The 55,141-nt window shown below is 44.7% G+C and overlaps 5 protein-coding genes across 6 annotated transcripts; 2 read left to right on the top strand and 3 right to left on the bottom strand.

The window, feature by feature from the left end:
• Nucleotides 1-20,525: 20,525 nt before the first annotated feature.
• LOC127779118 (uncharacterized) lies at nucleotides 20,526-25,720 on the bottom strand. The gene is made up of 2 exons (XM_052305815.1): nucleotides 25,019-25,720; nucleotides 20,526-21,032 (listed from the first exon to the last, which is right to left on the bottom strand). Exons 1-2 carry the CDS (start codon nucleotides 25,606-25,608, stop codon nucleotides 20,933-20,935), a joined length of 690 nt encoding a protein of 229 aa, XP_052161775.1. The 5' UTR covers nucleotides 25,609-25,720; the 3' UTR covers nucleotides 20,526-20,932.
• A 4,007-nt stretch (nucleotides 25,721-29,727) lies between these two features.
• Nucleotides 29,728-33,825, top strand: LOC127780886 (F-actin-capping protein subunit alpha). Its single transcript, XM_052307875.1, has 10 exons — nucleotides 29,728-30,084; nucleotides 30,179-30,294; nucleotides 30,623-30,712; nucleotides 31,458-31,522; nucleotides 31,618-31,779; nucleotides 32,218-32,296; nucleotides 32,386-32,463; nucleotides 33,186-33,260; nucleotides 33,341-33,376; nucleotides 33,498-33,825. Exons 1-10 carry the CDS (start codon nucleotides 30,000-30,002, stop codon nucleotides 33,603-33,605), a joined length of 894 nt encoding a protein of 297 aa, XP_052163835.1. The 5' UTR covers nucleotides 29,728-29,999; the 3' UTR covers nucleotides 33,606-33,825.
• A 947-nt stretch (nucleotides 33,826-34,772) lies between these two features.
• Nucleotides 34,773-35,978, bottom strand: LOC127780183 (uncharacterized). The gene has a single exon (XM_052307130.1). It carries the CDS (start codon nucleotides 35,976-35,978, stop codon nucleotides 34,773-34,775), a length of 1,206 nt encoding a protein of 401 aa, XP_052163090.1.
• Nucleotides 35,979-38,942: 2,964 nt separating this feature from the next.
• On the top strand, nucleotides 38,943-49,859 carry LOC127779653 (uncharacterized). 2 transcript variants are annotated; one of them, XM_052306491.1, is made up of 7 exons: nucleotides 38,943-39,432; nucleotides 40,207-40,316; nucleotides 41,672-41,853; nucleotides 41,964-42,052; nucleotides 42,209-42,311; nucleotides 42,386-42,528; nucleotides 49,324-49,859. In XM_052306491.1, the coding sequence occupies exons 1-7, from the start codon at nucleotides 39,211-39,213 to the stop codon at nucleotides 49,417-49,419; spliced, it is 945 nt and encodes a 314-aa protein (XP_052162451.1). In that variant the 5' UTR covers nucleotides 38,943-39,210; the 3' UTR covers nucleotides 49,420-49,859. The 2 variants fall into 2 exon arrangements, with proteins under 2 accessions (XP_052162451.1, XP_052162450.1); XM_052306490.1 differs by lacking the exon at nucleotides 49,324-49,859 and adding an exon at nucleotides 47,718-48,192.
• A 1,995-nt stretch (nucleotides 49,860-51,854) lies between these two features.
• On the bottom strand, nucleotides 51,855-54,262 carry LOC127778787 (malonyl-coenzyme:anthocyanin 5-O-glucoside-6'''-O-malonyltransferase-like). The gene is given in 2 exon segments (XM_052305408.1): nucleotides 51,855-54,076; nucleotides 54,078-54,262. Coding segments are annotated over 2 exon segments (1,614 nt in total). The 5' UTR covers nucleotides 54,162-54,262; the 3' UTR covers nucleotides 51,855-52,546.
• Between the last annotated feature and the right edge of the window lie 879 nt (nucleotides 54,263-55,141).

Raw genomic sequence — 55,141 nt, 5'->3', positions numbered from 1 at the left:
AATATATACATTCCCATCGAAATTATGATTTTTTTTAATAAAAAAATTGGAGTTATTAACTAATAGGCTCCTCTCCTCCTCTTCTCCTCCCCCCACGCCGGCGCCTCCTCTCCTCCTCCCTCCACCGACGCCGCTGACCTCCTCCACCGCCGCCCAAAACCCCACGCCCCCGCCGCCTTTCCTCATCGTCTCCGGTCGCCGCCGGCCAGATCCAGGCCGCCGCCGCCTTTACTCCTCTTCTCCTCCCCCTCACCGCCGCCTCCTCTCCTCCTCCCCATCCCTCCGCCGCCCCTCCTCTCCTCCTCCCCCTCGGATCTGCGCCGCCGACCACCTCGCCTCTCCGCCGGCAGCCCCAGATCCGGGCCGCGCGCCTCCTCTCCACCTCGCCCTCGCCGCCGCCGCCTCTTCTCCACCTCGCCCCTTGTCGCCGCCTCTTCTCAACCTCGCCGTCGCCGCCGCCGTCTTCTCGTCGTCCACACCGACCGGCCTCCGCCGCCGACGCCTCCTCCCCGGTCTCCACCGACGCCGCCACTGCCTCCTCCACCGCCGGCCAGATCCGGGTCGCCGCCGGCCTCTTCTCCACGCCTTCAAGACCAACGCCGGCGTTAGGAGCAACGTCAAGCCGCCGGCCTCGCCGACCTCCCCCCCTCGGCGTCAAGAGCACCGCCAAGCCGCCGGCCTCCCCGACCAAGGACGCCGCCGTCATCCTCCCCAAGCCGGCGCCGTCGTCCTCCCCAAGCAGCCGCCGGCCACGTCGCCGCTAAGCCGCGGCCGGCCACCTCCCCGCAAAGCCGCCGGCTGCCTCATACTTCCTCCCCAAGCCTCCTCGATCCAGGTACCCCTCTCTTCGCCGCCCCTCCTTTTTTGGATGATGCAATGGTAATGGATGGAATGATGCAGTGGAATGGATGAATGATGCAGTGGATGATGCATGCAGTAGATGCAATGTTGAATGAAATTTTTGAATGAATGAATGATATTTGGTTGAATGGATGAATGATATGTTGATTTGTGATGTTGAGATGATGATGATATTTGTGATAGATAGATGGTTGTTTGTGATAGATAGCTGATATGTGAGATGATGATGATATTTGTGATAGATAGATGGTTGTTTGTGATAGATAGATTTGAGATGATGATGACATTTGTGATAGATAGATGGCTGTTTGTGATGGATAGATGATATTTGAGATGATGATTTGTGATAGATATATAGGACTTGTGCTCTTTGTGATAAATAGATGTATGTCTACATGGGATAGATGGATGTTTTATGTCACTGTGGGCTGTTTTTTTTTCTACACATGATGAAATATATGCCCCTGCTGAAATATTTTGCTAATTTTGCAAATGATGCTGTTATGCCCCTGCTGATGTTGTGCATATACATGATGAAATATATTTTGCTTCTATATGTTTATATATATGTGATGTACATATATGCTGTTTACACTTGTTTGTACTGTATATTTTGGGCTGTTTTATGCCTCATTGTGGTTGATACATGTGGGTGATTGTTGTGGGTGATATATGTGGGCTGATTTATATGTGGGTGATATGTGGGCTGTTTTATACTTGTGGCTGATATATGTGGGCTGTTTTTTGTTGGTGATAAATGGCCAATGATGAATGCTTAAGAACAGATCATATTGTGAATTTTTTTGGGGGGCACTTCACTTGTTTATTTATCCTCAAGAACAGAACAACTACACTTGTGAAGTTTTTTTTGGGGCACTTCACTTGTTTATTTATGCTCAAGAACATAACAACTACACTTGTAAAATATTTTGGGGGGCACTTCAGTTGTTTTTTTTGCTTGAGAACAGAACACTACACCTGTGCATTTTTTTTTTTGGGGGGGGGGGGGGGGGGGGCGCACTTCGCTTGTTTAATAATGCTTGATAACAGAACAACTACACTTGTGAAATATTTTGGGGGCACTTCAGTTGTTTTTTTTTTTTTGCTTGAGAACAGAGCAACTAAACTTGTGAATTTTTTGAGGGGGCACTTCACTTGTTTTTTTTTTGGGGGGGGCACTTCACTTGTTTTTTTTTGCACATAAGAACAGACCATCTACACTTGGGGTTCATGATGAATAATTGCTGAGCAAAACTGAGGCCATATGCTTTCATAGTGTGCATAGTGATGAATATCCTTACCAATCTTGAAATCGTTACCCATCTTATGTTCCTTACCGATCTTGCTTTCCTTACCAATCTCCTAAACTTAGATATAGGAGGTGTAGTTCGTACGTTATCATGCTGCTATAATACGAAGTGTTCTGGTTGCCAAGTTGTACTAGTCGGTTTAGTTGCTGGACGCAACCGACTAGTACAAATTGGAAAAACAGAACATTTCGTCAACATATGACATGCGTTGGTCATCCATAAAATGTGCTAGCACGTATGTTTAAAGATAGACCTCTGACTTGTACATGCGTCGGCCTCGTAGATGGACCAGGAGCTCGACGTTCCTTAAGGCCGTTCTTTCCGACCCATACAAGGTTTCGTCGCCTGCATTGTTCCAAGAGTGTCTTGGACGAAAGCAGGAAGTGGAACCTTGTTAAGGTCGGAACGAACTGCCTTAAGGAAGTCGATGCTCCAGGTCCGTCCACGAGGACGACGCAGCTAGGAGTTAGAGGTTTATATTTGAACACACGAGCTAGCCATGTGATCAAAACATGTTTTTACTTTGCTGTTAATATGATAGTTTAGTTTAGTGGTTATGATAGTTTAGTGGATTTGAACGAATATTAAATTGTAAGAACGCGAATCGAAGATGTCAGGCAAGACAGCTCCGGCGGGCACAGAACCGACGGTCAATAAACCTAACGGGCAGGACAGCTCCGTCGAGCACAGAACTGATGTCACTAATAATCCCCAACACGAAGAAGATGCCGGGAAGGTACCGACGTCGAGCAAGGAATCGTGGCGCACACCGAGCGACCCGTTTGAGCTAGAACTAGCGCAATTGCAGTATGAAAGACCTGAGGATGACCCGGATTATATTCCTATCGAGCAGGTGGTAATAACTGAATCCTGTCGAAATATATATTTGGAATTAAACTTTCCCCGATGTAGCGGTCTAATGACTTAACCGTGCAGATGGCAACCCGTCGTCGGTCAAAACTAAGTGCCGTCAGGGTTGAACCTGATTCAGACACAGCGACCTCGGGACCACCGCGAACGGACACGACGACAAGTGGGGGAGCTTGTCCAAAGTAAAAACGTGGCGAGAAGGGCAGGAACCTCATGCCGAAGGAGACGTACTACATTGCTGCTCTCGACGATGACAGCAAACCCGTCGAGCCGCAACATGTAAGGGCGAAGTTTAGCACCGCATGCGGCGCGCTGGCAAGGCTTCATGGGCCTCTCAACGTGGATGAATGGAAGCATGTTAGCATTCACATCAAGAACTTAATGTGGGAAGGTCTGCAGGAGCACCGTATTTATCCGCCTGGGTCGGAGGCACTTGGCCGGAAATTTGCACGGCAAACAATTGCCCATCGGTGGCGACAGTGGAAGTCGGACATGAACACCAATTATGTTCAGAAGAATAAGACTCCATTTGAAGAATGGGGCACCATTTCAGCAGCTAAGTGGGACAAGTTCGTGGCCAAGATGACAATGCCTCAAGCTCTAGAAAGGAGGAAGAAGATGTTGGACCTGGCGAAGAAGAACATATATCCACACAGGTTAGGGTCAAGTGGATACGCCGGTCACGAGAAGAAATGGCGAACTACGGAGGAAAAGTTTGCGGCCGAAGGCAAACCTTTGATTGTGCAGCCCCTAGATAAGCGAACTAGAAATTGGGTGTGGGCAAGAACTTCGAGATGCTGTTGGACTGTCCGGACATCCAGAACGTGACCACGTCTCTCCAGCAGATCGTCCAGAAGGAGAAGACCGGTGAGTTTGTCCCTCGACGGCAGCATGATGAGCTGACCGAAGCTTTGGGAACTGCAGAACACTCCGGTAGGTCAGAGGGCAGTCGTGCAGGACGAATTGGATGGTAGGGTTTCCACAGGAAGCCCAAAGTTACAAGAAGCGCGACGCCTACAAGGCCAAGATGCGCCAAGAAATCACAGATCAAGTCACACAACAAGTCACCCAACAGTTCTACAGTCTTGCCGCACAACATCCTCAAGCCTTCCCTGACCTGGTTCCTCATGGTTTGCAGTCGACACAGATCCTAAGCTCTGTCGGGTCGGTAGAAAATACAACCTACTCGGTAGATAGTATAACTGGTCCGACGCCGTGCAGCTTTGTCGTTCCGATAGGGAGAGCGGGAAAAACAAAGGAGGTTGTGTCTGGATTGGCGATACCGGGGAGACAGTTCCATAACAGCCCAATTCCGGCGGACTATGTAAGGGTTCAGGTCGCACGTGTTCATGGCGACCAGATGTCGCTGGAGCTTGACATCCCAACACCAGAGGGGATTGAACTTCTCAGGGATGCGGTTAACCAGTTCATACTCTGGCATCGTCGTGACATCATCCTCACTGGACAGTTCACGTCGACGACACCAGCTCCATCAGTGCCAAATACGTCTGCACCTCCTGCACCGCCGTCCCCTCCGATCTGCACTACCCCACCCGGATCTCCACTCCCACAGATATCACCACTTAGAGGTCCTTCTCCACCTCCACAACAAGTAGCACCTAACTCCCCAACTACCCTACCTCGGCAGCCGTCTCCTGCTCCTCAGTCCTATCTTGCTCCACCCCTTGACGAACATGTGCCACCTCCACAGCCAGATACATCAAAGGAGCAGCCAAAAACTGTGAAGCCTACAAGCTCATACCGGTTATGGTATCCACGTACAACAAGGAGAAAATGGCAGCGTGTGAGACGCGGATGGTTTTGCAATCTTTCAAGGGTCGAGGGGGTCCGCTAAAGCCAGTTGGACCTGATCAGTATTCGGACGCACAGAAGAGCGTTGTAGGTTTTGCTGACAAAATGCAATCTTGGACCTCCGATGAAGTGCCTAAGGAGTATGAATATGGCAAGCCGTTTTTGCCGTTCAACTTGATGTGTGAACTCCCATGGCCAATGAGGTTGATGCATGAGTGGTACTTGAGGGCAAGTGAGTTAGGTCTCGGGATGATTACTGTGCATGTCCCGGAAGGCGCTTTCAAGGATGGACCTAACGCAAACTTCGCCTTCAGTTTCAAGGACCTCCACGCATTCTTTAAGATGGATAAAATGGATATCAATCTCGTCGGTGCGTGGTGCCTGTAAACATTCCATGTACTTCGTTATTCCAATGTGTGCCAATATAATTGTTAGTTATTCCAACTTCCAAATTTCCTCATGTCACAATGGGTAGACGCTCAAAGAACGGGGACCTTAATCGGTTACGTAAATCCAACGATGGTTTGCGAGACGGCCCACACTGTGCGGATATCGGAGGATAGTGCGATACTAAAGAATAAGACACCTCAGGAGAAAAAAGATTACATCGAGCGTATGCGTAAGAGAAAGATGGCTGAGGTGGGAAATTACTTGGCCACCTCATTTCTCGCACACTCCGACAAACGAGTCATCATGGTTCCCTACCACTTTGGGTAAGCAACTTCGACATATTTCTGTTCACATATTAATAACAGCGCAAGAAAATATGTCTTATGTAATTTTATAATCCGTGTTCACAGCGAACACTACATACTATTCCTCGTCTATCCAACGGACCAAACCGTTGTAGTTCTTGATCCGACGGACTATGACAAGGACGCGTACATGGAGTTCCTATGCTTGCTGAACTTGTAAGTTCGAGACAATTTCCGTAAAGATTCCAACTTTCCGTAAAGATCATTAAAGTAGATTTATCATAATTAATTAATTTATTTTTGTAGAGCACACGGCCGTTATAAGAAACGTGGCTTGTACGTTAAGAATCCAAGTAGAGAGAAACTGTACATAAGGGGACACTGGCCGGTATGTCAGCATTTATTCAGTACGTACATCACGATTGTCACTTCTTACTTCTGACGTGTCCACTTGTGTATGCAGTGTTATAAGCAACCTAGCTTTACGAACCTATGCGGTTATTACGTGTGCGAGATGCTCAGGATCAATGGGAGATACAGAACTGAGTTTACAGATGTAAGTCATTAAACTCTCCTTAGATATTGCAAATAGTTCATTAAACCTGACTGTAACACAAATCATGTCTTTTAATTTCGTAGCTCCCGAGTATCCCTTATAGTGCAAGCCGGTTCGATCAGAAAACGCTTATCAACTTGTGCGTGGACTTGTGCCGGTTCATTCGCCGCGACATCTGCAATCATTTAGGAGAGTTCCATGATCCTCATAGCGAACTTGCTACGGACCCCAAATTCAAGAATCTAAGAGAGTGGGAGAGGCAACATGCTATGGACTAAATGGATGTATTTGTCGCGGGGGATGCTTGTAATAAACACTATACTTTCTATGTAATATGATTTAATTTGATGTTTCTTTCTATGTAATATGATTTAATTTGATGTTTCGGCTAATTTTCGGCTAATTTTCCATCTATTGTCTCTTGAGGTCAAATTATACAGACCGCACGGGATAATAGGTTATCCCAGATGGCTAGCACGTGCTAGCCTTGGGGGGTAACATATTATCCCGTGCAGGCCACTTAATTTGACCGCACGGGAAAATAGATTATCCCATGCGGTCGGCCTTATTGCATCGCACGGGATAATAGAATATCCCGTGCGGTCCGTATAACCTAACCGCACGGGATAATCGATTATCCCGTGCGGTTGGCCCGCTCGCACGCGAAAATAAAGATTTCCAGACGATGAGCTGCAGGCGGGCCGGGCGACCGTAGGGGATAATCTATCCAACTGCCCGGAATAATGGGTATTGTAGTAGTGTCCGGTGTACGATCTAGTATATGTAATCTTTTGTCTAACAAGACTCTAGCTGGATGATTTCTAAAAGTAAAGAGAAAATTCGATCCATAGCACAGGAAAGAAAGTGGTACCAAAAAATAGCACAAAAAAAATTCCACTTTCGATCCATAGCATAGGCCACTGAATTTTCTTCGCCCCGTAGCACTTTCGTCGTATTTGGAAGTAACGGCATTAGATCGGAGTGGAGAAAATTTTCGTCGGACTCATTTGCCCTTTGTTCCTCACGTTCCCCACCACGTCTCATCTTCCGCTCCTTCGTGGACGGTGGTGCGGCGGCCATCAGCGTGCCGGGCGACCGCCTCATCTCCCCGCCACCGCCGAGCGAGCTGCGGCGCGCACTCTTCAACAACGTGGACGCGTGGCTCGCCGTTGCCGCCGAGTCGAAGACCTTGGCATTGTGGTGCTCGTCGAGGAGGATGTTCTCCGGCTTGATGTTGCAGTGGACGATGCAGTCGCGACACTTCTCGTGGAGGTAGGTGATGCCACGGGCGGTGCCGACAGCGACGGCAAACCGCGTCGGCCACGACATCTTGCAGCCCGGCGCGTCGGTGAAGAGGAAGGCGTCGAGGGAGCCGTTCTTCATGAACTCGTAGGCGAGCAGGCGGTGGCGTCCCTCGGAGCAGAAGCTGATGAGGCGGACGAGGTTGAGGTGGTGCGTGCTGCTGATGGTGGCCACCTCCATCCTGAACTGCTTCTTCCCCTCTCGATCCCCTCCAGCTGCTTCACCGCCACCATCGTCCGGTTCGCCAGCACGCTGTGGTACACGGCGCCGTACTTCGGGCTGTGCCGGCACAACACCCACCACAGCGCCCACTCGCACAGCACCAGCCCGGACACCACGCCGAGCACCACCCACCTGCGGACGCCAGACGCCCTGCTCTACGGCGAGCCGCCGCCGCCGAGGGACAGGTTGGGTATCCCCAGGAAGCAGACCTTGATGAACGACGTGCTGGGCAGCGCCACGGACCGGTACCCGCTGACGAAGTTGGACACCTTGAGGAAGCAGAGGCCCGAGCCGCCGCAGAGCGCCGTGGAGGCGACGCATGAGCTACCAGAGAGGCAGTTGAGGCGGCAAGCGGTGATGCCGACGAAGAACTGCTTTGTCGTGATCTCCAGCAGTAGGTGAGGAATTGCGTGTTGTCAAGCTGGAGCATGGTGGAGTTGCCTGGGCAGTTCTGGAGCTCGATTTTGCGCCGGCATCACCCTTATTGCTGCGTCGACACCTCGACACCCTCGTCGCCGCGTCGTTGTTTGGCGACGGCGCCTCTATGTCTTCCTCCTCTCCGTTGCAAATGGTGGGCGGCGCTGGCGTAGTTCAGCTCAGCGGGGTGGCTGGGGACGGGGATGGCGGCAGCGCAGCTGGGGACGGGGAAGGTGGCGCGGCGGCTGGGGACGGGGACGGCGGTGGCGTGGCTTGGGGACGGGGATCGTCGCCGCATCACTGTTTGGCGACGGCTCCGGCGCCGTCGTTGTGGGCACGACCTGATAGAACGAGATGACGGAGATTACGGCGAGGAAGACGAAGGGCAAATGGGTCTAACAAAATTTTTCTACACTTCAATCTAACGCTGGTAACTCCAAACGTGACGGAAGTGCTATGGGGCGAAGAAAAACCGGTGCCTGTGCTTCTGATCGAAAGCGAAAAATTCTTGTGCTATTTTTTGGTACCGCTTTTTTTTCTGTGCTATGGATCGAATTTTCTCAAAGTAAATGTCGACCTTGTGCATAAGGCTTTTACCTAGCCTGCCTTTCTAGACTATATATGAGGATTCACCTTTTTTCTCATTGAACATTTATTGATTGTGATCCCATCTATTTGTCGGACATAACGTTTGTAATTTGAGGTTTCATGAAACAATCATGTGTCTCAAATGTAATTGTAATCATTATTAATTATTATTGTGATTTAGGCCCCAATTGGAACTGTTGAATATAGTTCGATCGCCCGGCCTGGCTGAATGGCAGATTATTTCATTCATGCTTCTAAACATACCTTTTTTAAAAAACAAACATTCAACTGACTCCCGTAGACCACATTTGTAAACTATTTGTTATTTTTTAAAAAAAAATCAATTTACCGCACCAATCAAATAGACCATCCATTTCGTTTTATCCCGGTTTCATCACTTTGCAACCATCCTTAAGCTGTATTCGTTACCTATGGTTGAAAACAAATCCATACAGCGCAAAAAACAGAACGACCTATTAGAGCATAATTAATTAAGAATTAGCTAAAAATACTATAAAAAATTGGATAATATGTTCTTTTTAAATAAACTTTTCTATAGGAACTTTTTTTAAAGGTGCACTTTAAAAAATATGCGCGTTATAAAAATGATGAAGTGAAGTTGGGAATGTGTCTTAAGCTAGGGTTAGAGTAAGGCTAATAATACAGCCGACTTGTTGACTATAAGGTTCTTTGCAGACTTTTCTTAACCGACACATATAATAGATTAATAAGTTAGCTATTTACAATTAATACAGAGCCTACTTGTCTCTTATAGAATTTTTTGGTTCTTATGCCCAAGTCGACTGTAAGTTTACAGCCCGCTTTTTTTCTCTCCTCGTATTTCCTCCACCTCAGCATTTAGCCGACTTACAGCCTCCTATTATACTTGCTCTTAGGGTATAGAGTATCATTTCGAGCAAGCTTTCGCTTTTTCTCCCGGCTGTCTACAACTTGACATCAATTGCATGGTATGAGCAATGAGTTACAGCTAGTGTGAACATGTTTCCCATATTGTAACGTATGGCCACTCGGCGGCTAGTAATCTTAAAAAAAAAAAAGGAGAGCTGATGATAAACGTAATGATAGGCGTAGGACGCCATCCTCCCCTGCCGGGGGACTCCAGTCCACAGTCCGCGTGGAATTCCTCCAATCTCCAATCTTTTTGCGGCTTCCATCCCCTGCCGGGAGCAGAGGCGCATCGGCTAGCTAGAGCTTTCGCTTGTCCATCTTGCCGTCCGTTTCCTGAGCTGTACACGAGGACGTTGCTGTGCTGCATGCGTACGTCAGTCGATCGGTCAGTTCGTCCAGCTCTCGCTCTCGCTCGCATCCATCCGTCCGCCGTTCGTGTCGCCTGTCATCTCGTTCCAACCGACCATGAGCGACCGGATAAACCGAACCTGATCATTCTTCCCCCCCGGGAATGATTGCACCGTGCCGTGCTGTCCCAAAATATCTCCCGCAGAAATGTTGCAAGATTTTGTTTTTCAGCTGGTGTAATTTGCTCGCGTTTCTTATGTAACCTGTAACAATGGTGGAATAATTCGATCAGGAGTAACTGAGAGGAAAAAAAATTGATCATTTCGCCTCTCTGTTCAGAGCAGAGTACCATCCCGAAGCATCATACAGCATGATATTCGTTCGGTAATGACGCCGCTAATGATCAACGTAACTCAAAACAGCGACTTGGTTGCTTTTGGCAAATAGTGCCGGTGCAGTCCCCCTCCTTTTTAAATATTGCCCATCATGTAAGATTGTACTTGTCAAAAACCAAATCCTTACACAGAGCCCAACATATTGCACTCCCACAAGTACAAGCTTACTCTTTTTCTTATCCACCCCCAAAAACCAACCATCAAAAAGAATATTGTATTGCTCTCCATATAAAGTTTGCATAGTAGCAATCCATGAAAAGATGTTGAATATTCTCATTTTACATAAAAAAAACATCTTAAACTACTATTCCAATTCCGTCTTACTAAATTGTCTTTGGTTAACACAACCCCTTTAAGTAAGTACCACATATATACAGGTAATTTTCAGGGCAACATATTGGCTCTGGTGTTGGGCTCAGCTACAAAGGTGTGATGAAGATGGCGAGTTTATGAAGGTTGCATGCCGTAGGCTTGAGACGACAGTTATGCAACTTTTTGTCAATTATGGTTGGAGATTTACAAATAGACTTCAATAACGTGTTCTCCTTATCTTAGATGGGTTATTTTTTATTTTAAGTGCGTGTTCTCAATGTTTTATTGAACTACACTCTTTTTATAGTGTAACTTATAATAATTGGCTGTAACTCGTTTTGAGTAAAGGCCGGAATATTTTATTCTATTATCTTAAAAAAATGTAAGATTGTACTGAATTTCTACATTTGCTAAGATGAGTTTTCGAGCAATTGGAATCCTTCTTCTTACTTCTCTATTTTTCAATTATGGGTTTGTTCCACTTTTGCGACTATACCATGTACGACGCACCTAGGACAAAACGCAGATATGAAACCTGCTGTCCGCGAGTGTGTGCCTTGGCCGCCAGCGCCACTAGATAGCGCGGTACGGGCCGCGCGGGCTAAACGGCCGCCATGCAGACAGACCAGCACCGCCGCCGCCGCAACGTGTGTACGCGCCGCAACGTAGAGTTCGTACGTACGAGTACGTACGTACATGGGCCTCCACTTCACGGTCACGAGGAGGCGCTGCATGGAGCGCACGTGCGTCCCCACTTCACCGTCATGTTGCCGGGCCGGTGCATGCACGCGCGGGCCCTATAAATTCTGCTGCCCCCACAGACCACAGCCCGTTCGTTGTAGGGTCGGGAATCCAACAGGCCGCGCGCCGCCGCCGTCGCCAATTCGTCATGGCGGCGCGCGCGGTGGATGCGAGCTGAGCCGACTTGTTGCGGGTGCAGCGTCATCAAGATTCACGTGTGCCGCACGGCACACGTATCGGTTTTCAAGTGTGGTCATCGTGCGTGAATCTTGATGATGCTGCACCAGCAAAGAGCCGGCCGTATATATATTGTTCTATTAGTATTGTTTCAGGAAGCATATGTGTGCATGGTTGTCTACGTGCAGGCAGGCAGGCAGGATTAGCTTTTTGGCCAGGTACAGTATACATTCAACTCTCCAGGGTTTCTTTAAAAGTACGAAATTCTTTTTGACAGGTTTTATATTCCTTGTTCTTATAATTAATAGCATTGCTGTCATCTGTTCTCTTATTTATTATATCTGCATTTGTTTAAAAAAAAGCACTCCTCATTTAAAAATATAAGCATTTCTAGCTAGATAACTGTATATTCAGATTTATAAGTTATTAAAGTTATATATTTGAAAACCGAGGTAGTATGTTCTTAATTTTATAATGGCAACGTTGTCATATCGTTCTTATAATGCATATCTCCAGTTTTTTTATGATCTAATTAATTATTAACTAGTGTTACCAATTTTCATGCATGTTAAGTTCATCGTGGAGATTCGAAGAGAACCATTTTTGGACGTACTTGTATAGGGATGTCATGTGAAAGCGGCAGTCCATCCCATACTGATGAGTGATGACACCACACACCCCCCAAAACGAAAATGCATTATCTACGGTCCGTGCTACTTGTGGCGACGACATTCGGGCAAGATCGGTGGCAGCTAGCTAAATATTTAAATAGTAGATTATCCGAGACACTGGCTTTGCAGTCTGTCCGACGGCCAATCGGTCTGGGTACGAGCTCAGTTCACAATATATACAGAGGATGGGCCAAACAGCAAGGGTGCGTTTGGTTCACGTCAAAATTAAAAGTTTGGTTAAAATTAGAGTGATGTGACAGAAAAGTTGAAAGTTTGTGTGAGTAGAAAAGTTTTGATGTGATGGAAAAGTTGGAAGTTTGAAGAAAAAGTTGGGAACTAAACCAGACCTAAACTCGGCCTAATTGGGAGGTAGAATTTGTTAACAACGGTTGTGTTTAGTTACACGCTAAAATTGAAAGTTTGACTAAAATTAGAAGTTTGAAGAAAAAAGTTAAAAGTTTATGTGTGTAGAAAAGTTTTGATGTGATGGAAAAGTTAAAAGTTTGAAAAAAAAAAGTTAGAACTAAACCAGGCCAACGTCAAGTGTAATATTTGGAAACTGGAACGTAATGAACTACATCAAGCTGTGGCAGTGCAAGTATACATAAAGTTAATAAAAGTTGTGTAAATTAAAGAATCTGGACTCAATTGGAGCTTAAACATGCATGCATAAAGTAGTAGCAAATAATATAATAAAGAGTAAATGTCACTTTGGTCCATGTATATTTACCAAAGTGGCAACTTGGACCAGGGCAAAGTCTAAATTTTCACATGGCACCATCTTTTTTTTACCATCCTTTGCATATTGCACCAGGGTTTACCGTTTAATTGGGCAACCAAGCTAATCTTTGGTCCAACCCACGTTCAACAACAACGTTTTGGCTCGTGCGGCGGTGAGGAGTGACTCGTCGCCTCGGCAGTGATGGGGAGCACAGCGACAGCGACGACATACATCTCTCAACGTCGATGACGCCTCCGCAAGTCCACATACATCGACCGCCCCGCCTCCATCGTGTAGGGTCCCTACTCCCTCGACGTCGCCTCCGCATAGAAATTAAACGACTGCCCCGCCGCACCATCATGTAGGATTAAACATGGTGGGACACACCAAGCAGCCACCGTCGCTGCTGAAGATCGTCGACGGCGGCGAGATCTTGTTTGCTTCGCTGCAGCAGTATGCGTGGCGCCGCCGATCCGGGTGAGCCCCGAGTCCAGCGTCGTCGTCAAGGATTGCGAGAGCCGAGAGCTCGATGCCGCCGCCGTCATACACGACGACATAGCCTTCCCGTGCTTCATGCCATGCTCCTGCAAAATATCAGCACTTTGATCAGTGACCAATTTGAGTTGATATAAACTCTGAAGCTAGCAGATAAACAAGCAGCATCCATCCACGCGCGCATGCAAGCTAGCTGTCGACTGGTTGCTCAAGTCAAGTGGGTAGCTAATTAATTAAGAAGATGATGCCTGTAGTGATGGAGCTATACCCTATACTTCGTAATAGCCATGCCTTGTGATCATCATCACGACGAGGTCCAGCAGCCTGGGCGTGTCTGGCATCGTCCGCAGCAGCAGCAGCAAGCGGGGACTCCTCCGGCGCCATGGGCGGATATGCTACGACCTACTATGCTCCGCTCCAGCCAAAACGCTGCTCTTCACATGGATTAGGCCAAATCTTAGCTTGGTGACCCAATTAAACGGTAAACCGTGGTGCAATTTGCAAAGGGTGGTAAAAAAAGGTGGTGTTATGTCAAAACTTAGACTTTGCCTTGGTCCAAGTTGCCACTTTGGTAAATATACACGGACCAAAGTGACATTTACTCTATAGTAAATGTCCTTTTGACTTCACTCGTCTTAGATAATAATAACGACATTGACTGAAATGTGACATGACCATTTTTATATGGTTTATTTTCTAAACTATGTATACTACTTATACATATGCTTTTACACCACACTATCTAAAATAGCGATGCTTGTTATATATTTATACTCCCTCCATCCCCTAATATAATGGATTTTGATATTTTGTTTCTGATGTTCGACCACTCGTCTTATTTAAAAAAATTGTGCAAATATAAAAAACGAAAAGTTGTGCTTAAATACTTTGGATAATAAAGTAAGACACAAATAAAATAAATAATAATTCTAAAAAAATTTAAATAAGACGAATGATCAAACAGTACAAATAAAATGTCAAAATCCCTTATATTAGATGACGGAGGGAGTACAATGTTACGCGCTGCAGCCTGCAGGAACTGTGAGGCAAGCAAAAAATAATAAAAAAAAGCAGTGGGCCGGCTGCAGGAACAGTGAAGAAGAAAAAAAAAAAACACAGTGGGCTGGCTGCAGCCGGCTGCTGCACCTGCGTGCCGAACAGGTCCATATGTTGTTGAATTTATAAGCACAAAATAATTTAATTTATTCTATAACTAACATAATCGTATCATACAATCTACACATGTAAACCAGACAGTATAGCATGAACAGATCGAATATGCGAAACATATTGAAGGCGTACCGAGGGATTTGCAAAACCGGCTGCTCAGCGGGAAGGACTCGTGGTACCGTGCGTTAACGATGGTGCACAACCCGTGAGCGAAGAGGAAGAGGAGCCGTTGTGGATGAACAAGGAGCGGTCGTGTAAAGCACTTCCCAAAAACCTTATTGCCGCCTTCTCCCGGTGTAGGACGTCGAAGGCGAAGGTTCCGGAGACCTGCTCTCCCGATCGCAGTACAAAGGAGGAGGCAAACCCTAGATTGATTTCGCGTATGTTGCGTGGAGGCAACGGCTCAACTTGAGCTGGATGGAGTAGACTACAAGTGACGGTGCAGTATAGAGAAGGAGGCAAACCCTAGATTGATTTCACGTGTGTTGCGTGGAGGCGGCGGCTCAACTTATATAGAGATATCAGGACGCATGCACAATCTCCACTCCACGTAACCGTACTACCACGTATCATATCCGGACTCCACGTCGTTTCATGTACCAGAATATTCAGAGTGTTTCCGAAAAACAAATCCGAATTTCCAGGCCAGGCGAGCGAGCACGTACGTGTGTTCCACCTGTTATCTCCACTTCACATGCCTCAAGTGGCTAGGAAAGCATCCTCCTTTATAAGGAGGTCTCCCTCTCCTAGAATAGGCAAGGTGGCACTAAATTCCCCATGCATGCCATCCCATGATGTGGGCTTTTGTGATTTTCCAAAGAATTAATCTTGAATGGGCTAAGGCTCATCTATTAATTCAAATAATCCCCCACCAAATCTCAGAATCCCACTGAGATTTGCCTTTTTCTCAATGTACTGTTTATATACCAGCGGTTTGATGGAGACCAATTAAGGCTGACTATCCACCTAGAACTCTAAGCTACACTTATTTACAACTTGAACAATGGACTATGCCTTGAATTGCAAGTCTTGTGCAAGCAAGTTTCACTTAGAGTCTTATGTGGTACTACCGTACTAGACCGTCAGTAGTCCATCCCTCGTGTGGAGCGTATAAGTCATACTCCTTGCTCTCTTAGTAAGCTTCCTAGAAAATTCATCCAAAATCTCCATAGACTACGACCACTCCATCTCACAAAGGTGCGTTCTTTCAAGAATGGTCTGCAAGATAGCATCTTCGCTAATTAAAGAACTTATTAAGGCATAACCAACATGCCTTGCAGCTCATGAGAGTACATGCAACTTCAGTTAGAGATGGTTTAGATTGGTACTCCCCTCAAGTTAACTAATAGCTTGTTCGTCCCAGGTTCTAATTCACGGGATCTCCAATCAAATAATTATGTTACCGTCATAGAAGAACTCACATGGGTCTCAAACCCATCTCCTTCGATGCATTGTCTATCATATTTCGTGATAGTCCCTTCGTGAAGGGATCTGCCAGGTTTGGATGTAATTCAATGTTATAACCCCAAAGTTTCTCAAATTCCTGAATGACTTCAATCGTCTTTTCACATCTCTAAACGATTTCATGTTATCCTTAGAACTATTCACTTTGAAAATTACCATTTGATTGTCACAATTCATAAGAATAGCCAGCCCCGGTATTTCAACCACAAGCATATCCATCAATAGATCACGCAGCCATTCTACCTCAACAGCAGCAGTATCTAGTGCCGTTAGCTCTGCTTCCATGGTTGACCTCGTCAAAATAGTCTGCTTACAAGACCTCCATGAAATAGCAGCACCACCTAGTGTGAAAACATATCCACTAGTAGCTTTGATCTCATCAACATCAGAGAACCAATTAGAACCGCTATATCCCTCCAGTACCGCGGGATACCCAGTATAATGAAGCTCCAAGTCCATAGTACCTTTTAAATGGTGCATCACTCGCTTAAGAGCACGCCAGTGATCATCTTCCGGGTTAGAGGTAAACCGGCTCAACTTGCTCATAGCAAAGAAGATGTCACAGCGCGGAAATTCATAAGTAATTTCCAAACTAATTTGTGCATTAAATCCTCGTCTAGAAATCAGCTGAGGTACATAAACTGACAATTTATACAGATTCATCAAAATAAGTAAAGCGATAAATACTTACATAAGAGGCACTTAGTTCTCACCACCAAGAAAACTGCAGCGGAAAAGAAAATCTAGCGAAGCTCCAACTCTACTCCCACAGGCAGCTCAACTGGGATCTAAACCAAAGGTCTTCTCCTTCTGGATCCTTTTTCTTCAACTGAGATTTGGTGTTTATTGCAAGGTGAGTACATGGAATACTCCGCAAGCCACACAGCAAATATGCAAGTGTATAGGGATCGATACCAAAGAATGGCATGATGTAGGGCTCATTTGCGAAAGCAGCATTTAGCAAAGAGTTCAAAATTTGTAAAATAGTAGAGTAATTAATTATCAATATTAATCCAACGCTATACAGCATACCTGCTGCATAGGCCCTGCCAAACCTGAACAACCAACCCCGGTCGTACAGATCAAACCTCCAAATCAGGAATTAGCCATTCCAAACCAGAAGTTAAACTAATTATCATCAATTATCACATTATTATTATTAACGAGTAGTGTGAGACTAATCAAAACATTGTTAGACCCACTCATAACCGCGAGCACGGCTATTCGAATAATTTTACTCTAACCAGAGATGTACCACTGTACGCATAGGACACGATTTCACACATGTTGTCATGCCCCGAAGTACCACCACAGCACTACAAAGAGGGAAATCGTGGCATTACCCTTCACATAACACAATTCATAACAGTGCACCGTTCCTAGATCATAATCACCCCCTCAAGAGCCAGAGGTATGGACTCCCCAGCGACCCTATGGACTTATCGCCGCTTCACAGTCTGGTATCTCGCAATGAAACACACTATACAAAAGGTGAAGTCGTTGCCCATACTGGCTTGTGGTTGACACGGTTAATGTTTCACAACAGTAGCTCGCGAACCGGTCATTAATTGTCATGAGCACAACCATCAAAACCATGTGCTCACAACTCTCCATTAATCAACTTTTAGTTTATAATTAATTATCATAACACGATTGACCATCGTGAGCTACCATTAAATATAACCATAAGTGATAGTGAAGTATAAATTATCCCATTAATGAGCTAATGTTTCTAAGCATAGCTAAGTAATTACATCTAATATCTAGTTGAACCAATATATAAGTCCAACTAGTCAAATTATAACCCAAGTTATCAAGGAAAAAAGAGAAAGCTATAGATAAAGGAAGGGAGTGCATTGGACTTATCAAATAAAAAAAAAGCACCTACCTTATGCTTATTTTCCTTTGGAACGAAGATGTACCAATATCATTTCATACAATTTTACAAATCTTGTTCCTTGTCATGGGCTTTGGGCCAGGCGTCCTAGGCTCATTGGATATGATTAGGGTTTGTTAGGATTAGATAAGGTTTGTTAGGATTAGATTAAGTAGTCCTCCATCTATATAAGGAGGGATCCTATCCTAGGTCAGTTAGGCATTAGATCAAGATTTATCTTAGTGCCCATCGGCCTGCCTTCTCAGTGCGACGGAGAGCGTCGCGTCGTTTAGGTTCAGGACCGTTCCTCGTTATTTCATCTACTATAATCCAATCTATCCCTATTCTTCTCGATTCTTCTCCACATAATCCTTGCTCGTGATAACTTGGTATCAGAGCTTCGGTTCCGTGCCCATGGGTGCCGAGATCGCTGCGGTTCCCAACATCAGTGAAGGTCTTGCCGAGATCTCGACGAAGATGATGGACTTGGCGGCACAACTCCAGGCTTTGGCGGCTCCATCAGCCGAGCAGGCCATGTCTCTCGGAGCTGCTGAACGATCCGACCGGCAGGCCATGACATTCCTGCGACCACGACAGCACGAATTCAAGCAGCGGTTGCGAGGCGCCAACTCGAGGAGGAGGATGAGTTGCCTGCCACAGCCAAAGGCGGCCGTCCCTCGCGGTCGTCTGCCAGGAGTTATGCTGCTCATCTCGGCGGAAACAAGACTTGGTGGCATGGTGCTGGGGATGGCATCAACGGCGCCACTTCTGCCCAAGCCGCCGTCGACCACCACGGCGAAACGACATCCTTCACCATGCCTACAGGCACCACAACCGGTTGGGTTGTCACCGGTAACAGCTGTCAGATGGAGTCTTCCTCCTTCGCTCTTGGCGACGCTTCAACAATCCGAGCCATTGGAGACCACCCGGGAGAAGCTCAGGGCGACCGATGACACGCCGTCAAGGGCAGCAGTGCCTACTTTTGTGACGCCAACCCTTGAAACAAGAAGGCGGGATCAAGGTCGTTGGAGATCATGCCCAGCCGGAACTCGACCTCGCTGTTCGGCCTGGCAATGCCGCCGTGGTTATTGGCGTTCTCAACGGAGGTAGAGGAGATGACTGCGAGTTCCACTTCCATGGCGGCATAGCACGGTACGGGCATCCGTGCGATTTCCGGGCGATGCGATCATGTGAATCGGTTTCCACAGTGGGAGGCGCAAATTCCGGCGACGGTTGGAGCAGAGCCATGGGAAGCGCAGCGGCTTCTTCGGGCACCAGGTTTGGCACGATCTGCTGGCGAACCGTGCCCTTCGCGCGGATGGCCCCGCTCGTGCACTCGATTGGCTCCCGCGGAGGCGTGGGGACGGCGCAGATCGCTCCGAGTCCGAGCGCTGGCTCGAGAAGCTCGCGATTCGATCGCAGTTGGCTGCATCGCTGCTGTCGGCGTGGCCACGTGAAGAAAATGATAGGGTTTCTGTCTTCTTCCAGTTGGGCTGGCTGGTCTGGTCTGGCTGGTTTCCACGTTGGCCCATGAATCATAGATGGTTCTTCCTCATGTTTTGGGCCATGAACCATGCAAGTAAACTGCTGCTTCTCCCTTTGCTGTTGGGCTGGGCACGTGGGTTTTGGTGGGAGGCATGCTGCTGTGCTTGGCCACTGCTTGAGCCTAACTGTCCGTTCAGGGCTTCTAGATGGGGTTCTCCTGTCCATGTACATGATGACAACAGTGTTAGTTCTTTAGGGCTGTTTACAAGCTGAGATGTAAAAGGCTTGAGAGTCTTCGTTTAGGTTATGATACTTCGTTTGAGTCCAGCAGGGTGAGCTGCAGCTCGAGGACGAGCTGTTCAAAAAGGGGGGAGTAATGTCATGGGCTTTGGGCCGGGCGTCCTAGACTCATTGGATAGGATTATGGTTTGTTAGGATTAGATAAGGTTTGTTAGGATTAGATTAAGTAGTCCTCCATCTATATAAGGAGGGATCCTATCACAGGTCAGTTAGGCATTAGATCAAGATTTATCTTAGTGCCCATCGGCCTGCCTTCTCAGTGCGACGGAGAGCGTCGCACCGTTTAGGTTCAGGACCGTTACTTGTTATTTCATCTACTATAATCCAATCTATCCCCATTCATCCCGATTCTTCTTCACAAATCCTTGCTCGTGACATTCCTCCAATCCAAAGAATCATATTGGAATAAAATCCTAAGGAATTCAATCCCCTATGAAAATCCTCCAATCCAAAGGTGCACTTAACAGTTTATTAAGAAGGATTTGGAAGTTAGGTGTTGAATATTCTCACCACTACTTCTTGTTTATGATCAGATTCAGTCAAACTTTTCAGAGTTGATATGGAGAAAAACGATATTAAATTCTGCATATTTCTACACTACAAATTACTGAAGTTATCCGATTAAAATAAGCGGAACGGATCGATAACTACTATACAAAACATTGTGCCAAACCTTCTAGTAATCAAATTTTGTTGGGCATTTCCTTTGGACATTAATCCATCTAAAACATAAACAGGCGGACTATGCGAGTGGAACATGTGGTTTTCAACCAAATGGATTCACATGAACAACTTCAAAGAATGCAGCTTTTCTTTCTATAGTGACAATTGAAATGCAAAAACAACTGATACATGAGCCTCAGAAACAGCATATGATACCAATCCACGGGAATAACAGGTATATGTAATTGACGAACAAAAAAAAATGAGGAGGCATCAGTTGTACATACTCAGTTGTGATTGATGACAAATAGACATCTCAAAAGAAATCTAAGGACATCAGTAACAGGTTGGCACAAACTTGACTACCATTCACCTTCCTGGCCTCATGTGTCAGAAAACCAAGCCTGAGATATCAAAGTAACCAAAGCCATACATATGCCAAAATATTGCTCTTTATTCTGTGAATGAAAAACAAGACTGATCTGGCATTGTGATTCATGGATCTACCGCTCGCGTCCTGCTCTGTGGCACAGTGCACTCATGATCGCAATGCAGCACTTCAACTCAAGGTTCTAAGCTTCCACCTTCTTCTTTGGTCGCCGATGCACGGATCCCTTCCATGACTTCTGCTTCAGGACTATGCCCTTCTTCTTGGGGGCATACTGCTGTTTCCTGATAAAAAATATATCAGCGTGAGATTGAACCACAACATATAAGCAATTCACATCCATCCTTCATGATTCAAGGAACTTACATATTACAATTCAACCAAGTTATGTCCCATATTTCTATTTATTAAAATTACTGTGATTGCACCCATTTCGTAGATAAAACAGGAAAAAAATTCCCACACTTCATCTCTAGCAGACTGAAGCAGAGCTACTGATTTACTTCTGAATTGCCGGCTTCTGGTTTTGGGTCTACAATTAAAAAACCTTATAGTTGCAATGAAATCAATTCATGAGTCTATTATATGTTGCTAAAATTAACCATGATTTGCTATCCCACTCCTGACTTGCCAGGCACGCGCACTCTTCTCCCATTCTTCAATAAACAACACCTTCCCCTCCCAGAATCTGCAGCTCCGCCCGATGCCCACTCCCCCCTCCCCTACCAGCTCTCCAGCAAAAGCGCCAGTGAGAGCCAATGTTGCACTCCTGACCTCCATGCGCACTGGCATGGGCCTGATGCTGCGCTCCCATCCTCCACACACTCCCCCTCCCCCTTTAGGCCTCCATGACAGAGGAGACTGCCGTGTTTCCATGGTAAAGTTCCTTCGTCTGTGAGGGTTAGATGGCATCTATTGTCTTCTATGAATTATGATGGATATCACCTCCATTGCCCTGCGTGCTCAATTAGCTGTCATCTTTCTAACCTACATGCTCACATGGGTATCATCACATATCCTTTAGCCGATGCACTTGTGTCCTCTCCAGTCAGAACTGAGACACATCTTCAGCACAGTGCGTTCTAACAATTTTTGGTGTGTCAGCATGATGTCAGTGCTTTAGGTAAAATTCAGTGATGGCTTTCTTGATGCTTCTGAGAATCATGCTGCAAACATTATGTGGACTGGTATTGGTTGCTCTTCTATTCACAGATGATTGTATGAAGCTTAAGCAAGACATAGTTGCACTTTCTAAAAAAGGAGGAGCAAGTATGAAACAAACTTCAGCCTTGGATACAGAATACTGATCAAGATGCACCTTTCCAATGGGAATTCTCTAAAAATCTATGAGAACCCTAATGCATTGGTAGGCTGGTTAAAATTGCCACTACACCTTCCTGTACATTAGTGTTTATTTCTTCAATTTCTCATAGCAATATGACATACTAATAAGTTGACAACTTTGCATGGTTCTAGCTTTTAATAATTTGAAGCATTTTTTGGTTTGACCATATGATCGAGGTAGGTAACAAATGGTTTGGAACCAAAACGTACATCTGTTGTCGTTTGATATCGGAGGCAATGGTTTACATTAATCTATATTGAGAGATGATTTCACCTCTTCATCCAACTCATATTATTGTGTCCTTTTATAGCCGCAAATTTGGGTTGGTCAATAGTAGGCTTACTGGATGTGATCTTGGAAAGAGCAATGGCAGTTGGGCCGATGGGAAGGCTGAGTGGTGGTATGTAACAAAAAGGAAGAGAACTTATACCTGAGCTACTTAGCATACCTCTACAGATAAAAAAGAAATACATCACAGAGCAACGTGGTAACTTTTCAGGTACTCTACCCATCTGTTTTCTGTGTGTAAATTATCTTGTGATTGTGGGATTGCTCATATATTCCTTTTTAGTTGAGGACTTGAGGTCCAAATTACCAGGCTCTTGAATTCTGGGATTGCTCATGTTCCTTTGCCATATAGGTGTTTTATGGAATTCTGCTCAATTAATCAGTTCTCTATCTGAACTGCGTGCAATCAAGTAAATAGCAATGAAGAATTGTTTTCACCCCCATTGTGTTCTTTTTTCTTCAAACTTTCCTATCAAAAGGTGAATATATTGCAGATCAATAAAACCACTGGTCATTTCACTGCATTAGGGCTAAGCGCTGGTCGTCATAGGTGATATATGAAGGAGGGGTCATTTTTGTACAATCATGGCATGAAGTTCAGAACTCTTTCAGTTACTGTACTGCAGCTGCAATCTAACTTGGTAAGCTAATTATAACATATATAATACTACCTGAAACCGTGACATCAGAAAGCAACTACTTCCTCCGTTTCATATTATAAGACTTTCTAGCATTGCCAACATTCACATAGATGTTAATGAATCTAGACACATATTAACATCTATGTGAATGTGGGCAATGCTAGAAAGTCTTACAATATGAAACAGAGGGAGTATTGAATAACAATAATAGTTTTATTTTTATTCCAGAGATATCATACTGAATTATTTTTTATTTATTTTGTATTTTTCATGTATCAACAATCTTATAGAGATGTTTTTATGCTTTTGATAGCATTTGGCAGTTCCAAAAATCCCATGTCAGACTTTTTTTGCAAGTTCAAAAAATGATTCGTGATCATTCTTCACATTCAGTCGGTGAACTGATAATCAATTGTTCTTTCATGGATTATTAAAACACTTAACTAATGGTAGACTGATTCCCTTTTGTACAATTTGCTGTGCAAATAATTGTTGAATTACCGAGTTGCTCCTATGACTTTTTCACTGTGCCAAAAATGATTTTGTGAGGACCTGCGGGTGCTGGTCCTCTTGAAGATGGCAACGCTATTTGTCGATCTGGCCAAATTCAAGGTGGGTCTAACTGAATGCAGACCATACTATCTCTAAAAGTGCCTTTGAGCCTATAGTAAGCCAACTTATAATAACTTATATTAAATTTGGAATGACAGTGTTTTCTTTTTGTGGGTTTATTGGCCCGAGTGAAATCTAGCCAGATCAAGGCCATGTGTGATTTTGGTTTCTAAATAAAAGTAATGGTTATGAACGGTATGGTTTTCCCTTTCTTCTCAGGATTGAATGTTTGAAATATGCATGAATGGTTAGCTTTGAATGAACATTTGTACTGCTGTATTATACAATTAACAAGTGCAACTTTTCAATAATGTGACTTGGGATTTAGAAATTAAGGATTAAAAGTTTGCACAGAAAAGGCATAGAGAAGATATTGGTAGCATTTAGCTAACTCCAATAGAGGGATGGTTGTGCAACCTATAAGAGAGTAGTTAAAGGAAAATTGGAAATTATGTGTATAACTCTGCTGCTTTTCGATGTCATCGATACATCAGAAAGTAAGAAAGATGACCAATGGTTGAGATGATGAACAGTCATTCTGTGCATGGTTTCAAATAATCAATTATTTTCAAGTTATACAAATTTTAATTTGCAATGCTTTTAAATCCTCTTTTAGAGGAACCTTGAAGCAGCAATGAGGTGACATGCAAAATGCATTTTGCACCAGAACACCTTGAACTAAAAAGGGATAAATTTCTGATGGTAACACTAATAGGATGTTAATTTATATATTTCTCAAGATACTGTATAGTAAGAGCAAGTCTCCACATTTCAGAAAATTGTGCTTTCCTTGCAACAAACGGCACTTGGCTAGTGTACGTCTAAAATATCATTTCTAGATCACCATCTGTATCGCTCGTTTAGTATGATTACAACAATATGCAATTTCCCCCAGCAACAAAACACAAACATTTGGCACTGATACTACTATATCATCCTGGTTTCTTCTACTGTTCTACTCCTAGGATTCAAGAAAGCCAAAAGACCATTCTTTAGCAGTAACACAGAACAAAATTAATTCCACATGAACAAAACAATAGTAACTTGCTAAGATTTGGACCATATTATCACGGTTTCTTCTACTGTTCTACTCCAAGGCTTCAAGAAAGCCAAAAGACCGTTCTTTAGCAGTAACACAGATTAGAAACTAATCAATTCCACATGAACAAAAAAATAACTAACTTGCTAAGAGTTGGACCGCATCATCCTGGTTTCTTCTACTATTCTACTCAGGCTTCAACAAAGCCAAAAGACCGTTCTTGAACAGTAATAAAGGTTAGAAACTGTAGTACTAATCAATTCCACATGAACAAAACTACAATTAATTTGCTAAGAGTTGAAACATCAGTTAATCAAGAAAGGTAGATTGAACCGAACGCCTCACCTAGCAGGTTTCTTCTCGGTAGCAAGACGCGTCCCGCTCCATGGGAACTTCCCCACTTCCTCTCCGGCTCTGTCTTTCACCTTGGTACCTCCATTCCTCTTCTTCCCCAGCCTCCCGGGGTTGCTGTACACCACCTTGCCGCGGCCGGCCCTGGAGAAGCCCACCTTCTCATCCTCCATCCAGTGCTTCCCCTTGCCCTCCCCTTCCACCTCGGCGCCCTCCACCGCCTTCCTCCTGGCGGCGGCGGCGCTGGCCTTGCGCTCCCTCTCGCCGAGGACAAGCCCGATGGGGAAGAGGTCGGGGGAGACGGGGAGCGGGGCGCGGAGGGTGACGTAGGCCTTCTTGTAGTCGGGCTTGGCGGCGAGGAAGGGGCCCCGGCGCAGCTTCTTGCCCTCCATGTTGAGGGTGCGGACCTCGGCGACGGAGAAGCCGTACATGGACTCGAGGCAGCGGCGGATGTCGACCTTGGAGGCGGAGGGGACGGTCTTGACGGCGAACTCCTGGACGGAGGAGAGCGGCGCGGGAGGGAGCATGAGCTTGAGGGGGAGGTTGGCGAAGTGGATCACGCGGCGGCCCAGCCGGCTCCCCATGGCTGGCTGGCTGGCTGGCGACGGCGGCGGGAGGTTGGGTGTGGCGGCTGTGGCCGTGGGTGGCCAGCGGCGGGAGGCGTAGGGTTTTGGGGATCCGGCGGGTCCGCTGTCTAGTTGCGGTGTGACTTTAGCCCATATCCACCGTCCGGCTCATCCGACGGAGGACGTTTGGCTGTGTGTTGTTTCGAACTATGTTTCATGCGTCATGCAAAAAAATGTTTCATCAATAAAAATAAGTAGAGTAAATTGCGCTCCCAATATATGAACTTGTTTGGCAGATGCAAATAGATACAACAGCTTATAAATTGCTCGTTTTAATACAATAGCTTGCCTAATTTGTGCGAACCTAGTACAAAATAACACACATGTAAAATTAATCTAATGTGTAGTACTAAATAGTCATAGTGAGACATATGCACGCTAGCAGTTGTTTGTACTTGTGCAGACCTGAGCACACTAGCTTAATTTTGAACATATCAGTCAACAACAATACTATATTAACAATACTATATTGCAATCTCTTGTAGGCAGCTTGCACTACTAGAGTACGAATTATATTTTTCAAAACAAAACAACTACTAGCGCGCAAATGTATTACCTGGATGCACCACATTAGATCAATTTTACTTGTGTGGATTATTTTGGCCCATGTTCGCACAAATTAGTCAAGTTATTGTACGAAAATGAGCAATTAACAAGTTGTTGTACCTATTTGCGCCCACATCATAAGTTCATGTATCATGAGTGCAATTTACTCAAATATATTATACGTTCATACGATTTCTTTTACGTTTCGTCAGTTAAAACTCATGGCTTGTTTGGCAACTCGAGAGAAGGGGATTGAGAGTTTACATGAGGGAATTGATGATGAGATTAAGATGAAAATTTGATTTCTAATCTCAATATCTTGTTTGATAGAGGTGGTGGAAATTGATAAAGAGTTTAGTTAAAGATTAGGTCATTAATGAAAACAGATGGTTGACATTTGTTTAGGCAAAGTAAAGGAGAAATTACAACCCCTACCCTAGTATTAGAAAAGAGGGAGTTCATTCCTCAATTCCCCTTCCCATCCCACCAAGATTTTCATGTCTCTCAACTATACAAAATAGTTAATAATCTTATCCCTCTAAACTCCCAATCCCTCTTAAAACTCCCCCCAACTAAGCGGGCTGTCAATGTTTTGTAGTGGATATCCATATTATAGTTAGTATTTTTTAAAATATTGCATTTCTCTAAAATATTTCACAAAGTGGACTGAAATATTTTGATCAAGTGATGAAATAATTTTCTGTAAGTGGTGCAACACTGTTTTGAACATATATCTTTTATCAAAATATAATCGTGTGTGATCTTGTTATTAAAATTTAACTAAAAGAAATTTAATTGTGCAATCAGATTTAGAATAAAAAATAATTTAAAGTTTACTAATATGTGCATAGGAGGAGAGAGCTCGTAAGAGATGGCTTACGTTAGTTGTATACATGGAGATATGTGAGACATGTGTGACTGAGTCTGGGAGTGATGCAGCTAGTGCATGCGCTATGGAGACAAAAAAAAAATAGATCTATACGATAGTTGATTCATTAGTTCTACTTAAACAAGGGCATATCTGAAGGTATAAAGACCGACATGAGGGATTTAGAGCTACCTTCAATCTCGCCGAGTTCATATTAGAGGAAGAAGACTACACTAGCCATCGAACACATATGAGAGCTCCATGCCGCTAGCCCGATAGAGATTAGATTAGGTCATCCCATATATTGTACTCGTGAGATATTAATATATAAAGGCAACATTGGCTTTGCCTAACAGAAGCAGGGCTATTACCTATCAAGTAGTGGGTCCGAACCTATATAAAAATCCATGTCTCATGTCTCTTTTATCTTAATCTCGCGTATACCCTAACACCAACAATCACCATACTCTTCGAATACCATAGGCGAGCATAGTCTGTCAGCAATAATAACTTGTATGTAAGTAACAAATAAAGGCGGGTATCCGATTTGCTAGCAGCTTTGCACTGAAAAAACTCAAGATCGTGCGCTTGAATCCTCTTGCCTGCGTGCAATAAATCTAGCAAAAACCGTTTGATAAACCTGGCTAACATGCATAAATTGCATATGATGTATCTAATACATTTTGTTTTATTTTCCACATATTCGTTTTGGAGGAATTTCAAAGAATTTAAATTTCTAAAGATTAATTCCTATAAATGCTGTTCGGTTCATAAAAATGTTGACATAGAAAAACCAAAAGAAAAATTCCTTTCTTACAAGTTGTATAGAAAAACTATAGGAAGTTTTTCATCCACTCAAACCTCTTGAAAATTTTCTATGGGTTGAAGTGTGCATACATTGTTGATCTTTTTTTTTTCTCCAATTCCTTTGGAACGAATTGGCCCTTGCTAGCCAAGTCACTTTGACACCTTGACCCGATTCAAACAAGGGTTAATTGGATACGTGCCATTAAAATTTGCTGGTTTGAAATATGCCACTAGTATTCATGTATTTGAAAATATACCATTGTAATTTCACACATGTTCAAAATATACCACTACTTATCTCTTGGATGCATTTCCAGAAAAGAAAAATAGGCCAAACTGCCCCTTTTCTCCTCTTATTTTTTCTTCCCCTTTCTCCTTCCTCCTCTCTTCCTTCTCAGCGACACGTCGGCGGCAGCGGCGGCAGTGGCAAGCGGCGGCAGCAGCAGCCACGACACGGCGGCGGCGGCAACAGCAGCAGCACCGGTGCGGCGGTGCGGCGACGAGCGGCGGCAGCAGTGGCGGCCACGGCGGCAGCAGCTGCAACAAAAGGCGGCGCGGCGACGAGTGGTGGCGGCAGCAGTAGCAACATCAACGCGGCGGCGCGGCGACGAGCGGTGGTAGCAGCAGCAGCAGAACCAGCCGGCCATGGCGCTCTCGGTGTTCGGCGGCGCCGCGCGCGAGGCTCGTGTCAGTGCCGGTCACCGTGTTCGGCACCGGCATCAATGAAGCTGTGCTCGCCAAATCGTTCAAAACCGACGTGCCCACGATCCAGAAGCTCAAGGTGAACCTGAGTACCTGACTCCACCCAACCAGTCCTAATTAAGCACGCTTGCTGATCTTCTCTCGCCATTGTCGAGTGGCGGCAGCAGTAGGGCCGCAACGGCGAGCAGCAACGATGGTGGCGGGGGCGGCAGCAGCAAGCTGTAGCGGCGGTGAGCGGCGGCATCAAGAGCAGCCTTAGAAGCAGTGGGGACGGAATGAGCGGCGCAGCGAGGGGAGAGAGTGAGGGGTAGAAAATGGGGAAGAGAGAGAGGTAGAAGATGGGGGTATTTTTATCCAATACATGCAAAATACATATCTCAGTGGCACCACTAAGATTTTAAACAAGTAGCAGTGGCATCGTTACAAATACGCAAATAATAATGTTATATTTCAAATCTGCTAAAATTTTAATGGCATGGATCTAATTAACCCTTCAAACAATGCCCCTTTTCCCAACCTCTTTCTCTCGTTTTCCGCGCGCACGCTTTTCAAACTGTTAAACGGTATTTTTTTTTTAAAAAAGTTTCTATAAGAAAGTTGCTTAAAAAATTAAATTAATCTTTTTTAGAAAAAAATAGCTAATACTTAATAAATCACGCGTTAAGCCGTGTTTAGTTCCAAAATAATTCTTCAAACTTCCAACTTTTCCATCACATCAAAATTTTCCTACACACATAAACTTCCAACTTTTCTGTCACATCGTTTCAATTTCAACCAAACTACCAATTTTGGTGTGAACTAAACACAACATTAATACAACATTAATGTATCGCTCTTTTCCAGGCTCAAGCAGAACCAGCGAACACACCGTCCTTTCTTACAGAAAAAGCCTGCAAAACTGCAACAAAGTAGTCCTCCAACTCCAATCCATTAATCTCAACCGCATGTAAAAGCACAGTCAAAATATGACAGGTTGCTTTACAGCACGTCAGTTTAGCCTTTAATTTAACGTTATCTGTTCTTCCATTCCCATTAATCCGCCATCAATATGGAGCTTTTCGTTAATCAACTCCAAAGCTACCATCTCGTCCGTCCGATCGGTACGGCGATCATCGTCCACCACTAGATCGATCAGTGAGGCAGAGACCTCTCAATCTCTCGCCTCTCGCGTCCCCATCGCTCTCTCCCCGCTATTCTTCTCGTCCAGATCTGGACGTCGGAGCACCGCCCACCGCTCGTCCCCACCGCGGCCGGTGCCTCGCCGGCGGCCGGCTCGCCCGCACTGCCTCTAGGTCGTAGGAGCACTGCCAGCTCGCCAGTGCGGCCGAAGAGCGGCACGCACTGCCCCCTCGCTTCTCCCCTCCTGTCCTCTCCGCGCACCCGACATCGCCGCCCCCCACCCACCACAGCCTCCACGGCCGCCCAAATGTCGGACGGTGAGGAGAAGAGGGAGATCGCCGTCTGGTTCCTCTCCAACGCCCCCGCCGGCGAGATCCACTACGTCGCCAAAGGCAATCTCCCCACCCCTCTTCCTGACCCTCGCAATCCAAGCTGTACAGCCCCGTGTGTTTCGTTGTTTGATTCCTCTTCGGCGTGGGCGCGCAGATGTGCGAGCGCTGCTGGGGGACGAGGCGGTGTACGAGGCCGCCGCGGCGGAGGCCTTCCCGGAGCACAACAAGGCGCACCTCGTGGCCCTCGAGCTCCCTGACCGCAGCGGTGATGTGAGCACTGGGCCATCTCCTCTCCTTGCCGACTTTTGCCGTCGCGTGTTCTCACGTGCTCGAAATTGAGTGTGTTCTATCTACTGTAGTGTTGTGCTTGTTGTAGCTCGTAAATCAGCGGTTAAGACTTAGCAAATCTGGCTTTTAGGTAGTAATTAATAAATCACTTGTGGCTATTGTGTTTGTTACTTTACTTTTATTAAATTCAGTAAGCTATTGGTGTTTCTCATTGGTATGTTTATGAGCATGAGACTATAGGATGATGCCTTAACACTCGAGGGTGGGTGCTTGCTGGCCAGACATTAAAACAATGTGTCCTCGCGTGCAGATAATTATCACAACTTATGGGGAGCTTGACAAGAACAATTATCTGGATCCTAGGACTGCTCAAGTTGCTACAGTGGACCATATTAAACAGGTAATGCTGCAGACTTTACATCTGCTTATCCTGGATTTAGTTCTTAAGCCAGCTATGCATATTAACATAGAATCTTTTAAAGTAAGAGAACATATATAACTACTAAACAATGGATGGTCATCTTAACTTATGGTCTATGAACTATATGAAGCAGTTTCACGTCTGTAATTTAATATGCACAGTATCTTGAGCTTGATGGTTTGACTATTCTTATTCATTTGATGAATATTAATTGAGAAATGGATCCAATCACAGGATATTGATACTGAACTATCTTTCTTGAAGAACATGTTACATTGAATATAGTCCACATAGATTAGTATTGTAACTGAACTCTGCATGTAAAAGTTTGATCCCACAAGTTTCTACTTTTTTTATTTACAGTGTTAACTGAGGAATAAATTATGACCATAATTATGAATTTTCTGGACACAGATTAAGTTACCTATTTTCAATGGAATAGCATAGATGTAGGTAAAAGAGCTTTTCATTATACCTCAAATAGTACATCCAGCAGCAGCTGTATTAGGCTTCAGTAACTAGTATTACAGGTTTCTGCCCAATCCATTTTGTATTAACTTGTGTTACCTCTAGACAATGGCTGCCATTCTCTAACACCGGGTTAGATTGAGATGTTTGGTTAAGTATTTGTTTTTGAAATGTCTATAGTTTTCTTTGTTCATTTGAAACATGATGTGTCTGCTTTAATTTAAGTCACCATGTTTTTTGTTTTACATGTTAAAAGAAATGTACAAAATTGAGGCCAGCTGCTGATGAGGAGCTTCCTTCAGCATACATTGAAGATTTCAGGTACCATAATTATGCTATTCTTTTCCCCAAATTTCTTGAACTCCACATTGCCTTGCTAGTCAATTTATGTTCTGCACCTTTTGTTATGGGTACAGGAGTGCCCTGGATGTTGAATTATCCAAATATGTTGGTGAAGCTTATCCAAAAGGGGTGTGTGCTGTTTATTGTACCAGCGGAAAAGATATAGAGGGACCAGGAGCTGATTTTCGTTTTGCAGCAGTTATTTCTGCTGCTAAACGCAGCCCACAAAACTTTTGGTATGTTGTCTGAGTCTGCAACTTCTCTGTTGTTACAGATACTTGCCTAGTTTTCTCTAATCTTGAACTTGTTTATATGTCCATTTTGTGTATCTCTTCTATACATTTTAGATCCTTATTGAGGTTTCTAGAAAATTTTGGCATTCCTATGAGAAGCTATTTCATATTCAACTTCTGGATCATAGGTTTGCACATCTGTGAGTGTTTAATTCTTTATTTTCCCTTTGAACTAATCATGTGTTTTGTGGGTACCCTCTTTATCATCTTCCCACAATATTATGGTGTCTTTAGTTTTTATGCAGAAAAGTTTAGAATTGTGCTTTGGCTGAATCCTTGCTTCACATAATCTGTTACTAGAGTCGCTTAAGTCCTCTCGTCATAGTTTGACATTTCATTATTTATTCACTGATGGAGACAACTTTGTATTGAGTCATCCAGCAACGGCAATTGGCGCTCAATTTGGACTCTGGAATTCATAGATGGATTACAGCTTGTCGAAATTAAAGGGAAAATACAGGTTTGCTTTTACTTAGCTAGCGCTAAAACATGGTTAATTATTGTTATTGTAATTGAAGTTGGTAACTAAGATACATGTGCATATACCAGGTAGGTGCTCATTATTTTGAAGAGGGAAATGTGCAGCTGGATACTAACATCGATTGCAAGGATTCCACCATATTGCAGGTTAGTTCATACAATACCTATTTTTTTTTATCCTGGCATGTTATGAACGATTGATGGCATCTGCTTCTTTTGACCTCGTGCAGTAATCCACACACCATTTCATCGTTTGTTGTTTTGCTGCTTTAGGTTTACGTGCTAAGTTCATTCTACTGTTCAATATATTTTGCAGAAAATTTGCTCCTGTTTTGGTATGATTTGCTACTGAGTTTTAGAGAATTATATATACATGTATACCCTGTAAACTTAGTTGCGCATGCATAAGTATGTGCTCTGCATTCATGGATGAAGTATAGTTTATGTTACCGATAGATTTTCATAGAACCTTAAAAAATTTATATCTGCACTATGCTTAACTATGTTGGGTTGGTGCCTGATACTTTGAGTTGTTGTCGATATTCTATTGATGCAAACTGTTAAAACAAACAAAGTTGAAATTTTATTTATCCTTTTTATTTCCTGGGGTGAACTGAAAGGATCAACTTATGATTGAGTAGATTTTTTAATATAAAAATTGCACGGGTAAATTTTGCCCCTATTTCGTTTCCTTTTTGGTTCTGGAGTTTTTGCATGTGCTTGTCCAGAGCATTTGTGTATGTTAAGCGTAATGTTTTGTGTAGAGCTGCATTATGCTTGCTTTGTTTTTGCTTGTTTTTAATCTTCACCAGGCTGAAAAATGCGAAACCCTTAACTGTTCTTTTCATGTGCTATTACTCATGTTTCAGTCTCCTGAGGAATGTGCAGTATCAATAACTAACATCATTCGGCATCATGAGTCAGAATATTTGTCATCACTTGAGGTTGAAACCTGTCCCTATTTGTTTATTCAAGCTTATATGTTAACATAATGAGTAATGCCATTCTTTTCACTTGTGAACAGGAATCATACATGAATTTGTCTGATGCAACCTTCAAGGTACACCAAGGAGGCAGTAACTATTTAAGAATTTGCATGATAGTTATAATGCTAGTAAATTTTGTTGCTACTTTTACCTATCCTCTGCTCAGTTGTGTTTACTGGTTATATATGTGCACAGGATCTTCGAAGGAAACTTCCCGTTACTCGTACTCTTTTCCCATGGCACAACACATTAGCCCTCAGCCTTACAAGAGACCTCACCAAAGAACTGGCTATAGGAAAATGAAGCTTGTGGAGGTCGGTTCATTAGATTAGCTTTGATATGGATTTTTTTTATCTCCATGCTATGTGTTGTTCTGTAGATCCTGCAATTCATATCCTGTAGCCAGCAATTCTCTTGTTTTGATTTCTGGGCTTCCACATATCAGTGTAAATCAAGAACATGCACTTCTTGTGAGGAAGTTACATTTCAAGAATATATGATATCTGAATGTTGACTGTGTCAACTCGTGTTAACTCTTGCTGCCGTCCTCATGAAACAAACCGGCCAAGCCTAAATCGATTCTTTGAGATTTGTTGTATAGAACATTGGTATTATTTGCTTCCGAAATGGTGGGGTTTCCTGCCAAAAATTACTGTGTTTTTACAGCCCCATTGTTTCGCTTATTAGCAAATAAAGAATCTTTTGTGAGTAAAATTTTTATACTTGTGGCTTTAGTGACTCAAAAGCAAATGCTATAAAATAAACTATGATGAAAAAAAACCAAAAAACCATAGTCAAAATTAAGTTTAAAATTTAAATTTTGGCTTATAAACATAAGTATAAGAAATTGCAGGTTTTAGGGATTAGCCATTTATTATCTTTTCACTGCCGCCGAGGCGCTGAGCCAAATACGTCACCACACCATTGCTGCTCGTACGGACGGTCATACGTCCCAAAGGCTCAAGCCTAAACCTCCAACGATCGTCCTGCACGATTGTTTTACCCACCATTTGTTTTGGTATCATTGGGCTGGGCCATGATATTTGCAGCGGTGTCAAGCATCCGACATCAACGGCGGCTGCGGTAGATTGCATATCTCGGCTGAGGCTCTGCCGTAATTTCAGCCCCGTGTAGCTATGCCGTTAAAAGCACTTGGCTGAATTCGAGGTTAAACAGTTGTGCTCATACTGTGTGATCAAACAATTCAGCATGAATGCATTGATCTCATGAAATTGAAAAGATATATATCCTGATGAGCAGGATGAGGCTCGTAGCAACCAGCAAGCTAGGATCACAGGGAACAGGAAAACAATATGCTTTTTTGCCCCCTTTAAATTCACAAGATTTGGTCTCACACAAGTTACACACGAATCAAATGAGATATTATCAGACAAGCTCATCATATCGTACAACAAAGATGTACAACTCCGAATGCAAGCAGAGACACGCCAGACGGCCGGCCGGCGTCGTTCAAGCAGCAGCGGTTTCCGGGTAAGGATCGGCCCAGGACGCGTCCGCCGCCACGGCCTCCTTCCATCTCCGGTTGAATATCTGCATCTCGGCGAAGGATCGCCGCCTCACCGCGATCCGGCCGGCCGACGCCGACCACCCGCCGCCGCCGCCGAGCGAGGGGATGCCCCTGTGCATGACGTACTCGCTGTCGACGACGCCGACCTTCATCGTCCGGTCGCCCTGCGCGCAGTAGCCGAGCTTGTAGTCGAGGCCCCACCCGTGGACGAGATCGTTCTGCACCATGCCCCAGGTGCACCGCCACGCCGCGCGGGAGAACACCGGCACCATCATCTCGACCCACCCCGTGCACGGCGGCGCCGTGCTGCCCTCGTCGCACCGCGGCCTGGCTCGCCTGTAGAACCGCCGGTGCACGTCGCCACCTTCTCCTCCTCCTCCGGCCACGGTTTGTCGGGCGGTGATGCCGTGGTGGATCTCCGAGCCGCGCGCCAGCGCCGGCTGCGAGACCTCGAGCCCCTCCCTCCTGACGATGGCGAGGTAGCGGGCGGGGTCGAAGGCGTCGACCTCGACGTCCTCGTCCCACAGGAAGACGTAGTCGTACTCGGCCACCACGTCGGGGTGGAGGAACCGCTTGGCGAACCACCACTTCGTCTGCCCCGCCGCCGCCACGTGCACCGCGCGGCCGTGCCACTCCAGGTCGCCCCACTGCTCGACCGCGCCGTCGTAGTGGAACAGCATCAACGCGAACTCCTCGGCGTGGAACTTGGACACGAGCTTGTCGACGGCCGCCTTGTTCTTGATCCCGACGGGGATCGCCAGGAGGCTCCTCGACGCCTTCTGCCGGCCGTGCTCCGGGTCGCTGACCATGGACACCATCTCCAGGTTCGACTCGCCCTGCACGATGCCCCTCGGGAGAGGCTCGCTACGGCCGCCGCCGTCGCTCGACGCGGCTGGCGCTTCAGCTCGCTTGTCGCGCAGCATCTTGCGCGACAGGGTGATCTTCTCGGCTGCCGCCGGTGAAGTCGACGGGCTGATCGGGCGCCGGTCCTTGTGGTGTACCGTGACGGCCGCGCCGGCGACGAACAGGAGGACGAGAAAGACGAGCGCCGCCACCAACATGTGCGGAGTGGACCGCTTCATCTGCGGCCGCGGCGGCGAGGAGCCCATGGCTGCTGTCAAGTAATCGTCGCCGCTATGTTGCACCATGATTGCCATATATAGAGTCCATGCATTCAACTTTATACTGAGGGATAGGATCTTGGAGGCCGACTCCGAACTGGACACGTACGACGTACGCGACATCGGTAAGCTGGCTCCGAACGGGATTTGGACTACTCTCAAGTAAATTGACTGGTAATACTTGCCATCGGTATACCGATCGCTCGAGAATTATCGGGTGCTCCAATAACTAATTATGCAACTGCTCTTTCCACTACGTTCATACATATCAATGCTTATTTCGCTTTTTCGCTTTAAAAGGTTGGTCAAAAATAACTTTTCTTCTAAACTATACCATTATATTCGTTTTAATTAAATATTTACAATAAGATATCACATAATCATAAGATCACATTATGATGAAAGAAAATCTTTCAATCCATTAATACTCGATATTTCATATGCAATAGCAACATGTTTCAATGTGTGTTTCGCTATGTTTTACAAAATTTACCCAACTACCTGCCCCTACTTTCTCACCTCTCTCTCCACTCCACTCCATTCATTCATGCATGCATACATTTCGCGATGTTCAAAACGATTTTTTCTCCTAAATTACTTATCAAATCTATAGTCCAATCACACGTTGTGTTTGTTGTAATTCAATTTTTACAATAAGATATATATCACATGACTATATTCTAACAAAAAAATCGTATGTTTCAATCCGTTAACACTCGATGTTTCATACGCGATAGCAACATCATTTAACGCATGTCTTTACTGTGTTTCACAAAATTTTTAAATATTTTAGTGGCTAATTTTTTTTTACCATGTATAACTTAATGTTTCACCGATGGTCAACTGAAAGACCATCTTTTTTATACAAAATCAGACATCCAATTTGGAGTTTCCTCCTAAATTGACTACTAGAAATTAGAAAAATTAAATTTTATTTTGGGCCATATTTATTGGAGTTTCATAATAGAGGTAGCTACAAAGTACTGCCTGTTCACTTAGAGCGTATTTTGATTTAAAAAAAACATTTGGAACATTTTGACCAACACTAATTAAATTACAAGTATATTAATTTACTTACAAAGTTGACCAATAAATTCTCACTTCAATGTGTTTTCACACAATATTGCTTTTATAACTATTTAAGATGACAAATCAGTGGTGAACGTTTGCCCTTAAGATGATTTGGAATCAAAATATGCGTTACAACAGGCTTGCTAACTTTGTTGCTAAACTCGTATTAAAATTTATAATTCTATTATATGAACCTAGGGCTTGCTAACTTTGTTGTTACTTTTAACCCTTTACCAAATCGAATTTGGTAGAATTAGATGTGTGTCGACGGACTATAACCGCAGACGGTATTTGTAGAGTATGGTGATTGTTGGAATCAGGATACACGAGATTGAGGTAAAAGAAATGAGAGATAAAGATTTTTATACAGGGTCAGACCTCTTAACTGGTAGGTAATAGCTGCACTCCTATTTGGTTGAAACCGGTGTTGCTTTTATATATCAATATCACACGAGTACATTATTTGGGGTGACCTAATCTAGTCTTTGTCGGCTTGGAGGCATGAAGCTCTCACACGTAGTCGATGGCTAGTATAGGTTTATTCCTTAAATATGAACTCGGTGAGATTGGAGGTACTCTAGATCCCTCATGTCGGCATCTGAGACTCCTACATTAGGTTTGTCTAGATCTGTATTGGCTTGTATTCCATTGAATTGTCCTCTCTCCTCCTAGGGGTTCTTATATTTATAGCGAAGATCATCTTTTGCTCTAAGTAGAACTCAGAGAAATATAACGGCATACAGACAAAGAGACCCTATCTTCTCTTACTAGAATTCAAACACCTTCTATTTCGGGAAGATAATTTCCTTCTTTATCCGCCGTATTTTCTTAATCAAAGGTTATCTTCTCGTATACTATTAGGTATATAGTATTTTTGTATATCATGACTCTATGTATAGGAGGTATGCCTTATCCTTGACACTGACCGTGTGTTCTTAAAGTCTTATCAAAGTTTTGAGAGTTTTTAAGAGTGAACTTTTGAAATTTTAATAAAATATCAATATTAAGAATGTGCTTATTTTGTTGCTCTACCAAAATTTGAAAGTAAAATTGGTAACAAAGTGAACAAACCTGCAAAGGATTAAGCAATTCTTAGTTTAAAACCTAGTTAAATTAGTGGTTATGAAGCCTAAGGTAGTTGATAAGAGTGTTTAAAGTGTACGAATAAGACCTTACAAATTAAACAACTCCTATTTTTTTTATATTTTAATTTTTACCATTACGTTATATTGGCTTTGTTCGGACGATCTAGTTGTAGTAGCGCTATGACTATGTTGTAGCCAGCTAGCCAACAGTTAGCCATGTGCCTATATAGCCGAATGGCTAGAATGTACAACACAGTCTAGAACGATGCAACAATGGTCTAGCGAACAAGCCTATTATGTGTAAAGATGTCTAGCTCCATTTTTGTTTTGTTTTTTTTAAAATCACTCTTACAATGTTTAGAATAGGTTTTTTTTTTCATGGCTATCTTAAAAAAAATTAAGGCTCGCGACAATGATATAAAGATGTTAAAGATTTCATTCTTTTATTTTTATAAAAAAACAAATCACTATCTCATGATGTAATTCTTTGGCAACGTCTGTATAAGGGGGTGTTTGGATATAGTCCATATCACATCGGATATTTGGATACTAATTTAGAGTATTAAATATAAACTAATAATAAAAGTAATTGCATAAATGAGAGCTAATTCACGAGACAAATTTTTAAAGTCTAATTAATCCATAATTAGCACATGTTTACTGTAGCATCACATAGGCTAATTATAGACTAATTATGCTCAATAGATTCGTCTCCAAATTAGTTTAGAGTTATAAAATATTTTTTATTATTAATTTATATTTAATACTTCTCATTAGTCAAACATCCGACGTGATATATCATCGAGCAGCGCCTAAGAATGAGAACGGCAAGAACCGAAGCTCGATGGTCAGCAACGGCAGGGCACGGCTGCTATTCCGCTTCTTTCCGCTCGGACCAGCCCACTACAGGCCCACTACTGAAGTGAAACCACCCTCCGCCGCCGCCGCCGCTCGCCGTAGTCACCTCCGCCGCCACCCTCTCTTCCCAGTGCTACCTCCCCGCCCCGCCGCTTTGCCGCCTCCGGCTGAGGCGAATTTCCAGTATCCAAGCCAGTGGGACATAAGTAAGGGCGGGGAGGAAGCCGTGCCTGCGAGTTTCGACCATGGAAGGAGGCGGCGAGCGCGCGGCGGAGGCGGAGGAGTACCACTGCCACGACTTCGAGTGGGAGGACCTCCGGGCGGAGGTGGAAGCCAACCCTGCCTTCTCCTACCACCTCTCCCCATTTCCCACGACTGTCGGCACCCCGGAGACGCCGCCGCCGCCGCCGCCCTCGGAGGCCTGGACGAGCTTCCACCGTCGCCACACATCCGGCAAGTTTTTCAAGGTTTCAATCTCCGCTCTCCTCCCTGTTACCCTGCGCAGATCTGTCGTCTACCTTTTTTTTTCCGGACTGCGCAAATCGTTAGGAATTAGGATTTCTATTGTGCTAGATGGATGTTCTTCGTCGTGGAGACCTCCAATCCTCCACGCTTGTTGAAGCTGCGTTGGTGTTGTTGTTGTTGTGATGTGAGCTAGATAGGCAGGAGATCGATGGACTAGCAGTGCCACCGTGTTCCACTGTTTCTCGAGGCATGAAATTAGAACGGAACTCCCCATGGAAATGCAATCCCTTGCATAGATCGACACGATGGCCTGTAATAAATTCCATACATTTGTTACCAGATCGTCCAATCGGATATGATGGTTTGGAATAATATGCTGCTCTGTTTATTCTCCCATGTTATTCATGGCTTGAGGGGCATATATCATGATGGATATTACGGGCCTTGTGGACCTCTTCGCAGCGCAGCATCTTGTTCCTATGAGCTTTGACTCTTTGAGTCCTACACTAGTAACTCATACCACAGGATTGCTATTTACATCAATCGTGTTTCCTTTGTGTTAGGTGATCTAGTGTTTTTCTCCACTTTTTCTACAGTTTGCTGCTATTGTGCTTCGGTACAATCATACCAAGAAAATGTGACCTAGACTTTTTCTGTGAATAGGTAAGGATAATATGAATTGATGTAGTAAGACACTATAACTAAATTTTAAGGAAACAAGTAAGTACATTTAAGGAAACAAGTAAGTAACTAACCTGATCATCTCATTTTGTTAGGAAAGGAGGTATTTGCTAAAGGAATTTCCAGAACTTCTTAACAGCAAGGATAGTGCAAAGGTTTTAGAGGTGGGTTGTGGGAATGGAAGCACTGTTGTTCCCATTTTACGGTAATGTCCTCCAAAGCATTGTTGTATTTAGTAAAAAAATATCTATTTGTAGTTGCAAATGCAAATCGTTCAATGTTTATTTTTTGTTATAGAGTAATTAAACATTGATGTAGGATTATAGCCGCAAATATATTTGGTACTTTGGTTATCAAAGTAAATTATCTATACAAAAAAAAAAGAGAAAAAAAAACAACATGCACTTTTTAACACGCACACTGGTGATTAAACAGCTAATGGTCACTAGTTTGCTAGTCAAATTGCCAGTATGCCGGTCAGACACATATTCTCGTGACATTTCTTACCTGCCAACATGCTGCATAAAAGAATTGTACCCAATACAAACAAAAGCGATTTCTTGCTTTTTGCTTAGACTTCTTGGAATTCCATTTCCATGTTAGGCATGTGCATATTTCTCACTTAAGAAATCATCCAATCCAGCACAAAGTCCATGAAGTATACTTCAATCTCAACCGATCCAGCATAATATCAAAGCAAATCAAGCGATCTCCATGAGATGCTTTTAATCGCTCGTTGCCATTGGCATGCAGCTGATGTAGTCTGGTTCTGAATTTTTTCCTTGTTTAACTGCCAGTTCTGTACTGTTTAACTATTATGCTTTCTAGCTCAGAGTTGGTTTGGAACTTTGGATTTGTCAAGTTCATGCATCTGTGAGGATAAAGAATACTTTTGCCTATGGGCATTTGAAAACTGTTGACACCCAGCATCAACAAATACTTCTCCTTTCAATTTCTTCTGCTTCTGAAGTTATACATAATCCTGGAGTGTAAAATTTTCTGTCTTTCTTTTCTTTCTTTGTTTGTAACATCTGATGATTTCAGTTTACTATGTCATACTTTTTGTTAACTAGAAAACTTGTTAAATTTTATTCTTTTTTATTTTTCCCCTGAAAAGACTATTTTTGGTTTGCCACTTTTCCAACATTCTGTTCTGTGCATGGTGCTTTAATCAGTACTAGTGATGTATCTATTAAGGAATTTTATCGCAAACTGGATAGCTCAATAATGCTATGAACAATCATTGTAATATCTTCATTGAAGTGATGCATAGTGGATCAACTTTCAATTAGCGATGAATATGCAACTCAAGCACTTTATGGATTAACACTTATGGCATGATATTCTAATGATGTATTTATAATTGGGCGAGAGCAAAAAGAATAGAATTACCGCTATATACAACCTTTTAGGAGCATACATATATGGGATGGAAGTTGCAGATAAACTGCAGAGTTGAACGTGCTTGCCATAACTTGAAGTTTATGTAGTTCATGGTTTAAGTGATTGCCTCGTCATAACTACTAATGATGACATCGTTGCTATCTACTCTTTCTACAGCTCTAGTCCAAGCACAACTATATATGCTTGTGATTGTAGCAAAGAAACTCTGGAGAAGGCAAATGAGATTGTTTGCAGCACAAAAGGAGTTGAAGTCAAGGATAGGTTCCATCCTTTTTTACTGGATGCCTCGAAGGAAACTTTTCCAGATTGGTTGTTCTGCAAATCCTGTCGAAGTCCATGTGCGAAGGATGTTGACCTTTTACTAGTTTAATTAATTGTTTTGAAATTTTCTTTTACCTGAATTATCTACTCCAATAATGTTTGATTCGATGGTACCTTTTCCTTTCAGGCTCAAGTAATTGCAATATGATAGAAGAATACCCTGCCTTTCTCAGAGACAGTCCATGTTGTGTTGGTGGCGTGGATTTTATCACTATGGTTGGTAGCACTATCTTTACCCTATTTTTTGTCAAAGCACTTCCATTAGCATTATAATGTTGCCATGCTGTGAGTTCTGAATGTATATTTGTAGAAAAGTCAAACCTCCACTATTTATGCTCTTGTTTACATCAAGTTTGTATGTACGCTTTTCAGATATTCACATTATCAGCCATACCTTTTGACAATATGCTAGCTACACTAGAGCGTTGTGTATCTGTTCTAAAATCAGGTGGCCTTGTTTTGTTTAGGGACTACGGTAATGCCCTGGCCATACTATTGTATTATATATCATTGATCAATAATCTTGTTGACATCTCTTTATTGTATTAGGACTCTATGACATGACAATGCTTCGGTTTTTACCTTACCAAAGAGTGGGATTCCGGGAATACATGCGCTCAGATGGCACCCTTTCATACTTCTTCACATTAGATACAGTGAGAGAACTCTTTCATGCCTCTGGACTACTAGAGGTAACTCGGATTGTTTTGACATGTTCTCAGTTTTCTAGTTGCTTTCCACCTTTCTTTGCCCATGCATGTGCCCCTCATGGTAGCATTCAATATTTTATGAATTAAAGATGTATGCCTTAGCAAGGCTAATAATACAGCCGATCTGTTGGCTATAAGGTTCTTTGTAGCCTTTTTTCAGCCTACTCATATAATAGTTAGCTCTTTGCAATTAATACAGTATCCACTTGTCTCTCTCACAGAGTTTCTTGGTTCTTGTGTCCAAGCCGGCTGTAAGTTTACAGCCCGCTTCTCCTCTCCCTCCTCTCTTCTCTCATCCATCTCAGCATTTAGCCGGCTTATAGCCTACTATTATACTTGTTCTTAGTCGATTGTTTCGTTCACTTCTGTGCAGATCATAATAAATGCATCAGAATTGCTCTTATCACTATTAAAATTACTTTGTACCAAACCAATGTATCATAATTTCTGTTTCGCTCTAAAATAATCCAGCTATATATGATTAAAATCATGAAATATATTTCAGGCTTCTGTATATTTGAGTCATCTGAAATTTTTACATTTTGGTCCTTTTTGAAAACTTATTTTACAAATGAACCCTTAGAAAAACTTATTCCGGGAGTGGTCCTTTTTGGTGCGCTAGAGTGGCTAGCGCTGTACTCCAACATGGCGGCGCCAGCCACCCTGGCGCCGTGACCGTGCCACCGTGGCACAAGGGCAAGTGTGGAAGGGGTGACGTGGCAAATGGGGGCGCCGGCCACTCTGGCGCCGCCCCTCATACCACGGCGCAAGTCACCCTGGCGCACCCCTCTTTGGGGGGCCAAGCTCTAACCTTCTGCCTCGGGCGGGAGGCTGGCGCCACACCTCCCAAGCACGGCGCCAGGTTGGCTGGCACCCCTCCCCTCCCACCCACCCCCGAGGACTTCTGCCTCGGCCGAATTGCTGGCGCTGCCCCCCAAAGCACGGCGCCAGCGTGCTTGGCGCCGCCTCCCCCAACCCGTAGACCTTCTGCCTCGGGCGGGTGGATGGCGCTGCCCCCCATAGCACGGCGCTAGGGTGGCTGGCGCCGCCCCCACCCCCCGAGGCCTTCTGCCTCGGCCAATTTGCTGGCGCCACCCCCTAGCACGGCGCCAGGGTGGCTGGCGCCAACCTCTTCCTCCCTGCCAACATCAAATTTGATTTGGATAGTTTGCAAACAATGCAAATATCGACACCAAATCACAATAAACATACATATCACAAAACAGGTTACACAGCAAATATTGACACCAAATCACATATCACATAGTCCACAAGCTAACTAGATTGACGAAAAAAGTCCACAACTCCATCACATATTCCACACATCAAACAATATTACAAGTCCATCACATACTTCATACAACCAACAAATCCAAAAGTCCGTGAAATAAGTTAACACATGACACATAGATCAACTTCATAGAAATCACTTTTCCGTTGGCGCCGAATATCTTGCGAGCCCGGAGTGTATCTACATTTGAAAAACCAATGTTTAAAACATTTAAAAAACAAAGTGAGGGAAATCAAGTAACACTTGAGAATGCTAAGCTCATTTTACCTCTTTTTCGCTTGTCGAGTGGATCGTAAGTTGTATTGGGTGGGTTGCGACGCATGAGGAGTATCGGGGAGCTGCGACATGCCTATCTCCTCGTCGTCTGGTGCGATGTAGCCCTCATCCTCCTCCTTCTCCTCCTCCTCCTCGTCGTCACTAGGTGGAGCCTATGCCTTCCCCTTCCCTGTGGAATGCGTGACGATGACGAACCACCAACTTGGTCACGCTCTTCTATCCTGATGGAGTGTCGAGCGGCACTTGGACGCGCGGATTGAGGTAGTGGTGGTGGTACTCTCCACGGTTGGTACACGTCGTCCAATCCAACCGACCTGCAACCTAATCTTGCATCAAGTTTGCGGCACCTTTGGCGAACTTTTTGAATTAAAACAAATAGAAGTTTGTTAGGCATAAGTCAAGTAATGCAAAGTGTTAAATCATTTTTACCTCTAAGACATTGCGAAGTGTGTTCTCCATACTGTCACCACCCCTCGGAGATCGGAGTGCATGCCCCATTTCATTCACACTCCTCAGGAGCTATCTGGACTAAAAGCGTGAGAAGATGTATGTTAGGGTTTAGGGTGCAAATGGAAATCAGTTTGACAAATGCAAGAAAACTTACAACTCTGTCTCTAAGTGGGGCGTGCTCCATTTGATATCCAACCCTAGTCCGGGCGTCATAGGGATTCCACCCCTTATCAAAGTCGCGGTCTTCCTCTATGTCGGCTTCCGTCCAAGTAGGGCGTAGGAACAGTCTATATGTCCTATGCAGCCAACGAAGGTATTCAGTAAAAAGATGATTTTGGTGTATTGCCTCGATGTACCTATCATTCCTTCCCGCTGTCCTCCATTCATCAATGGATCTATTATGCTCTAGCACCCAGTCCTTCACCTTCTTTGTTCTCACTCTGTCGTACTTTGACAAGTGGAAGGTGATGATGTGTCAAACAAGGGTCAAATGGTGCAAAATTGAACATTGACAATGAAAGCAAGCATAGATAAAAAATATTACTTGTGTAGATCAACTCCAGTTGAGATGTCCTCAACAAGACATTCTTGTCTCTTCCCGAACTGTCGCATGACACGGTGCGGAAGGTGATACTCAACTGCCCAGAAACAAATCAATGGGCACTGGTACATGAAGTAATCGAAGTCTCGATTGCACAACGAGTTTAGTGTAAGACTTGTAGCCTGAGTGGTGTGGTATGGTATCCACTCAATCTACAAATGTTGAAGAGTTTGTCGTAGGTTACTATCTCAATCATAGATGTAAATGACGAATTAGAAGTGATAGTGGAAATACTTATATGTGCAGGCTGTAGGCAGTCCATCTCGTTGATGTACTGCTTGTATGCGACATCTCTCGGTGAGCATGTGCAGTGGCTGTACTCTCAAACAGGTAGGGTAGTGTCTTCTCCATGTCTAGCTCATTGTAGGGCCAAGGGGTAAAGCTTTGCTTCCACTTAGGCCTGTCAACCGGTATTCTTAGCCACATCCACATCTGAATCAACAGAACACAACCACTAACGTTGGATGATGGTGCCTGACGACAATAGGCCTCGCAGAGCTGTCTATAAGTCCATGCCAACACCGCTGAGCCCCAACTAAAATGGCTCAGATCATCAAGGTTAGCGACCGAAGGAATCCAAATTGCCAAAGCAATGTCACCCCAGCATCTGGAAAAAGAACCCCTCCCAACAAGTGCAAGATGTATGCACGGGCATAGCACTCAACACGCCATGGCTCAGCGTTGTCGTCTAGGTGTGAAAAGTTCTGGCTAAGCCAAGAGAGGGGTATTCCGTTCTGCTTCTTCTCGCTCCCTTGCCCCTGCTCAATGTTGAGTGCAATGCCAAACAACTGCTCCACTTGTGCACGCCATCCAGGATTCTTTGTCTTGCCCGTCACCGCATGTCCCTGTATTGGGAGGGCCAAGATCCCCGCATGGTCCCCGTATGTGCAATGCCGAAGCAATGCCAAACAAAGGTCTCGTCTTCTCTCCTTGCCCATCCCAAGTCTTCTCGTACCAACTGAGTCTTACTTGCACCCCTCCACGACGAGAAGAATATGTCACAAAATTCTTCTCAACGTAATGATAAGGAGACTTGTTTAGGTGAAGAATTTCTTTCACTCGTGACCTTAGCTTCCACCTCCCTAGTGGTGAGATGACCATCACTCTTCAAGACGTGCCTATGATCTTGACCCTCCCAATACGGGGACATGAGGTGACGGGCAAGACAGAGAATCCTGGATGGTATGCACAAATGGAGCAGTTGTTTGACATTGCACTCAACATTGAGTAGGGGTAAGGGAGCAAGAAGCAGAACGGAATACTCCTCTCTTGGCTTAGCCAGAACTTTTCAGACCTAGACGACGACTTTAAGCCATGGCGTGTTGAGTGCTATGCCCGTGCATACATCTTGCACTTGTTGGGAGGGGTTTTTTTTTTTCCAGATGCTGGGGGTGACATTGCTTTGGCAATTTGGATTCCTTCGGTCGCCAACCTTGATGATCTGGGCCATTTTAGTTGGGGCTCAGCGGTGTTGGCATGGACTTATAGACAGCTCTGCGAGGCCTGTTGTCGTCAGGCACCATCATCCAACATAAGTGGTTGTGTTCTGTTGATTCGGATGTGGATGTGGCTAAGACTGCCGGTTGGCAGGCCTAAGTGGAGGCAAAACTGTACCCCTTGGCCCTACAATGAGCCAGACATGGAGAAGACAGTGGCATACCTGTTTGAGAGTACAACAACTACTAATACTCACCGGGATGTCGCATACAAGTAGTACATCAACGAGATGGACTGCCTACAACCTGCACATATAAGTACTTCCACTATTACTTCTAATTCGTCTTTTACTTCTATGACTGAGATAGTAACCTACGACAACTCTTCAACATTTGTAGATTGAGTGGATACCATACCACACCACTCAGGCTACAAGTCTTACACTAAACTCGTTGTGCAATCGAGACTTCGATTACTTCATGTACCAGTGCCCATTGATTTGTTTCTGGGCAGTTGAGTATCACCTTCCGCACCGTGTCATGCGACAGTTCGGGAAGAGACAAGAATGTCTTGTTGAGGACATCTCAACTGGAGTTGATCTACACAAGTAATATTTTTTATCTATGCTTGCTTTCATTGTCAATGTTCAATTTTGCACCATTTGACCCTTGTTTGACGCATCATCACCTTCCACTTGTCAAAGTACGACAGAGTGAGAACAAAGAAGGTGAAGGACTAGGTGCTAGAGCATAATAGATCCATTGATGAATGGAGGACAGCGGGAAGGTACGATAGGTACATCGAGGCAATACACCAAAATCATCTTTTTACTGAGTACCTTCGTTGGCTGCATAGGACATATAGACTGTTCCTACGCCCTACTTGGACGGAAGCCGGCATAGAGGAAGACCGCGACTTTGATGAGGGGCGGAATCCCTACGACTCCCGGACTAGGGTTGGATATCAAATGGAGCACGCCCTACTTAGAGACAGAGTCGTAAGTTTTCTTGCATTTGCCAGCGAAAAAGAGGTAAAATGAGCTTACCATTCTCAAGTGTACTTGATTTCCCTCACCTTGTTTTTTAAATATTTTAAACATTGGTTTTTCAAATGTAGATACACTCCGGGCTCGTAAGGTATTCGGCGCCAATGGAAAAAGTGATTTATATGAAGTTGATCTATGTGTCATGTGTTAATTTGTTTCGCGGACTTTTGGATTTGTTGGTTGTATGAAGTATGTGATGGACTTGTAGTATTGTTTGATGTGTGGAATATGTAATGGAGTTGTGGACTTGTGGACTTTTTTCGTCAATCTAGTTAGCTTGTGGACTATGTGATATGTGATTTGGTGTCAATATTTGCTGTGGAACCTTTTTGTTGATATTTGCATTGTTTGCGAACTGTCCAAATGAAATTTGCTGTTGGTAGGGAGGAAGAGGTCGACGCCAGCCACTCTAACGCCGTGCTAAGGGGCGGCACCAGCAAATCGGCCGAGGCAGAAAGCCTCAGGGGGTGGGAGGGCGGTGCCAGCCACCCTTGCACCGTGCTATGGGGGGCGACGCCAGCCACCCACGCGAGGCAGAAGGTCTACAGGTTGGGGGGGCGGCGCCAAGCACATTGGCGCCAACGTGCTTTAGGGGGCCGCGTCAGCAATTCGGCCGAGGCAGAAGGCCTCGGGGGTGGGGAGGGGCGGCGCCAGCCAACCTGGCGCCGTGCTTGGGGGGTGCAGTGCCAGCGTCCCGCCCAAGGCAGAAGGTTAGGGCTTGGCCCCTACCCGGGAGGAGTGCGCCAGGCATGCTGGCGCCGTGGTATGAGGGTCGGCGCCAGTCACCCCCTCCATGCTCGCCCTTGTGCCACGGTGGCACGGTCACAGCGCCAGGGTGGCTGGCACCGCCATGTTGGAGTACGGCGCCAGCCACTCTGGCGCACAAAAAAGGACCATTCCTAGAATAAGTTTTTCTAGGGGTCCATTTGTAAAATAAGTTTTTAAAAAGGACTAAAATGTAAAAATTTTCAGTTTGTGTCATCTAGGTGCTTTTAGGGATAAAAACGGAGCGTATAGTTTCCGTCCGCTCCGGACAAAAACGGATACGGATACCTTTCGGATCGGATAATTCTCGGATATTTCGGATACGGATACGAATACGGATATTTTCTCCCGGATATGAATACGAATATGGTATCAGGGTTTCCGTCGGATACAGATAATAATTCGGATATCCGGTGAACAGTGCTATTCGGATATCCGTAGGACCCATGAGACATACCCCATTTCTTTCTAACTCTATAACCTTCAATATACCTTTATAGATTTTAATAGTAGTTTATCTCTTAACACTAGTCCATACTATTAATATTATTTAAATTTTAAAAAATATTTATAAATTATACCTCATTTTATATAAAATGAGCTAATTATATATGTTGATATTTATTTCTATTAGAAGTTGAATTGGTTTTCGTGTTCCGAGAAAAATTTGTTTCCGTATTCGTGTGCGATCATATTTGATTCTTATTTGTATTTGAGATAATCCGTATTTGTTTCCGTATTCGAGCTATCCGTATTCGTTTTCGTATCCGGTAAAAATTATGAAAACGAATATGGTATAAGCATTATCCGTCCGTATCCGCTCCGTTTTCATCCCTAGGTGCTTTGGTTTAGTTTCCTTGTGTGTCTGTAACTTATGAAACCACTGACTTGCATCTGCGTATCATTGTGCAGTTGGAACTCGAGTACTGTTGTGTCATATCAGTGAATAGAAAAAAGGGCAAGAAGATGCAACGGGTATGGGTGCATGGCAAATTTCAAAAACCCTAAAGTTGTTAAGTTGATATGATAACTACCGCCAGTACATGTAGTAATGCTAAGGCAACTTAGATTGTAGGGTTTTAGATCTTGCCGTTTGTTTCCTGTGGGCCCTGAGAGGAGAAATCGTGGCCTGGTAAACTTATTGAAATTGAGACACTGTAACTACAAAGCTTGCTGCAGGTAAACTTACTGTTTTGAACGTTAAAATTTTTAATGGTCAAGGCCACCTTCCGAAGGTGAGCCTGTTGTTTGTGAATTCCGGGGAACTGAATTGTTCTTGTGTAAAATGTCTATGAAATTCTTGCGTTATAAAGAAGGCCTAAGAAACATATTTGGTTGATCTAAATATTGATAATGCTGCTAGTTGTGCACCTGAGCAAACCCAACTACTCCCTCCGTCCCACAATATAAGGAATTTTGAGTTTTTACTTGCAACATTTGACTAGTCGTCTTATTCAATTTTTTTTTGCGAATATAAAAAAGATAAGTTATGTTTAAAGTACTGTAGATAATAAAGTAAGTCACAAATAAAATAAATAATAATTTCAAATAATTTTGAATAAGACGAGTGGTCAAACATTGCAAGTAAAAACTCAAAATCCCTTATATTATGGGACGGAGGGAGTAGTTTGGATGGCTCTTACTCTAGAATCTATTCTTCTTCCCGACCATTTTACTGATCTCTCTAGCTCAAGTATCTATCCAATCTCCACTTGTGTTTCGATTTCTCCCAAACCTACCTTGTAGCATCCGCTCCTCGCCACCTTCCTCCACCTTCAAATACCTTCCAAAACATAAAGAGTTTTAGGTTCCATATGAGTATCAAGAAAGCTGAAGGAATTAAATAGAAGAATGTTATGATTAGTTGAGAAGAAAAATCTAATTTGAATGATAAAAATGTTGTGATAGATTTTGAAAAAAAATATTTTGAAGATTGAAGTTAGAACCTCCTTGGAAGGCTTGTATTTGGTCCAAAACAGGTGTAATTCACAGGCCCATAAATTTTTTTGAGCCGGACTGAAATTGTGCGCTTGGATGGGCCGGATGTCAGATTGAAATTCGTTCGTAGAGGCCCATTACACCCAGAAATAGTTTATCTCCTATCAAGCACACTAGAAAACGACGAAAGTAGGGCTTGTTCTCAGCTTCAGCCGTACTCGCAGTCCGCTCCACCTAGCTCCACATGTTGGCCCCGTGAACTCAACTCCGGCTCCACGCGCCACCACCGTGAACTTAGCTCCGTCTCCATGCACCGCCGCTACGACCTTGCCCTGTGGGTCGGCCGGAATCCGTCCAGGTCGTTGGCCTCCTCTTCTCATCATGGTGTCAGTCTCGATCTGCATCTACAACATCTTCTCGACTGTCGATCAGTGGCGGATCCAGAGAACCGATTCGTTGGTATCATAACGTATTTATCGGTGTCATAGTATGCTAATTATATTTAGATTATGGTGTTATAATATATGCATAAACAATTTCGCTATAGGTTTTGCCAAAAATCATCGGTGTCACCTGATACCGGTCCTTCTACTATAGATCCGCCCCTGCTGTCGATCCGTATTTCCGGCATCGTCTCACCCTCTCTGTACATGCGACCGACATCTTCTCAGTTTCTGGCGTCATCTCAACCTCAGTGCATGATGTTGGCATCAGCTCTCTCCAAATTGAAACGACCTACTTCTAGATGTTGATGAGTCTTGGGATCTTATGAAAATATCTCCGTTCATAGTTAGATTTTGAGAATATGAAAAAGCTAGGTTTTCCAGCTCTAGTTTATTTTCTGGACTCAACAACTACAGTTTCTCAAAATCTAAATGAAAAGCTATAAACTGTTTTGAGGAGTTTCTGATTCCGGAAGAAGCTACAGCTGTCAGAAACTCTTCAAAGAGACCCTTGATTTGATTTCTCGTTAAGTACAGCTTTCAATCTGAGTACAGCTTCTGCTTCTTCTAAATTTCTCGTTGGGGGTAGTGAGAAGAGATCAGTGTATATAGTTTTGATACTTTTGCCCAATATTTCTCATCAATCTCTCTGTTGTTTTTCTCTTTCATGTTATGCGCGGAACCGTTTGATGAATAATGCACGAACAGCTCACTTTTATTCAGGATCGGATCAATTTTGTTGTTTTTTTCCAATCGATTTCTGTTTGATGTTTTGGTCTAAATTGTTTGTTCAGATTTGATTCCTCGATTGGTCATGCTGATTTCATCCATTGATTGAATTCGTAAGATACCCTATTTCTTTTTTTAGAAGGGTACAACTCAGGACGTGCACTTACACCACACTCACACCACGATACATGCGTGCGCGTCTCTAACACACGCTAGGAATGAGATTGGAGACACTAGGCCTCAGTTCACGGGAAACGTGCAGTCCCACTGAACACGCACGCGTGTGTGTACCCTATTACCTAGCCGGGACCAACCGAAGTCAGTCCCGGGAAAATGGGAAAAAACCCCTGGTGAGACACGTGAGTTACGATCCTAGGGATCAAACCCGCGCGGGCTGCTCGCTCACCTGGCGACGCTAGCCAACCGAGCAACGCTCGGTTCTGGTAAGATACCCTATTTCGTCAAATCAGAATTCGAACTTGTTGATGTTCCTTCCCAAACACCATGAATGCACGGGTTTTAATTTCACTTGCATTTTTGGTGCCCGACAATTACGGGCGAAATAAAATTACAAGTCCATATTTTTTGGATTGCTCCGAAGCAGGCCTTTAAAATATATATTTTAGAACGGGAGTATACTTCCTCCATCCCAAAATAAGCACAACAATGGTTTTTCGCGCCCAACTTTGACCGTTCGTTTTATTTGAAATTTTTTTGAAAAAAATTAAAAACATAAGTCACGAGTAAAGTAATATTTATGTTTTATTATCTCATAACAACAAAAATACTAATTATAAAATTTTTTTAAATAAGACGGATGATCAAAGTTGGACGTGAAAACTAATGGCTAGGTTTATTTTGGGACGGTGATAGTTCCGTGATAAAGTTACACAGCAACTGGCAAACCCAAACATCAAATATTCTGCAGAGCAGGTAAACGACCTTCCGTACCTCTGCTTCCCAAAAATATCCCAGTTCGAGAAACACCGAACTCCGAAGCAGAGGGAAATAATGGCACGATTTTTTTACACTCGTGGCAAGGGGGAGGCCGCGTCACCACTAGTGGCGTCTAGCAGCCGGACCAGCTCGACGTGGAACGCGCGGAACGCCTCCATCTCCGCGCGCGGCAGCGCCACCCCGACCTCGATGCCGCCGCCGTCCCGGTCGCCACGGCGGCCGCTCTCCGCCAGCGCCAGCGCGCCCGTCCGCTCCACCGACGCTATCTCCACCTTTCGGGGCCGACCCCCCCACGTCGCGCCGAGATCCGCCGCCGCGTACACGCCCAGCTTCGGTGAACCCGCCACCGTCACCGCACGCGCCGCCGCGTACTCCCGCGCGCCGCGCACCCAGCCGCGCGCGCCACGGAGCGCCCGCCCCTGCTCGGCGAGCCCCGCGATCACGCGCCAGATGGCCGCCGAGGCGCTGGCCGCGGTGAGGTGTCTCCGCTTGGCCTCCACGAAGCACAGCCCCAGGCAGTTGCCGAAGTAGCTCGACGGTATCGGCGGGCTCACGCGGGGCTTGCACCCGGTCACGAACCCGAACCGCGCGACGTCGCCGCCGCCCACGCCTCGCGCGCGCACGATGCCGGCCCACGCAGCGCCGCACGCCAGCGCGTAGGGCGAGCACCGCGCCGAGGTCTCCGCCTCGACATGCCTCCCCAGCTTGCGGAGCAGCTCGTCCGTGAACCTGAACGTCGCGAGCACGGTGTCCGGCCTCCGGCTGAGGTCCCAGTCGTCGAGCCGCTTGTCACCGGACTCCACGAGATCCCGGTGGTCGCGGATAAACGCCTCCCGGAGTCCGTCGCTGTCCTGCACGACGCCGCGGTCGAACAGCGGCGGCGTGTGGTCCACCACCACCGCTTTCCTGCGCTCGTCACCGAGGCGGTGAATGGCGGCCCACGTCTTGAGGAAGTGCACGTAGCTGGAACCGTCGGCGACGGCGTGGTGCAGCGTCGTGCCGACGCAGATGCCGGCGCGAGGGAACACGGTGACCTGGACGGCGACCACGTCCTGCGAGCTACCATGCTTGGGCAGCGGAGGCAGCAGCGGGCGTAGCCTCGCGGTGTCGCGCGGGTGGTCGCCGGCGAGGTCCTGGAACTCATCGCTGCTGACGGCGACGGTCAGGCGGACGGAGTCGCCATCCGAGTACGCAACCTCCGGCGGCGACGCGCGCTCCCGTATCCCGCACGGCAGCGTCCCGGCAAAGGGGTAGAAATGGTGCAGGGCAGCGGCCAGGGACTCCCTGAAGAGGGGAAGCTCGCGGAGGAGGAAGTCATGGGCGTCGCGGAGGTCGGCGTTGTCGTAGAAGAAGAGGCGCTGCACGGGCGGGAAGTCCAAGAAGACGAGGTCGAAGAACGTGAGCGGCAGCGACCGTGGCTGGCCGGCCGCCGGCGCCGGAGATGGCGAGACATGGCATTGCGCTAGGACGGTCACGGGTTGAATTAGTGGCCCTAGCGTCATGTTGTGGGCTTGTGGCCGAATGACTCGTACTCCAGCAAATTGTTTTGTTGCCTCCTGTTTGCTGGGTATCTGGCTCTGTTCTTTCCTTCCTAGCTGGAGTCCTGGAGACTGGAGAGGACCAATAGATGCCTAGATGGTGCAGATTAATGGACCACACTACGTGGCTAGTTCGTTCTTTCATTTTCTAAAAGTAGATCTAAATATATAGTTACAATCTTCTTTTTTTCAAAATTGATCATCGATACAATATACTTTTTTTCACACGTTTGACCATTCGTTTTATTAAAGAAAATCATAATTATAATTTATTTTGTTGTGACTTGTGAGTTGTTTTATCACTCAAAGTACTTTAAGCATAATTTATATCTTATACATTTGTATATATTTTTTTAATAAGACGAATGATCAAATATGTGTTCAAAATTCAACAGCGTCATCTATTAAAAAACGGAGGGAGTATGTATCTACTATCTAAAAATGGAAGCCTAATTAAATCAATGCGCACATTGAGAAATGAAAATGATCCGACCAAGTACATGTAATATATTTATCTTTTGAGAGTTTTTATCATCCTTGAGTGAAGATGGTACTAATCGAGACCATCCATCTCGTAGAATTGCTTTGTACCGGGTGGTACTGCTCTCCCGAGAGAGGAGGTGTTGTGGGTGAGAGGGTAAATTTGAACTTTCGCATATACCCTTGCTTCTATCGGTTTATCCACCCGCAGCCTCAAGTGTACCTCGCCGCGGCCGCAAATCGAGAATGAATTGAGACGCCTCAAATCTGGCCTGATGCCAGCTCATCACCGCATTCGGTGCCAATGCCCTAAAAGGTACCTCTTGGTATCTAGTACCGTGTGGAGTGGTGGTACCTCCTCAAGAATGGTAAAAGTTTGCTTAACATTTTTTTCGAGTGGTAGATGTTAATACTATCTATAAATTTTTACAGCTTTTCAAGACTATTTGTATTGTATTTTAGAGCTAAAAATATATATGACGGCATCCCTCTAATGGGAAAAAAAATAGAAGTTCACATTTGATAGATATTACTGTCAGTGTGCGTCAGCGTATAGAATGGATTGGTGCATGATAAGTTCAGAGACCAGAAAATATATTGTAACAGTTCAGAAACCTAGAAAGCTTTTATTGAACTCAATCAATT

Source organism: Oryza glaberrima, chromosome 7 (assembly GCF_000147395.1).
Source record: "Oryza glaberrima chromosome 7, OglaRS2, whole genome shotgun sequence".
Classification (NCBI taxonomy): domain Eukaryota; kingdom Viridiplantae; phylum Streptophyta; class Magnoliopsida; order Poales; family Poaceae; genus Oryza; species Oryza glaberrima.
This window is presented reverse-complemented; position numbering and strand designations above follow the sequence as displayed.

What these genes read in the sequence shown, in the direction of transcription:
- LOC127779118 (XM_052305815.1), bottom strand. Translation starts at nt 25,608, where the DNA reads ATGGGGAGCCGGCTGGGCCGCCGCGTGATCCACTTCGCCAACCTCCCC. An exon ending in ACCGAGAAGAAACCTGCTAG is followed by an intron (nt 21,033 to 25,018) that starts GTGAGGCGTTCG and finishes ATTTTTTATCAG; the next exon opens with GAAACAGCAGTATGCCCCCA.
- LOC127780886 (XM_052307875.1), top strand. Translation starts at nt 30,000, where the DNA reads ATGTCGGACGGTGAGGAGAAGAGGGAGATCGCCGTCTGGTTCCTCTCC. An exon ending in GCATACATTGAAGATTTCAG is followed by an intron (nt 31,523 to 31,617) that starts GTACCATAATTA and finishes TTATGGGTACAG; the next exon opens with GAGTGCCCTGGATGTTGAAT. An exon ending in AATATTTGTCATCACTTGAG is followed by an intron (nt 33,261 to 33,340) that starts GTTGAAACCTGT and finishes ACTTGTGAACAG; the next exon opens with GAATCATACATGAATTTGTC.
- LOC127779653 (XM_052306490.1), top strand. Translation starts at nt 39,211, where the DNA reads ATGGAAGGAGGCGGCGAGCGCGCGGCGGAGGCGGAGGAGTACCACTGC. An exon ending in GCGTGGATTTTATCACTATG is followed by an intron (nt 42,053 to 42,208) that starts GTTGGTAGCACT and finishes TACGCTTTTCAG; the next exon opens with ATATTCACATTATCAGCCAT. An exon ending in ATGCCTCTGGACTACTAGAG is followed by an intron (nt 42,529 to 47,717) that starts GTAACTCGGATT and finishes TTTCAAATGTAG; the next exon opens with ATACACTCCGGGCTCGTAAG.
- LOC127780183 (XM_052307130.1), bottom strand. Translation starts at nt 35,978, where the DNA reads ATGGTGCAACATAGCGGCGACGATTACTTGACAGCAGCCATGGGCTCC.